The following is a 53,667-nucleotide window of genomic DNA, read 5'->3' as shown; positions in this document are numbered from 1 at the left end:
TCCATTTTTGATGGTTGGCCAATATCTTTTGCTATAGCCATTTCCTTGTAGGAGGCCTTGTAAGCTTCTTTTGCTTCTTCCATTGTTGGATAAGCTTTGTGTCTGACATTTTTGCCATTAATGTGGAGGCTTGCAATTGCCCAGTTGTTGTAGATGCCTTTCATTGGACCATCAAAGATGACATACACCTTCTTTGCTGGTTGTAGGTCGACAACATCGCTTGGCTGGTCTGAACCATTTTTTGACTCCTCATCTTCTTGTTCGACTTTGTCAGCCCATGACTTTTTTGTATCTTCTTCTGGCATAGAGCCTGCTGAAGATGTTGATGAAAAACTTTGTTGTTCATTCAAAGTCTTTTTTGTTGGTTCTTCTGTTATTGTTGTTGTTGCTGTTGGAGCTTCAACATTTATGATCTTGGTTAGACTTTCGATCATTTTAACCATCTCCCCCCTCTCTGAAGAGAGTTGTTTTAGCTTTTGGCTATGAATTTCAATCTGTTCATCTTTTTGCTTTAAGCTATTGTAGAGAACCTTTAGAGCTTGCTCCATTCTCTTGTCAGAGTATCTGCAAAACAATTGTTTTCTGATTTTATTAGTTGAATGTAAGGATAGAATTGTTGGATACGCATTTGCCATCTAACAAGTCTTCCTTGTTTATGATCAACTTTTAAATTGTAGCGCCAAAATCCGCTAGCATAAGTTGAATCTGTTCGTAATAAAAATCTTGATGGAATTAAATCCATTCTCCATTTTTCTAAAACATTTAAACAAGAAAGAGTTTCTTTCTCATTGATATGATATCTTGTTTCAGCATCTTTAAAAGAACCTGAAACATACTTGCATAAGACAAGATCTTTATCCTTAATTCGGATGTTATTGCTTGAATAATCAAGTTTTGAATCAGTTGAAACTGATGTTTTATCTGATCGCCCATTAGGGATATCTGATTTTAACTGTGGGGTTGCGCCCACAATGGTATAGGATTGTTGTGGGGTTTCATCCTCAACATATCCATTGAGATTTAATCCCAATTTTTGTTTACCATTAGGTAGAGCTCTCATGACTCCGGCCCATGTAAACTGATTTGCATCAACATTTACAACCAAAAAATCATTTTCTGTTGGGTTGTATAGTTGTGGTAAAACTTTTAATTTTTCTTTTAAAGATTTTACAGCCTCAGTATCTTTTTGTGTCCATGACCATGGCACTTTTTCAGATATCTTCTTCTGTAAAACTTTTCTATCATTTGCTAAATCTTGGAGAAATCCTTCATTAGCAATATAATTTAAACATCCCAAAAATCTTTGGATTTGTTTTCTATCCACTAATTGATCGGGAAAAAGTAAAATTTTTTCTTGAACATGCGGTGATAAATCGAGTTTTCCTCCTTCTCTTATGATAAGACCAAGGAATTCGATTTCTTGTTTCAAAAGTATTGACTTTTTTCTAGATAGAACAATTCCTCTATCTTTTATTCTGTTTAAAACAGTAGTAACATCTTTGATATGTTGTTCTTTACTTCCTTTAGTAAAGATTAATATGTCATCGATATATACAAAACAAATATGATCAAGACCTTTAAGAGTATTGTCCATAAATCTTTGATATATTGATGGTGCTTGTTTTAAACCAAATGGTAAAACATTCCATTCAAAATGTCCTTCTGGGCAACTGAAAGCTGTTAAAGGTTTAGTTTCTTCTGATAACCTTAACTGCCAATATCCAGATTTTGCATCTAAAGATGAAAACCAATTACATCCTCTTATTTTTTCAAAAACGTAATCTTTTCTTGGTAACTTATATGAGTCACTTATAGTTGCCTCATTAAGTTTTTTATAATTAATCACCATTCGAGCTTTTCCTCTTTTTATCTCATTATGTTTTCTGACATAAAAAGCTGGCGCTGAATGTGGACTAATTGAAGGACTTATTAATCCTTTCTCTAATAGTTCTGTTATTTCTTTTTTAAATTCTTCCTTATCTTCTCCTGAATAAGGGATTTTGTATAGTGCTTTAACTTCCTTTTTAGGATCCTTAAGTTTTATAACAATTAAATCTTGTATTTTATTTATTATAGTATCTAATGGATTTTCAGAACAAACTTGATCTAGATGATGTTCTAGATTTTGTTCAGTTGTTAAGTAAAACTTTCTTTTATCCCACATACATCTAAGTATGTTAAGATTTTCTGAGATTGCCTTTAAAATTTCATTTTTTGTTATAATGTTTGTTGTAACAAATTCACTTTCTTTTGGATTATTGACATCAAACCAATTTAATGTTATAGTGTCAGTTTTTTGAATAAAAGGATTATATAACTTTAAAAAGTTATTTCCTATTATCAAATCTATTCCAGAGTCATGTTCATAAATTGATTTTACATAGAAGTATCTATGTTCAATTTTAATAAAAACATGTTTTAGAACAAACCATATTTGGTGTTTTTTCTTATCAGCAAAGATAATTTCTTTTGGTTTTTGTAGTCTAATCCATCCTTCCTTAATTATGGATTTTCTACCAAAACATAAAGTAGCACCCGTATCAATGTAACCCATAATTTTCTTTTTATTCAGTGTTACCTGGATAAATGTTGCATTAGGATTTCCATTTTTTAAAATTTTTCTACTCATTCTTCAATTTCTTCTTCGGTAGTATATTCAAAAATACTACTTTCGTCAGAATCTATATCTGATTCTATTGGTTCAAAACCTACTTCCCAAATTAATTTCAAGGTTTCTTTTTTAGAATCTTTCTTTTTAGGACATTCATTTGCATAATGTCCTTCTTCATTACACAACCAACATGTGCATGTTTTCTTTCCTTTAGGACATGAATTCTTTTTAGGATATTTTTTATTTCTCCTAAAATATTTTTGTTTATTGAATTTTTTTGGAAATTTCTTTTTCCTTCTATATTCAGAACGATCAATTTTTCTAAAAACTTTTTTCTTTTTCTTTCTTCTAGGTTTACTACAACCATAGTTTCCTACTTTGTTTTGAATTCTATCACAGCAAACATTTATTTTTGCTTCTCTTTTAGCAGTTTTTTCCATGCATTTTTCGGATATCCATTTTCTTAAAGCAGTTATTCTTGTTCCTAGAGTATCGTCTAGTCCTACGATTACTTCTAAGTGTTCTTGGATTATTTTTTCCATTATTGTTCCAACAGATGATGGAAGTTTATTGTAGAATAATCCTAAAAGATTATATTGTAATCTCTTTTGTGGAGATATTGCATAATAGTATTTGCTAAATTCACATATAAATGGTTCAACATAACACATATCACAAATTCTTAGATTAAAGATCCTATGGATGTTTGTATTCATTAGGTCTGCTTCTGCTTCTGGTGCATCAAAGCCTACGAATTCTTTTTTCAGAATTGAATAAACATGATTTATTACTTCTTCGGTTGTTGATGGAAGTTCTGAGTCTGATTGTTCAGACATAAAACTCCAAGCATTACCTATGGTTTTAGTTTTTAAGTAGTTGAAAATACTCTTTGGACTTAGTTTCCCAAGTGTAGGGTCTAATTGGATTGTTACCATGTGATCATGGTACCAACTTCTTAGTTCCTTTTTAGTATCTTCACTACAATCAATGTTTAAAACATTATCTTCTTTGTGACGATTTATTGTAGGTATATATTTAGATGGTATTTGTTTGAATTTTCTTTCATCCATTTTATTTTGAATGATTTGTTGATCAATAAATCTTTCACTATCCTCTTGACGTCCTCTTTTACGTCCCATTTCTGATGACTCTGGTTGCTCATTGGTTTTCACAAGCCCTACTTGTGGTTCTTCTTCCATACTGAAAGAACTTTCTGATCCAAAGTCGTAAACAAACTTGTTTTCATCATCAGATTCTTCGGTTATTTGGTTTTTTCTATTAATGTCTAGGGAAGCCATTAATGTTTGTAATTCATTTAGCTGGTTAGCTATCTCTTCTTCTGTTTCGTCCATATTAGGGTAACGGTGCGAAAAAGTTAATTTCTTTTCCTGATTTTTCAATATTTTCTGAAATTTCTACCATATCTCCCCCTTCTTTTTTGACAAAAGTTTGTAATTCTTCTAGGGTTAGACATTTATCTCTTATGGGTAAGAGTTTTAATAGATCGATCAAATCATCTATTTTAACACAAAGTTTCTCATCTAACAATTTTTGGTTTTCTTCTAAGTTAGATAATTTTTCATTGAGTTTTTCTTCAAACTCTTTTTCTAGTAGAACTTCTACTATTTTATCTAACTGTTTCTGAAGTACTGTTAGATTTTCAAAAATATCTTGTATATTTTCACTTACACCTTTATTAGCCATGTATAAACTTTTGTATTTTAAGGCTTAAAAGATTTGCAAAATTTTCATACTCCCAGTATGTAGTGTAATTATCTTCAAATATTAGGAACCAATATGCCGTTTCTCTTAACCAATTAATTTGGTTTCTCATTCTAATTATATTATTATAATTAGGTTCTAATATAAATGGTTGAGGTATTATTTTTCCAAATGGATTAATAAGACCATCCATGATTTATTTGGCTAGTTTTTGAAGATTTTTTCTTAACGAATCAGCTAATTCTATATTTTCTTTAAAGAGAAAATAATCAAAATCTTCTTTTAGATAATATCGAGCTGTTTCTTCGCACCATTTAATTTGTGCTTTCACCTGAATAATATCTTGATAATTTGGATCTAAAATAAATGGTAGTAAAATCATTTTTCCTTTTGGATTTATTTTATATATTCTTAACCTTCTAAGTCGTTTTTTGTAAAAGCTGGTTTTAAAAGATTTTGTCATGTGTCAAAATTTTATTGGTCAAAGTTACAAAGTTACCAAGTGCCAAAGTCACTGAATCCGCTTCCCAAATCCATGCGTTTTAGTCAGAAATTTTCAGTGAGATATCATGCGGATATTTTCTTTGAAAATATTATTTTTTTTGGTTACTTCTTTAAAAATACAGTACTATGGCCCCGTTTGGATTGGCTTATTTTGAGCTTATGTGGGCTTATCTACTCTCGTAAGCCTTTTTAAAGGTGTTTGGGTAAATAAATAAAAATAGTTTATCGTAGTTTCATAAGCTGCTTATGCCATATTTTAATAAGCCTAAATTTTCAGCTTAGGCCCCGTTTGGATAAACAACTTATATTGATGCTTATGGCATTAGAGCTTATGGCACTAGAGCTTACATCATAAGCTCTTATACTCAATAAGCTATTTACGTTTGGATATGTATACTAAAAAGTACTTACATAAATTGAAGTGTTTGGATGTGACATTACATAAACAATTATTGAAATTTTAAATAATTTTAATTTAACAAAAAAAATCAAAGAATCGAACCACAATTATAAAAAAAAAATTTGATAAAATTAATCAAGTTGTAAAAAACAATATTATAATATATTAATTTTTTTTGAGGGAATAATATAATTAATATAATATATTAATTAATTATATATATATATATATGTATATGTATATATATATATATATATATATATATATATATATAGTATAATCAATATTCGTCCTTAAAAAAATATATAGATATTAAAATACAGTTTGTTACCAAAAAAGATAAGTTAAGTTTGTTTTTTTTTTATTCAGTTTCATTTTATTACGTAACAAAAAAATAATAAAAATCTTCCTTAAAAAAAAAAAACTTAGTTTCGTGTGTTACTTTTTTTTTTTTGACCAAAAGTTACGTGTGTTACTTTAGTAAGATAAGTATATAGCAATTTTGTTACTCATGCACCGCCAAAGATAATAACATTATAATTAAAATATATGTTTTGAAAAAGTGGTTCCAGAGAGAATCGAAGGAGGTTACATAAATTCATAAGCTCCTTGTTAAGCCGGAGGGTAAGCTGAAAATTTAGGCTTATTAAAATATGGCATAAGCAGCTTATGAAACTACGATAAACTATTTTTATTTATTTACCCAAACACCTTTAAAAAGGCTTACGAGAGTAGATAAGCCCACATAAGCTCAAAATAAGCCAATCCAAACGGGGCCTTACCCTCCGGCTTAACAAGGAGCTTATGAATTTATGTAACCTCCTTCGATTCTCTCTGGAACCACTTTTTCAAAACATATATTTTAATTATAATGTTATTATCTTTGACGGTGCATGAGTAACAAAATTGCTATATACTTATCTTACTAAAGTAACACACGTAACTTTTGGTCAAAAAAAAAAAAAAAGTAACACACGAAACTAAGTTTTTTTTTTTTTAAGGAAGATTTTTATTATTTTTTTGTTACGTAATAAAATGAAACTGAATAAAAAAAAAACAACTTAACTTATCTTTTTTGGTAACAAACTGTATTTTAATATCTATATATTTTTTAAGGACGAATATTGATTATACTATATATATATATATATATATATATATATATACATATATATATATATATATAATTAATTAATATATTATATTAATTATATTATTCCCTCAAAAAAAATTAATATATTATAATATTGTTTTTTACAACTTGATTAATTTTATCAAATTTTTTTTTTTATAATTGTGGTTCGATTCTTTGATTTTTTTTGTTAAATTAAAAATATTTAAAATTTCAATAATTGTTTATGTAATGTCACATCCAAACACTTCAATTTATGTAAGTACTTTTTAGTATACATATCCAAACGTAAATAGCTTATTGAGTATAAGAGCTTATGATGTAAGCTCTAGTGCCATAAGCTCTAATGCCATAAGCATCAATATAAGTTGTTTATCCAAACGGGGCATATGTTTGTTTTTCTTTTCATTCTTTTTTCGGATTCTTTTTATTTTATTTTTTTTTGGTTTTCATGATTTTGTATCTTTTTCTAACTTCATAAGTACACACTACATCTAACACACCCTTTTTTTGTGGTGGCCGGGTTTGAACCTCGAACCTTGCATATATTATGCATTGTCCATACCAACAAAGCTATGATCATGAAGACACCTAACACACCCTTTGTAACACCTACAAACGTCCTCAATATTTGTATTTTATGTATTTTTGACATTCAATCTTGCTATTTGATAATAATTGTGGAATAGAAAATCATTATACTATTAATAATTGTGGTTTTGTTGATATTATTATTTTTTTCATTGCCTTTTTATTGGGAATCCATTATTACCCAGGTTCGCCCAGCAGTGTTATGATTTAACTATGTTGGAACAAAATGTGTTTAACAATAAACCTTAAAGAGTTTTGATGATAACAAGGTATTAAAAATTGTAAATTGGATTAGCTAATATTTGTTCAAGTGTACAGGACCATAATTATAAAGTTACATCATCATTGGTTCTGAATGAGCAAATAAAGAGCTATGGAAACAACAAAAATTTGAAGCTTGGACGCTTCTGAAGGCAACTTGCTCCTGAAGAAAAAGCGCTCCTGAAGTCAAGCTGCTCCTGAAGAAATAGCGCTCCTGAAGTAAGCTGCTCCTGAAGAATAGTGCTCCTGAAGACAAGAGGTCCAGAAGTCACATCATCAGAAGCTGCAGAAGTCATCTCATCAGAAGCTGAAGTCATCTCATCAGAAGCTGCCTCATCAGAAGCCATTTCACCAGAAGCTGAATATCAACTGGATTTGCAAAGAATCAAGAATTGAAGAATCATCAATGCAAAAGCTGTCTATTGGATTCGAAAACACAAACAAAGGATTAGTGGAGCTTGCAACGGTCATTTCAAAGGTGTTTGAAGGTGTGTGTTTGCAATTTGGACGAAAGCGTTGACATTGTACTTTGTACGAATTGTACAACCACGTTCTCCACTACTCTGTTTTGTGTCTGCACTTCAAGACAAGAAAACAGCTCCAGAATACGGTCTCGCCTGCATAGATGTTCCTTTGGATAAGGAATGGATTTCAAATTTGTTCTTCATAGGACAACAACCAAATCAGGCAAAAGATCATTGGTGAAAGATCAAGCTTCAACAACGACTCTTTGGTGTGCTGGCAATTTCACAACGTCTCTTTCACACCTCTATATAAAGGAGTGAAGACCTAGAGAATTGGTAATGCAAGAACGCTGAACGAAAGACTCACAAGATTTTCACAAGTACCAAACCTCTGCTGAAATTGTTCTGCATTCACTTAGAATTTCTGTGTCTCAAAGTCATATCTTAGAAATTCTTAAGTCCATTGAGTCTGTATCTGATTTGTATTGTGAGCACCTCTGATTGTATATCAAGTGTTCAACCTTAAACAATTTTCTGTGTAATTTTGTTTAGTTAGGAAGTCTCTTGCAGTTGTGCTTGAGCAGGAAGTCTCTTGATTGTGTTCTTGAGCAAAGGAAGTCTCTTGCTTGTGTGCTTGAGCATTGGAAGTCTCTTGCTTGTGTGCTTGAGCATTTGTAATCAGATATTACTCATAGTGAAATCTCCTTGGAAGTGCAAGGGGGACTGGACTACTTCCGGATTGTGGAAGGAACCAGTATAATTGCTTTGTGTCGTTCTTCTTCTCTCTCTCTGTTTTATTCCGCTGCATTTAGATTCTGATCATCACTTCAGAAGCTGTCTCACTTAGCTTCTGATCAGTGTATTCAGTTATTTAGAGAAACGAAGAATTTTTCAAAACACAATTCAACCCCCCTTCTTGTGTTTTTCTCACCTTCAATTGGTATCTAGAGCCTTGGTCTGTTGTGTATCACTTAACCGTGCAACAGTCAAAGATCTGAGAAAAACATGACTACTCCTCCTCCTGATGGTGATACTAGCTATAAAAATGTCTCACATGATTATAGTGATAGTAAGAAAACCAGTGTTGGAAAAGTTCCAAAGTTCAATGGAGATGCTGAAGAGTTCTCTTGGTGGAAGACCAATTTTTACAGTTACATCATGAGCCTACACTACTAAAAAAAAGTCATTTTCAAACGGAATTTCAGACGGATTTGGGACGGAATTTACGGAAACTTCCCACGGATTTCGGACGAAAATCCGTTTTCGGACGGAATTCGGACGGATAGGGCGCTGTCCGAAACAACCGCGTCGCAAATTGTATTTTCGTCCCAAATTCCGTCCGAAATATATTTCAGACGGATTTCTGACGGTTTTCACACAAACACGTTGGACTAAACTTCAAACGGATTTGGGACGGAATTTAATTAAATTTCCTACAGATTTCGGACGGATTTAATTTAAATTTTAAAACGAATTTCGGATGGATTTAATTTGCTTTACAAAATTTCCATGCTTTTCGGACGTGGTTATAATTTTTTTTATATTACAGAATTGCCACAATTTATATTCAATAATACATACTAAATCAAATAAAAATAAATAGTAACTCAAGAGTAAACAAATGGCCATTGCCTGAAACAAAATTATATAAATTAGATTCATACAAGTGCTCAATGTTCTAACACAATAACATGACTAAATTGTTCATTAGTCAGTGCTCAACAATAAAAGCAACACAATCAATTGCAGTAGCAGGGATAGGGGAAGTGATTTTGGTCTCAAACTATTACACATAATTGTTTTTCCCACCTCTAGCGTTTCAGTAATAAGTGTGTCAACACCAAGACAGGTTATATCAGATCCATCCTGCAACACCAGCAGCATGTTTCAGTTACCAAATTCATCGAAACATTAAAAACATTCATCAAATTTTTCTGAGATGTCAAAGCACTTTATGCCATCAATATTAGGATTGTTGATAACTGCCTTCAATAGAGCGTGCTCAATCTCTTTTCATGCCATATCAGCAGCGTGAACGATTCTGTTATGTGAATGACCTCCCTCCCTCGCTAGATGCAAGTTACCATCTTCCCCATGATCAAATGATGCGCCCATAGCAATCAATTCTCTGACTCGGTCTGGTCCTTCAGTACAAACAACCTGAAAAAGTTACAAAAGTTAATGCAATGGTCAAAGCTGTAGTAATAGAAACTAGCCGTGTTGCCAATTGCGGATCACAGAAAATAAAGGTTCGTTCAAATTCTATCACACTGCAGCATCGTAGTGCCACTATAGCCACATTTTGTATTAAATCACTATAACCAAAATGGATGTCATACACTCTAGTGCAGAAAGGTAAAATTACATATGAGATCACCTCTACTCTCATCATTCCTTGATCAAAATCTTGTAAACATATACTGAGAATACTATGAAAGATCTTTTTGTAAGTATCTTTTGATAGACACATCAGAAATGCGTGCAGTTTTTCTACAACTTTGTCCCTTGTAGTCTGTCACTTTGTAATGCAATGTGCCCCTTCCAGCAGGACATACAAATATACCCAATTAGGGGACTAATTGTAACCATCACAGTGAGTATAGACAGAAAAGGAGCGTAAAATATAATACACCACAATACCAAGAAAATAAAATAAAAAGAAGTAATTTTCTTTATTTTAAACAATTACAAGTTAGATCATTACAAGTTAGACCATCTACTAAAGCATTCAAGAAAAAAGAAACAAACTAACTGTTGTTCACATACCACATAAGTCATTCACTTTCTTCGCCATATCTTTTATCTCCTTCTCCACTTTTTTTATGCTTGTGGAATAAGGTCCCAAACCCTACATAAAGTAAAACGAAATCACAGATCCGAAAAAAGTTATCAAGCTAACAACTAAGAAACCTAGCAGTGAAAGTCATGGATCAACAAATGAGCAAATCATCTCCAAAAATATCACTTGCTTTCTATATTACAGAGCAAATAGACTCCAAAATCACATCATCAACCCTAAATGCATAGTTACACAAACTAGTAGCACCTCACCTCAGTAATTCTTGGTTAAAGATATTGATTGGGTACACTCAACTTTTGTCAAACCATATAAAAAGTTTAAACTTTACCTAACATCATGACGTACACAATCTATGCATCTACATCATACTAACATTGATATATTAACAATTATCCACATATAGTTCACAGCTACTACAAGCACCAATTTATACAAACCCAATCAAAATCTGAAAAGAGGGTCAATTAAAAGGAAACTAATTTCTTTCTTTTGAGTATACCTTCAACGTTATAGAATTTTAAAACCCACAAAAAAAGCAGATTTTTAACTAACCCTAGATCCATAATCATCAAATTTTTCAATGAACACTAAAGGGGTTAAAGCATAGTTGGAATTCAATGTTATAAAGCATACAATAGAGTAAACGCTAGTGAAACATTAAGCGATTGTTACAAAAAACGAGATCGGTGAAGCTAAAACAGAGAAAATGGAAATTAGGGTTTTAGAGAGAGACAGAGAGAGAGGATTACGTAGGTTTTGAGGAGAGCGATATCATCCTCTTCAAGGGGGTGAGTTCTTCTCTTCCTTGAGCTCATCTTCATTGTGAATCATCCATTCACAATGACTCGATTCTATGTCCAAACATCACACGATGGGGTCTGTGGGGGGAGCTGTTTGAGAATAAGTAGATCTCTGTGAATTTGGTGAAGAGAAGTAGAGAAATTGATCGAAAAGCTTTGGAAGTAGCTGCTGATTGAAGAGATCTGAAACTGGTTTTTGAAAAGAACTTTTTGTGAAATTGATTTTAGGGTTAAGGTTAAGAAAGAAATTGGAGAGAAAGGGGGAAAATTTTATAACACAGGCGGCATATGAAAACAATTTCCCAATTAAAAATAAAATAAAAACCATCAAATATTGGCCGTCCGAAATCTGTCTCAATGTTTCCCACGGTTTTGGGACAAATTTGTTTTTTTAACGAAATTCGTGCGAAATCTGTGGGAAAGTATCTTGTTTGAACAGGTCTAAAAAGATTCACACGATTTTGGGACGGATTTGGGACGAAAATTCCGCTCCTTAAAAACTGTCCCAAATCTGTCCGAAAAGTTAAGACAAAATCTTATCCGTCCGAAAATTCCGTCCGAAAACATTGTTTTTTTAGTAGTGCTAGATGAAGAATTGTGGGATATTCTGGAAGACGGCGTTGGTGGTTTAGTCCTTGATGAAGAAGGAGCTGCTGTGGATAGAAAGAAACATACTCCAGAACTGAGGAAACTTTACAAGAAGCATCATATTATCAGAGGAGCTCTTGTCACTGCCATACCCAAAGCAGAATACATGAAGATGAGTGACAAATCCACTGCTAAAGCTATGTTTGCTTCTCTCTGTTCAAATTATGAAGGGAGCAAGAAGGTCAAAGAAGCAAAGGCTCTCCTGCTTGTACATCAGTATGAGTTATTCAAAATGAAGGATGATGAAACTATTGAGGAGATGTACTCAAGGTTTCAAACCTTAGTTTCTGGTCTACAGATTCTAAAGAAGAGCTATGTTGCTTCTGATCATGTAAGCAAGATTCTCAGAAGCTTACCTGCCAGATGGAGACCGAAGGTGACTGCCATTGAGGAAGCTAAAGATTTAAACACTTTAAGTGTCGAAGATCTTGTTAGTTCTCTCAAAGTTCATGAGTTAAGTCTTAATGAACATGAGTCTACTAAGAAGAGTAAATCAATAGCTCTTCCATCCAAAGGCAAGTCATCAAAAGCTCTCAAAGTGGTTGAATCTGAAGAGGAAGAACAGTCAAGTTCAGATTCTGAACCAGATGCTGCAGAAATGGCCATGCTCTCAAACAGACTTCAATATCTGGCCAAGAAGAACAGAAAGTTTCTCTTCAGAAGGGGTAACTCCAGAAGCTCAAGGAAAGAAGATCAGAAGGGATGCTTCAACTGTAAGAAGCCAGGTCACTTCATTGCTGAATGCCCTGATCTTCAAAGAGAAAAGTCAAAGGACAAGTCAAAGAGGTCTACATTCAAACCAAGCAAATTCAAGAAGCAGATTAAGCAGAGTTTAATGGCAACCTGGGATGATTTGGGTAGTGAATCTGGATCTGATAAAGAGGAAGCTGATGAAGATGCAAAGGTAGCTGTTGGGTTGGTAGCAACAGCAACTTCAGAAGCTGGATCAGATTCAGACTCAGAAGATGAAAATGAGGTATATTCCAAAATTCCCAGAGATGAACTTGTTGAGTCACTTAAAGAACTTCTTACACATTTTGAAGTAAGAACCAATGAGTTGAAGGATTTAAAAGAAAAATATGCTGATTTGGTACAACAGCAAAAATCAACTTTATTGGATCTGAAAGCTTCTGAACAAGGACTTAGGGGCTTTGACTTCATGTGTAAAACATATGAAGATCAGCTCAGGTTCTTATGTCAGAAGCTACAAGAAAAGTGTAATGAAAAACCTTTAAGTAACCATGAAATTGCTCTTGAAGATTTTATTATATCTGGCATTGACAGAAGCAGAGTGGCTTCTATGATTTATAGCATTTACAAGAACAATGGCAGAGGAATTGGTTTTCCAGAAGTGAAACTGGAGAAAACCAATCTAAAGTCTTGTTGTGAATGCATCAAGGAAGGTCTGAAAACATTCTTTGTACCAGAAGGGGCTGAGTTGGAAACTGTTGTTCAATCAGAACCTGAAGCTTCTAGTTTTAAGGCTAAGATTACTTCAAAGCCAAAGAACTCTAAGTCAAAGGCTATGATCAAATCTGATTCCAAAACTTCAAAGGTTAGGATCCTGAAAAGATCAGAACCTATTCCTCAGAGTCTGGTGAAACCAAAATCTGGGGTTCTGAAGTCTAAGTTTCAGAAGAAGACAGTTACTGCTTCTGAAGTACCAAAACCTAAGGTGATGGTTAATCAGAAGCAACCCAACTCACAGCACAAGGTACAAGAAGTGAAGAGTAAAGCCTTAAGTACTAACCTTCCAGGACCCATAGAACAATGGGTACCTAAATCTAAAAATGTCAATGATGCAGGTATGTCTAAGAGCAGTGCCAAAGCAAAGATCATGGTACCTAGACAGCGGTTGCTCAAGACACATGACAGGAGACAAGTCCATGTTCCTCAGCCTAACAATGAAAGAGGGAGGAAATGTGAAATTTGGAGGCAACCAGTCAGGCAGGATCATAGGTACAGGAACTATTGGTAATTCCTCTACCTCAATTAATAATGTATGGTTGGTAGATGGTCTTGAACATAACCTTTTGAGCATAAGTCAATTTTGTGATAATGGTTATGATGTGCTTTTTGAAAAACCCAACTGTACAGTAATCAACAAGAAAGACAAATCCATTGTGTTCAAGGGAAAGAGAGTTGACAATGTCTATAAAATCAATTTTTCTGAACTAGCTGATCAGAAGGTGATTTGCCTACTATCAGTGAATGATAAGAAATGGATGTGGCACAGAAGGTTGGGACATGCTAACTGGAGGTTAATCTCTAAGCTTAGTAAGTTACAACTTGTGAAAGGGCTACCAGACATTGACTATCATTCAGATGCACTTTGTGGTGCATGTCAGAGAGGGAAAATTGTGAAATCATCTTTTCAAACCAAAGACATTGTCTCAACCTCAAGACCTTTAGAATTACTCCATATTGATTTATTTGGACCAGTGAGTACTGCATCCTTATATGGAAGTAGATATGGATTAGTCATTGTTGATGATTACAGCAGATGGACTTGGGTGAAATTCATAAAGAGTAAAGATGTTGCGTGTGATGTATTCAGTAGCTTCTGCACTCAAATTCAATCTGAAAAAGAATCAAAAATTTTGAAAGTCAGAAGTGATCATGGTGGAGAATTTGAAAATGAGCCATTTGAAGCTTTTTGTGAAAAACATGGAATTTTCCATGAATTCTCTTCTCCTAGAACACCACAACAAAATGGAGTTGTAGAGAGAAAGAATAGAACTTTACAAGAAATGGCCAGAACCATGATTCATGAAAACAATTTACCAAAACATTTTTGGGCAGAAGCAGTGAATACAGCATGCTATGTTCAAAACAGGATCTATATTAGACCTATTTTGGAGAAAACAGCATATGAACTCTTTAAAGGAAGAAAACCCAATATCTCTTACTTTCATCAATTTGGATGTACTTGTTACATTCTGAACAACAAGCTCTACCTAAAGAAATTTGATGCCAAGGCCCAAAGAGGAATCTTTTTAGGTTACTCTGAAAGGTCAAAGGCATACAGAGTGTATAATTCAGAAACACTCTGTGTTGAAGAATCTATGCACGTTAAATTTGATGACAAGGAGCTTGAAGATAAAACTTCAAAGCAGGGTGAAAGTTTTGCAGAGATACAGGTTCCTGAAGCTACTCCAGAACCTGATCAGATAGCTGAGTCTGAAGATAGTCCAGAAGCTGAACCCACATCAGAAGCGCAAGATGAAACTGCTTCTGATGAAGCACAAGATGGCTCACATCAAGAAGATCCTCCCAGAAACACATTCAAACACAAGTCTTCACATCCTGAGGAGCTAATCATTGGAAACAAAGATAGTCCAAGAAGAACAAGATCACATTTCAGACAAGAAGAGTCAATGATTGGACTAATCTCAATGATTGAACCTACAACAGTTGATGAAGCACTTTCAGATGATGGATGGATCCTAGCTATGCAAGAAGAGTTGAATCAATTTCAAAGAAATGATGTGTGGGATCTGGTACCCAAACCTCAGCACAAGAACATTATTGGAACAAAATGGGTATTCAGAAACAAGCTGAATGAGCAAGGTGAAGTAACAAGAAACAAAGCCAGACTTGTTGCACAAGGGTATAGTCAACAAGAAGGCATTGATTACACTGAAACGTTTGCTCCAGTTGCAAGATTGGAAGCAATCAGGTTACTTCTTTCCTATGCAGTTAATCATGGCATAATATTATATCAGATGGATGTCAAGAGTGCATTTCTCAATGGTGTCATAGAAGAAGAAGTGTATGTTAAGCAACCTCCTGGATTTGAGGATATTAAATATCCTGACCATGTTTTTAAATTGAAGAAATCACTATATGGCTTGAAACAAGCTCCCAGAGCTTGGTATGATAGACTAAGTAATTTCTTAATCAAAAATGATTTTAAGAGAGGACAGGTTGACACTACACTCTTCAGAAGGACCCTTGGGAAAGATATTCTTGTTGTGCAAATATATGTTGATGATATAATATTTGGTTCTTCTAATGCATCTCTTTGCAAGGAATTTTCTGAGTTAATGCAGGATGAATTTGAAATGAGCATGATGGGAGAGCTGAAGTTCTTCCTTGGCATTCAAATCAATCAATGCAAAGATGGAGTCTATGTTCATCAATCAAAGTACACAAAGGAGCTTCTGAAGAAGTTCAAACTTGAAGATTGTAAAGTGATGAACACTCCAATGCATCCTACGTGCAACCTGAGCAAAGAAGATGAAGGAGCTAAAGTAGATCAGAAGCTGTATAGAGGTATGATTGGTTCTTTGTTATACCTCACTGCATCTAGGCCAGATATTTTATTCAGTGTATGCTTGTGTGCAAGATTCCAATCAGATCCTAGAGAATCTCATATGACTGCTGTCAAGAGAATCTTCAGGTATTTGAAGGGAACAACTAATCTTGGACTCCTTTATAGGAAATCCTTAGATTATAAGCTAATTGGACTCTGTGATGCTGATTATGCTGGTGATAGGATTGAAAGAAAATCAACCAGTGGCAATTGTCAATTTCTGGGTGATAATCTTATATCCTGGGCTAGCAAAAGACAAACAACTATTGCTATGTCTACAGCAGAAGCAGAATACATTTCAGCTGCAAGTTGTTGTACACAACTACTTTGGATGAAACATCAGTTGGAAGATTATCAGATAACTGCTAACAGTATTCCCATTTATTGTGATAATACTGCTGCTATTTGTTTGTCTAAAAATCCAATCTTGCATTCAAGAGCTAAGCACATTGAAATCAAACACCACTTTATCAGAGATTATGTTCAAAAAGGAATTTTAGATATACAATTCATTGATACTGAAAATCAATGGGCTGATATATTTACTAAGCCTTTAACTGTTGAAAGATTTGATTTTATAAAGAAAAATTTGAACATGCACTTCGTGTCTGATTAAATGTTTGCTTGCTCCTGAATAGGATTTTAGGTTCTGAAGTTAGTTCAGAAGCGGTAGTCCATCAGAAGCTCTTTATTGAGGTTCTGAGGAAAACTCGCTTCTGATGATGACATCAGCATCTGAAGTCCAGAAGCTGGATTTGTTGCTTCTGAATAGTTGAATTAGTGGAAACGTTGGGAGTTACTTGTTAAAGTAACTTCTGGCCCACTAACTTGGTAGTTACTCTGTGAACTTCTTACGTGGCCTGTATGTGTTGGTGTATAACTAAAAGGGCAATGATGATTTAAAAGCTTTGAAAGTACTTTTCACGCGCCCCCAATTTTGTCATTAATGTTATGTTTGTTTGTCTCTTTTGAATTGCAATCGTTTTACTTTTAACACTTTGTCAATTCACACACTACTCACTCACAACAAACACATTTGCTCTCAAACCGTTTGCGAAGTAAGCGCATTCTCTCAACCTTAGAACCCTAAAAATCTTCATCTTCTTCAAATCTTCGTCAATCATCAAATGGCATCATCAAGCTCAAAAGTTTCAGAATCTACTTCAAACAAGCAAAGCGTATCAGAATCTGGGTCCATCTACAAAGAAAAGACTATGGATATTCCATGGGAATCCTTGATAGTCCAAATAGAGTCACCAGTGGATTTTACTTCACTCAAGAAGTACGAAGTAAACATGGAAGGATTAATAGAAACACAGGAGTTGTCTGAGTATTTCAAGATGCTAAATGGGCCAACATATGTGAACTTGGTCAAGGACTTTTGGTTAAAAGCTGAAGTGTACAATGAAAAGCCTGCAAAAGTCGTAAGCAAACAAGCGGGGTCAAAGAAAGGGAAAATGGTCATGGATATGAATCCTACATCATTTGATAGCTTAGAAATAAGGTCTGAAGTGATGGGCATTCCTATAACCATCACTGAGGACGTTATAGCTAAAGCTTGTAGGATGGATGCAGAGGGAAGATTCCAAGAAATAGTCAGGAAGGAAGATGTCCTGCTACAAGGTTACTACAACACTCTTTTGGGTGGGAAGAAAGATGCAAAGCCTTCTGAAATGGAGATTCACAACAGGATGTTGGTGAAATTCAGTAATGATTGCTTCTTTCAAAGAGCAGGAGGATCTGACCAACCCAACAATCAACAGAAGCTAGCAATTTACTTCATGGCTATTTTGGAAAAGATAAACTTCCCAAGATATGTAATGGATCATCTCTGCTGGGCCATAAATGAAAGCACTATCAGAGGAAGAAAACAAGTACCCTATGGAAGATTGCTGTCTGAAATCTTTTATCAAGGAAGGGTGCTGGAGTTCTTAAAAAGGACAAGGAGTGCTTCTGATAGATGTTTCGAAGTCTCTACTGCTGAAAGGACTATCAGTAGCAGGAGCTTATGCTCTATGAAGTTCATCAAAGAAGCCCCTAAAGATGAAAAGTGGTTAGAGATGACAACTGCTGAAACTGAGATAATCAGGGACTTTCCTCCCATCTTTAAGGAAAGTGACTCTGATTTCCTAGTTCAATCAGTAGCTGAGTATGTCCTGGAAGAAGATGCAAGCACTCAGGAGGAAGCTGTTCCTGCTAAAGTAAAGAAGGTAAAGAGTGCCACTGCATCAGAAGCAATTACTGATAAGGGCAAGCAAAAGAAGGATGTCAAAAGAAAGAGGGGGAAAGCTGAAACAGTTTATCACAAGGAAAAACTGGATGAAGCTTTGGATGAAATAGAAAAGGAGGAAGTTGAGCCCAAGCTGAAGAAGAAAAAGGCACCTGTTGATATAAAAAGCTCTATGGTTGAGCTGACTCCTGCCAAGGCCAGAATGGCTAAGGAATTTGCTGCTTTTAAGTTATCAGAGTTACAGGAGAAGAAGAGAATAAGGGCTGCTTCTATTCCTGAGAAAAGAGTGACTTCTGAAGAAGTCAAGGAAGTGGCTGTTAAAGCTTCAGAAGCGGTTCTGAAAGCACCTAGTGCTACCACTTCTGTAGCTGGCTCTTCAGTCAAGGTATGTCAGATTCCAGTCACCTCTACCCCCATTTCACCCCTTTCACCACAAGCAACTGAGCAAGAAGAAGACACTTCTGTCTTAGACAGTCTTGCTCTCCACTACTCAGGTGAGTTACCTTTAGACAAATCTACTTCAGAAAAGGCCTCTGAAACAACTCCAGAAGCAACTGCTTCTGAAAATGTTGTTTCAGAAAACCCTCATCAACAAACACCTGAACCACAAAAACCCACAACACCCCCACAATCACCAATAGCCATCACTGACCCCCGACTCAACACTCAAACAACAACCTCACCACAACAACCACCATCTGAAACTGAATTTCAACCTTTACCTGAACACTCTCCTGAACCAACTCCCATGGATGTTGACATATCTCTAGTCAATGTTCAAGCCTCAACCTCCACCACACACATTGATTCTGACCAGCCCTCATCTTCTAACACACAAACACACCTTACCATTCCAGTTCCTAACCCTATTCAAGACTTAGAAATCAGTGATTCTGATCTTGAAATCCTTGAACATCCACCCACAAACATCCTGGAATCTGGATATATCAATTCTGAGCTTCTGACAATCTTGAGTCAGATGCACAATCTGGTGGATCAAAGAAGGACGATTGATCTCACAGGTGCATATGAAGACTCCTGGGTATCTCTTCAGAACCAGGCAGCTGGGGTTATTGAAGAAATCAAGGCTAAATGCATCAGAGTCAAGCAAGCTTCAGTCAGAAGGCTAATGGAAAATCTGAATCAGAGTCTTAGAGTAAGAAGTTCTACACTGCTCTTGGCAAACCAGCCTTTCTTCTTTGAAACGGATTACTTGACCAGAGAAGCAAGGCTGTGTAAGCTTCTGAAGAAACAGATGGCACAGCAGCAGCAAGAAGCTAGAGAAAGGGAACAAGCTCTTCTTCAGAGGCAACAACAACTTGAAGAATTGTTGAAGAAGAAGATTGAAGAAATGGAAGAGATGAAGAAACAACAACAAACCAACCCTTAGTTGCACACCCTTGTGTTTTTCTTTGTTTGTTGTTTGTTTTATTTTCTTAGTCCTTGCTTCTGAAATCATCTTGTCTTATTTCTCTTGCTTCTGAATGCTTACTGATTCTGACTGTTTAGCTGCCTCTGACAATTGAATATACATGATTTTTGCTCTGATTTATTTAGTTCATTGCTTAGTATACTCTCTCACGTTTGAGTTTTTCTCATATCTTTTTGTCTTTTGTGCTTAGATTTATTTTAATTTTTTTTGATAATGACAAAAGGGGGAGTATATGTGACAAGTATTTAAAGGCTCTGAGCCCCATTAATGGCATTTGAAATTTTTGAAAAACTTCTATCTTTTTACCTTATTGGTATAAGCTTAATGAACGAAGGAGTATCAAAATTCAAGTAAAGTTAATTGAACCATTCTTCTTATCTATAAGTAAATTCTTTCAATGATTCAATTTTGCTTTTAAGCTCTGATAATAATTATTGCGCAAAATGAATTTAATTAACCTGGATAGAACTTAGGGGGAGCTTACAAACCTCACCTTAAAGACTGTCAGACTCAGGGGGAGTTTGAGCTTACAAACCTCAGATTCTGAGCTTACAAACCTCATCAAAAATTTTAAATACTGTTGTTTGTCATCATCAAAAAGGGGGAGATTGTTGGAACAAAATGTGTTTAACAATAAACCTTAAAGAGTTTTGATGATAACAAGGTATTAAAAATTGTAAATTGGATTAGCTAATATTTGTTCAAGTGTACAGGACCATAATTATAAAGTTACATCATCATTGGTTCTGAATGAGCAAATAAAGAGCTATGGAAACAACAAAAATTTGAAGCTTGGACGCTCCTGAAGGCAACTTGCTCCTGAAGAAAAAGCGCTCCTGAAGTCAAGCTGCTCCTGAAGAAATAGCGCTCCTGAAGTAAGCTGCTCCTGAAGAATAGTGCTCCTGAAGACAAGAGGTCCAGAAGTCACATCATCAGAAGCTGCAGAAGTCATCTCATCAGAAGCTGAAGTCATCTCATCAGAAGCTGCCTCATCAGAAGCCATTTCACCAGAAGCTGAATATCAACTGGATTTGCAAAGAATCAAGAATTGAAGAATCATCAATGCAAAAGCTGTCTATTGGATTCGAAAACACAAACAAAGGATTAGTGGAGCTTGCAACGGTCATTTCAAAGGTGTTTGAAGGTGTGTGTTTGCAATTTGGACGAAAGCGTTGACATTGTACTTTGTACGAATTGTACAACCACGTTCTCCACTACTCTGTTTTGTGTCTGCACTTCAAGACAAGAAAACAGCTCCAGAATACGGTCTCGCCTGCATAGATGTTCCTTTGGATAAGGAATGGATTTCAAATTTGTTCTTCATAGGACAACAACCAAATCAGGCAAAAGATCATTGGTGAAAGATCAAGCTTCAACAACGACTCTTTGGTGTGCTGGCAATTTCACAACGTCTCTTTCACACCTCTATATAAAGGAGTGAAGACCTAGAGAATTGGTAATGCAAGAACGCTGAACGAAAGACTCACAAGATTTTCACAAGTACCAAACCTCTGCTGAAATTGTTCTGCATTCACTTAGAATTTCTGTGTCTCAAAGTCATATCTTAGAAATTCTTAAGTCCATTGAGTCTGTATCTGATTTGTATTGTGAGCACCTCTGATTGTATATCAAGTGTTCAACCTTAAACAATTTTCTGTGTAATTTTGTTTAGTTAGGAAGTCTCTTGCAGTTGTGCTTGAGCAGGAAGTCTCTTGATTGTGTTCTTGAGCAAAGGAAGTCTCTTGCTTGTGTGCTTGAGCATTGGAAGTCTCTTGCTTGTGTGCTTGAGCATTTGTAATCAGATATTACTCATAGTGAAATCTCCTTGGAAGTGCAAGGGGGACTGGACTACTTCCGGATTGTGGAAGGAACCAGTATAATTGCTTTGTGTCGTTCTTCTTCTCTCTCTCTGTTTTATTCCGCTGCATTTAGATTCTGATCATCACTTCAGAAGCTGTCTCACTTAGCTTCTGATCAGTGTATTCAGTTATTTAGAGAAACGAAGAATTTTTCAAAACACAATTCAACCCCCCTTCTTGTGTTTTTCTCACCTTCAAACTAAACACTCAAGATTACTTAAACAATAAAAACAATAAGATAATAAGATAACAAACCTGTGAAACGATGGAAACCAGTAGAAAGACAAATCATGAGTATTCAGTTAAAATTAATGACACTGTAGGGAAAATTTGGGCAAAGATGGAAATCCAGTGGAAAGGCAAATTATATTCTATGTTATTGTGTCTTTGTGCTCACTATGTTTGGGTAATGTTTTTCAGGTTTAGCTCAACATTGGAAAGTTGAAAACATCGACAGTTAAATGTAGAGCTCCTTAACACGAGTCTTCCTCGAACCACATCGTATTGGGAGAGGTCTGATACCACTTGTAACATCTCAGACTGCTTTTAGGATTGTCGACTGACCCACAAATCAACACGAGTCTTTCGACATGTTTTGTCCTCACTCGCACGTTTTCTGGGAAACTTCCCAGAAGGTCACCCATCCTAAAATTGCTTCAAGTCAAACACGCTTAACTATGAAGTTCATATAGAATGAGCTACCGAAAAGAAGATGCATCTTATTGATATAGGTAGTACCAAACAATTCTTATAAGCCTTCTTTCAACCTTGTAACTAGAAAATATCATGCCAAGATTTTCTGGTTTTATTAATTTGTATCTTAACTTACTTTTATATATGCTCCACTTACTTTTACATTGGTGTTGAAAAACTATTTTTGGATAACAATCAACGGTTTATCACTTTCTTGTGGTTATTTTCCCTTGTTTCTAACTTCTTGATTAGTTGTGTCTCCTTTAAAAGGTTCAATTAGAATTACTCTTTTCCCCTTATAAGACTATGGCATTATGCTTATACTGAACTGTAAGCCAGAAATTAAGGCCTATACTACTATTATGTTTTCGGATAAATGAAGAACCGTGGAGCCATCCATCCATGGTACACAACTTTTCCATTTGTAACTTCTATAAATCCACATCAAATAAGCATCAGATCGGACATTAGAAAGAGTGACATGGTGTAAATCAAAATTATAGGATCATATGCACGTTTAGTCCATTGTGTTAGAACAGCTTTCGGTGCACGTTTAGAAATCATAATTATAGGATCATGCGTCAGTCGATAGAGGCATCATTCCGAATATGCATTTAGGTGTCACTTATACTGAGAACTCATGCAACGCAATGAGAGATAATCGTTGAAAAAATTTGATCACCCTTGTTAACAGAAGAGAGAGGGGAAAGAGACAAAAATAGAAAGAAAAATAGTTAAGCACCCTTGCCAATTAGGTTATACAATACTTGCTAGTTTCTAGTATTACCCTAGTTACTATTACTACTCTTGCAATCATAATACCCCTAACATATGGAGAATCATCCCAAATGATTTTCCATTACTATTCTTAGTCCAACCAATTAATTCAAATAAAACAGCAAACCTATCTAAAAAAATTGAACAGCTAGTTGAACAACACTATTTTTAAGGGAAAATTCTGAAACATTTGCATCTCTTAGATAGTAAAAAACACCAATACAATGTGCACCTTAAAATTACATGTGTTCTTTGTTATTAAGTTTGAACTGCATGTGTTCTCTCAAATTTTTAAGGGTTACTTAGAGGAATATCCTCCCTCCGATCTCAAAATATAAACAACAAAAAGTATGAAAATACATGTCGTCACCACAATCTCTTATTAACTTAATAATTAAGAAAATAGAATTGTGAAAACAAGGTCGAAAAGGATGGATCCTATTGACATATTGCTGAGATTCGTTTCATTTCATTCCAATAAGTAGAATTAAGGAAATATATACTAAGAAAGACCAAAAAGAAAAGTCTTATATACCCCTATTAAGATACCTACGAGCAGATGAAGAAAATGGAACATTTCATTTAATATATAGTTCGAACTCAAGTTATTAGTTTTCAAAGATACGCGCAGAGAATATTTTGATGTATTAAAGTCTGTTAAGCTATACCAACATTCTCGTTCACCACGTAACAATCTCGCTCACTTTCATTTGTTCAGGAAAATGGAAGATAGTTCCATGCTGTAGTTCTTTTGCAAGAGAAAAAGTTCTCTTTTGAGAGAATCATCTAGTGAATTTGTAATTATTACAATTAAAGACAAATCTATTCAATTCAGATTGTCGAACTGTTAACAGTGGATAATCATTCAACAATACAATAACCAGTAAATTGTAAGAAAAAAAGAATGAGACATAATATTAAACAAAACACATTAATTAACTACAATTCACACAAGATAATCCTTACATTCCATTTGTCAAAACCAAACTTTCAACATAATGATTAAAATAGAACCAATATTTTCCTGCAGTAATTACAGTTTGAACCACCGTATTAGTTTTCCAATTGTAGAGAATTATATATCCTTCTTTAGGGACCCCCAATATCAATGTATCACCGCTCTCAGAAAGACACAATGGCAACAACCGACAATTATAACAATTTATTTGAAGAGTCCGATAACTAATTTTAAGGAATTGACTCCAAGACTCTTCAACACCAAATTTCATCATCTTCCACATAACAAACTGATCTCTCTTGTAACCATCAGCATGAGAAAAACATGTACAAAGACAATCCATGAACACACAAATAGTTGGGACAACCAACAACTTTTCACCAGAACCTCGAGGGGGCAACAATTGTGTGTATGTCTCAGTCCCCAAATCAAGCGAGATGATCACAAAATTCTCATTGGTAGAATTCTTCCAGTCATATGTAATATCCTTTCGAATGACCAACCAGTTAAGAGTTCCGCACAAATACACACAACTGTAGCATGAAAACTCAGAGAGATTACGAACATCTGGAAAACTTGGAATACTTCTCCAAATATTATCACCCAAACTAAAAATCCTTGCATCTCTGCTCGTTTCACAGAGCTTCACTACCTTATAGGCAGGGCCGTTCCTACGAATATGGAGGCTCGGTGCTGGAAGTAAAATGAGGCCCGTAGTAAAATAAAGATGTATATTTTTTTAAAAGAACAATGTTCTATTTAAATTTTTTGAAAGATATATTTGGGAGGGTGTAAATAGAAAGCTTGGTTTTATATGGGGTATATATAACAAATTGCATCAAAAGGGCCAAAACAATAACAGACTTCAGCCCAGTCTTTAATGCCAATGTTTTGGGCCTGTCTGTAGGTATATTTTACTATATAAACCCCCAAAAATCCAGTTCTTGCTATATACACCCGCACGGTTTATTGGGGGGTACTAGGCTATAATTATTTTTTTGAGGCCCATACCCTGGGGAGGCTCGGTGCTATAGCGCTGCTTGCACCCCCCAGGGTCCAGCCCTGCTTATAGGTGTCCGTTAAAATATCATAACCAAATCCAAACATAGGTCCATATTCATCGGTAAGAGTCCCTAATTTTTTAGACATTCTCCTTGTGGCCGGGTTATAGAAATATAACCATCTTTCTAAATCAGAATAACCAACCAAGCATACTAAACCATTGCAGGAACCAACGGCGTAAAATCCATCTTCTTCATTCAATATGTGATCGTTCGTGAGGGTGATCAACGAGTTCCCCACTAAACGACTTGTGGGCAAATAATTGACTATGATACGTTTGCACACGAAAAAGGAAGAGTAGTCTTTCTCTATCAGCACTAAGTTTTTGTTTCGTTCAGATTTCTTTTGGTGAATTTTCATAAATTTAGGGTTAGAGACTAAAGCATTCCAAGACTTGCAAACGCACCTGAATCGCATAAGAAGTTTCACGGTAAGGAAGGATAAGACTTCAATGATGAGATCGTCGGGAAGAAATACCTGTGGCGATGGCGGCTGCATATTTCGATGACGCTGTGTAGCCAACCAATATTCGTTATCATGTGATACTTTGTTAGGTGTTGGGAAAATTTAAACCCAAACAGACGCCAAAGTTAATTTTTATAGCAAAAATAAAAATAAAAAATTAAACCCTAACAGACACCAAAGTTAAGTTTTACAGCAATTTTCCTTCAAAAAAAAGTTTTGCAAGCAATTTGATGTAATTTTTTGATTTTTTTTTTATGGTTATTAGATGGATTTACTTTAAAAAATAATAATTAATTATTAAATTAAATATATGATGCTAAGATATTTTTTGGTCCCAAAAAGAATTTTTAATTGAAAATTTTCGGTTAAACATCATGCCGCGATTTTGTTTGAAATACAGTACTATATTTAATTTTCATTTCATTCTTTTTCACATATTTTTATAATTTGGATTGGACTTAACTCAACAATACACACTCAACTTGTAATAATTGTCTTTACTTATAAACATATATTTATGCCATCTCTCATTTAATGTAAGACTTTTAACCCATCACTCATGTCCTGCTATTGCATTTAGTGCGTTGATATAAATGGTGGATGGGTCAATGGCAAACACTTGATAGTAGATGGTCCAACATTGCGACTTAAAACAAATGGCAAACAACTTTTATACCATCTTAGAATTTAGATTGTGCTTATTTCAACCTTACAAAATCTCCTTGTAAGGTGATACCGCTCCCACTTATAAGCATTTTTTCGGACCATGTCTCATCCTATATGGGAACATTTTTTTTAAAATTAGTCTTGTTCACCTTTTCTATCTCTTGAAAGAATATCAATTAAATTAAATTTCAAATCTATGAGTTATAGAACATCGTCACTTTTTCATTAAAAGTTCTCCCATTTCATATTCTAATTCTTCCCAGACAAGATCATGAGTTATATAGCATCCACCATATAAATCTAATACTTAATGATATTAACTCAATAAGAAATTTTTCCAAAAAAGAAATCCAAACAAATTCGTGTATGATAAAAAAATAATTAAAATTCTTGATTTTAATTTCCAAAAAAGTTTATTACATTATAAATTGTTGAGCCACTCAAAAATGATTTAAAGTTCGACCTTCACTATTTTTAATAAAAAGTGGAAAACAAAATATATGATACAAACTTTTCAACTATATTCTCTCTCAATTAACAGTCACCACTCACTCTTCAATATTATTTACATTGTTTTATTTTATTTTAATTAATTAAAATATCTGTACTTTTTGGTCAAATTCAACCTTCAATGGCCAATGATAATGCCTAAAAAAAATTAATAGAACAAATGCGACAATAGGATTCGGAGAACAACACAATATTTTATTAGAACCTTCAGCTAGGATTTCTGTGTATTTGCTTCTCTCACGTCAGATGATTCGGAGAATAGTGCAACTTGTCCACCTCAAAATTACATGTGAGTACCAAAATCCCTAGCTGGCCAGTACCAAAAATTGAAATCGACAATCGTCTAATTTATTGCATATTTGGCTCTGTTGCTTCAACTTAAAGCCAATAACTGTTGTTGGCTCTGTTAACAGCAAAGGTTTGTTCGATATATTATATGTGACCAAAATTATGAGAGATGAAATCCATTAATATAAGTCTGAGCAAATAAAATGATTATTGCTTCTCTTTCTTTCATCAATCTATAGATCTATAAACAAAATGAATCTGTATAGATTTACTTATATGTTTCACATGTTTATTAGCTTGTTTCTCAATTCCACCTTTCACTATGTTATGTTTTCTTGCATACATACAGACAATTACATACAGAGTCATGAATCATTCAAGGATACATTAGTTTAAAACAAATCTATTCAATTCAGAGATTGTCAAACTGTTAACACTAGATAATCATTCAACAATACAATAACCAAGAGAAACACATTACTTGACACAAACTCAAACAAGATAATCCTTAACTAATAGTAACTTACTTTCCATTCGTCGAAACCAAACTTTCAATATAATTATTGAAATAGGCATACGTTATTCCTCCAGTTATAGTTCGCTCCACCTTATTAGTCCTCAAATTATAGTGAATCAGTTGCCCTAATATATGGTTTGCCAATATCAATGTATCACCGTTCTCAGAATGACACAATGGCAACAACCAACAATATGAAATTCCTAATATTGGAAGATTTTGATGACTAATTTTAAGAAATTGACTCCAAGACTTTTCAACTCCAAAGTTCTTCATCTTCCATATATAAAAATTGGGGGTTCCCTTGTAAGAGTAATGATAACAAAAACAAAGGCAATCCATAAGCACACAAAGACTTGGCTCATTCAACAACACTTCATCGGAACCTTGAGGGGGCAACAATTGTGTGTATGTCTCTGTCCCCAAATTAAGTGAGATGATCATATAATTCTTAAAATTAAGATAATTTGAATCATTGTAGTATGTAATATCATTTCGAATCACCAACCAGTTAAGAGTGCTGCTGATATACACACCAACACCATCACTGTAGTACTGAAGATGAGAGGGAGTCAAACAAAATTCAGGAAAACTTTGAATACTTCTCCAAATATTATCACCCAAACTAAAAACCTTCACAACTCTACTCATTTGATTGAATTTCACTACCTTATAAGTGTCCGTTGAATTATCAAATCCAAACGCAATATTTGATCCATGCGTCCATGTAAAAGACCCTAATTTGTCAGATACTTTTCTTGTGGCCGGGTTATAGAAATAAAGCCAATATTCTAATTTATAATAACGAAGCAAGCAAACCAAACCATTGCAGCAACGAACAACAATGATGCCATCTTCTTTCTTCAATCCGCAGTAAGGTTCGTCCACAAGGGTGATCAACGGGTTCTCCACTAAACCACGAACGGGCAAAGAATTGACTATGAGACATTTGGACACGATGCTGGAGAAGTCTCTCTCTATTCCTATTATTTGTTTGTTTCGTTCAGATTTCTTTTCGTGAATTTTGATAAAAATAGGGTTAGAGATTAGAGAATTCCACGATTTGCAAACGCATCTGAATTGCATAAGAAGATTCACGGTAAGGAATGATAACACTTCAATGATTAGATCGTCAGGGAGAATTACCCGTGGAGATGATGGTTGCGCAGGGGACTTGGGCCGTGGCTTAGCTGGAGGGATGTTCATCAGAACTGTTTTGTTTTTCTTCTGTGATTGAAACATGAACCCCAACAGATGCCGAAAGTTGAGTTATACACAAACTTGAACCCTAAACTATTATTTTTGGATGGAATTTTCTATAAGGTTATTTGTTGGATTTTATTTGAAAGAAATTAATTAACTATTAAATTAAATTTATGTTTTTTTTATCCATAAATTAAATTTTATGTTGATAAGATATTGTTTTCGTCCCAAATCCATGCCTTTTTGTATTGCGCAAAAAAAAAAAAATATACATGTCTCTTTAGTCGGAAATTTTGGGTGGAATATCATGGAATTTTTCTTGCTACACCCCAAGTATGGTTACACACATCATGAATTGACAAAAATATCCCTACTTTGTTTTTAAATTTTGGGTTAATAAGTGTTTGTCCCCTTGTCATTTAGGCGAATTTTGATTTATTCCATGTAAAAAAACTTTGAGATTCCCCTTTGTAACATTTAGATTCTTTGGTTTTGAACCTTCGAAACATATAATATATACAACAATACACGTTCGTCCATCTAATAATTCAACACTATCAATCTGATACATAGTCATAAACACTTGAATCCATATAATTATCATGCCACCGGTATGAACAAGCACTTGCTGATTATCCATCCAGCCACGTGTCTGCTACGTCCTGCTAACCAACCTGCTAATCTGAAACAAATATGATTGGGTTGAGACATATTGTCTCAGTGAGTTCTACCTAATCCTAGGCTTTATGCAACCTTGGGGAAACCTAGGGTCACCACGTGTCTACAACACAACCAATCGGTTGATTATACGTGTGTGGAAACCTACTTATCTAGATGATCGTGCAAGACTAAGATCGGCATAAGTCTCTACATGACATGACCTACAAGTCTTGTTAAATGCCCTGCATACCATGGAACTAAGATCGAGGGAACTAAGACCACTATGACGGAACCGTCACCATCATGGCTCAACATATCATGTACATAGCATATTCAGACTGGACGATCGGGGAATACTAACATCGTCGACAATGAGTTATCATAACTTGATGCAGAAGCATTATATCATAGCATAATCATAAATGTATCATAACATGGTTCATAGTTATTCATTATCTTAAAGAGTTAGCGTGTAACAAACAACATTATCTTGGTTCGTTTTATGGATTAATCCCGATTGGAGTAACCCCGGAATTTAATCCCATGACATATCCGGTGAAATTCCTATCTAAGGCTAACACCGGAACTCCTCTTGATGTCGTGCGGGCCTACCTTGTTGAGCGTGTCCCGTCCCCCTAACGTGAACCTCTTATATCCCCCTGACGTGGATAACAAGAGACATGACACTTTCATATGACTTAGCTTATTAGTCTTGTACATGCATAAGGATTTATCCTATTACTTGCTTGCTTGTTTACCACGGGTCCGTAACCTACCTGATTATGCTAATTGCTTACATAGTTGTTCTTGTTCACACGTAACTTAGACCTAATGAGTTTAGGTTACATACTAACATGATTATTCTCGACTATCTAAGTCGAGGTTCTATGAGTTCCCAATACTTAGAGATCATATGCTACCCAACATAATACATGTTATCTTACTCTCGTGTACCATGAGTTACCGATCAATGGTTAATGTTTGCTCACTTATTTCCCTTTTAGAAACATGAATAAGAATGTGCATTAGGCACTTGACATTGAGGGGTTCATAGTTTAGGAAAAGACTACAAGAAACGGGCCTCGGACGACCCTTGCTGGACCACAGGACAATTTTCAAAAAACATGTTGTGTTGATGCTGCTCCCTTAAGCGAGCAGCTCGCTCTCAAGCAAACTAGTCGTCTCGATGTTTTGTACGCTCAAGCGAGCTGGGCTCGCTTCAAGCGAAGTTCATCGATCCAAAAGTGCAGAAATCATATTTTGGCATAAAAATCTCAATTTCAAGCTTCCTAGTACACATTTTACTTCCAGAATGCTAGTACAACTTCAAGCCTCAACATCTAACTTTCCTTCAACATCAAACCCTAGCTTCTTGATTCTTTCTTTGATGATATAGAGTTGGAAATCAAGCTAAAACCAAGCTCCTGCTTGCTCTTAGTTCATGTGGGTACCATATCATAAGCTCAATTCATGAGGGGATGAAGTTTTGGAAGTTTGTTGAAGAGAGGGAGAGTGAGCCACGTTTTCTTAGAGAGAGGGGAGTACAGAATTCAGACTTCTAATTCTAGAGAGAGAAAGAGCATGCAAAATGAAGGGAAAATGGCCCTTGTGGTCTTAAATAGCCCCTGTGGCTATTTACCAATTTGTCCCTAGTCTTAAACGTGCACAAAATGTAACACCCCGTTTTCCCAACATAAAAATTTCATTTAAAATCAGAGTATTTTGATCACAACGGAATGTCACATACTTCATTTAAATCATAAAACGGATAATAATAATTATCCTTCAAATTCAACATCATGAAAATCTTAAAATTGTTGCAGCGGAAAATAGTTCAACATCTAAAAGTCTTGGCACGCAGGCCTTATTGGAAAATCTCATAAATTAGTTCATAAAAGAGACACGTAAGGAATAGAAGTAAAAGCAAGCCCCCATCCCGTTACGTATCAGAGCACCTAGACACCAACTGAGAGTCCACTCATGAACGCCCCTAATCTTTATTACCTGCACATTACCCACGGTCGAGGCAACATATACGCAGAAGGGGTGAGATTTCATAATCAATACATTAAGCATATAATCCAATAAAATGCATTTAACAACTTAAACATTAATAACATATCAACAATTAACAATTAGCATATTTTTCATTACATAACAAATACAATCATCAAATACCATTACTAATTTTCATCACAAATCATCCTTGACCATGCAACTCTATCAACTCAACAACAACTTAACAACACGACTCATCTTTGACCATGCAACTCTATCAACTCGACAACAACCTGACAACTTAAACATCATGAACTTCTTGATATGCAAATGCATGTGGTACCAATCAGCAACAAAATGAGCATAATAGGCTCTTCAACGTGTGAGCACAAAGGCTGCCGGGCCTAAAGCCCCCAACTTTAATGAGTATGCAATGAACTCAACTTCCAACAACTTAGACAACGACGTGTACAACTCATACGACTCATAATCATGGACAACTTCTTAAATTCCAACAACATAGACCGACTCATGCAACCTCAAGACACTAACAGTCGACAACAGAAAACAGCAGCAACATACAACAATTAACAATGCTTGAATGTGTTAACATTCACATAAAGGATCAATTACATCAATATAAATATTATAAAACATCATTATAGCATTCATGTAGCAACACTTCTAATTTCAGTCACCATAACAGACTTCTGGAGCTTATGAAAGCATCCTAAACAGCTCTCTAACTTACTTCTAAGGTCATCTCAAGACTACACGTGCGAAAGGATCGCATCGGGACAATTTTGGGTAACTAACAGCCTAACTCGCAGTGGCGAGTAACTTCACTCGCAATGGCGAGCAAGGTGTGCATTCTGGGTTCCTACGTATTTACTCGCAGTGGCGAGTTATTCTGCTCGCAGTTGCGAGCTCACATGTCACTCGCAGTTGCGAGTTGTGTTGCTCGCAGTTGCGAGTTCTGGGTTCTAGCTCGCAGATGCGAGTGTTCTTGCTCGCAGGTGCGAGCGATGAATGTCAGTACGGCCAGAAACCTAAAAATTCCAACTTTTCACTTAATCTCCTAATTCTATCCTCAATTCAACATCTAATTATCATCTTATGGTGTATCTAAGTTCTGTACACTAATTTAACATCAACCTAACATCTTTTCATGAATCAATCATCAAATTCGGTCTTAAACCTAATTCCCAATTCTCACCAAAACCTAATCTAATCATGCTAAATTCATCCTATAGAATCATACTCTTAATAATATTGAGAATTAGTCTCACCCTTACCTTGTAATTGCAGAATCGATAGCCTCTCCCTCTGGTTCTCCTCTTCTGACTTTTCTCTTCTCCAAAAGCGTTTCACGTAAAAACGTTTCCCACTTATGTCTGTATTATTTATTTACCCTTATTACTCATCTCACCTATAAACTTACTCTTTCCACCTCACAGCCCAACTTCTAATATTTTTATTTTATTTCTAATATCTTATTTTATTTAATAATAAAATAAGTCACACCAACATAACAACTTCACAACATCATATACTCCACATAATTTATTCATAAATCGTATAACTTACTCAAATCATAAATCATATAAATTACTCAAATCATAAATCATATAAATTACTCAAATCATAAATCATATAAGCATATATTTATAAATATATTCTAAACTTCATCAAATTAATTAAATAGTTAAGACGGGCGTTACACAAAACGATGCTGATAACTGAACCTGCTTGACTGACATTGATACTCTCCGTCACAAGTGGCTTTCACAAATATTTATCTTCTGATACATCCATCTACTAGGATTTCGATAACTGATGAGTGGGATGTTACATGTATGTTCTTCATCTGCGATAGTTCTTCAATATAAAATTCATCACATTTAGATTCATAACCTAGTAAATCAATTTTTTAAACCTACAAATTAAAAAATACTCATCACCAAAATTATTCATTCAAACCCATAAATCACACTTCAAGATAAACAATTGGATCCCAAAATAAACAGCAATAACAAACCCCTCACTTTGATCCAACCTCATATATTCGCGGTTGTAGTTACCATCTAAATTAATGATGATGTTTTTTTTTTCTGGGTTGGTTGAATTTAGTGATGAATATGAAGGGGAAGATGTTGAAGATGATGTTGAGTGAACGATTTTTTTAATTTAATTTCATATTTTTAATTATGTTATGTGGCTTAGCTGGAGGGATATTCATTAGAACTGTTTTGTTTTTCTTCTGTGATTGAAACTTGAACCCTAACACATGCCGAAAGTTGATTTTTTTTTTTTAAGGAAAGTTGAGTTTTATAGCAACTTGAACCCTAACTAATATTATTTTTGGATGGAATTTTCTGAACCCTAACAAATATTATTTTTGGATGGAATTTTCTAAAAGTAAAAGGTTATTGGTTGGATTTTATTTGAAAAAAATTAATTAACTATTAAATTAAATTTATGTTTTCTTATCCATAAATGAAATTTTTTGTTGATAAAACATCTTTCGGTCCCAAATCCCAAATCCAAGCCTTTTTTTTATTACGCCAAAAAAAACGTCTTTTTAGTAGGAAATTTACGGTGGAATATCATGGAATTTTTCTAGCTACAAAGTATCTTTGGTTACACCATGAATTGACAAAAATATCCCTACTTCCTTTTTAAATTTTTGGTTAAAAAGTGTTTACCCCCTTGCCATTTAGGTGAATTTTTAATTGCCCCATGTAAAAAAAAAAGTTGAGATTCCCCTTTGTAACATTTAGATTCTTTGTTTTGAACCTTCGAGAGTCGAGACATATGACTAAGCAAACAAGCTGATGTGACGCGTTGAGTGAGCATTTTAATTTCTTTTCTAATTTTTTATTGGACGTGTGAATTGCACTTAGAAGTCATTTAAAACAAATAAAATTAGAAATCAACACATAATCCATGAAATGTATGTTCTTCATCTGTAATAGTTCTTCAATATAAAATTCAAAACATTTAGATTCATAACCTAGTAAATCAATTTTTTAAACCTACAAAATAAAAATTCTCACCACCAAAATTATTCATTCAAACCCATAACTCACACTTCAAGAACTAAACAATTGGATCCCAAAATAAACAACAATAACAAACCCCTCACTTTGATCCAACCTCACATCTTCGCGGTTGTAGTTACCATCCAAATTAATGATGATGTTTTCTCTCTTCTGGGTTGGTTGAATTTAGTGGTGAATATGAAGGGGAAGATGTTGAAGACGATGTTGAATGGATGAAGATGATGTTGAATAAATGATTTTTTTAATTTAATTTCATTTTTGTAATTATGTTATGTAGTTGTTCACTAATTAATATATGTGTTAAGAAGAAGAAAAATGAAAAATATAACTATTTACACAGTCAATGCACCACATAATAAAAAAATGCACTCAGCGCACCACATCAACTTATTTGCTTAGTCATATGCATCTCCAAGTTTCTTTTTTACCGAGGGGTAAACGAAAATTCATCCAAATAGCAGGGGGTGAACACCTATTAACTCTTAAATTTTCATATCATTAGATTCCATTTTGAAATGAGTTCATCCGAAACTAATCGTGAACTTGGTTAATGTGTAGAAACAAAAAAAAAGAAAAAACATCCAATTCATATATGTGTTGTATGTGAATTAAAAAAAAAATTGCAATTCAAGTGCAGATCATGTTCAATTGGCATACACATAAGAAAATGAATTGCAAGCCATTTATTTTGTAGTGCAAGCTTTGTCAATTCAATGGATGTTTGTAAACAATAGAGATAAAACAGGTTTGTAAAATTTATCAATAAGGGAAGGAAGTTTTGCCATTATCCTTATTTATTAATTTTGTTACGTCTCCAGCATCTTAACCTAATTTTTTCCCGCTCATTTGCTTTATTAGGTTTGCAATTATTTAACCTAACAAATTTCATCTAAAAAAATGCATTGCACACAAATTTAATTCATATCCGCTTGCCTTTTTTTTTTTTTTGAAGAAAATATTTTCTAACATATCAATGATCACGTATGATCATTCTATTTTATACTTTTTTTTTGTCAAGAATTTTACATTTTTTTTATTTTTTTTTAATTTCATACCTTTTTTTTACATCCTTATTTATTAATTTTGTTACGTGTGCAACAACTTAACCTAATTTTTTTCCGCACATTTACTTTATTAGGTTTGCAATTATTTAACCTAATAAATTTCATCTAAAAAAATGCATTGCGCACCAATTTCATTCTTATCCTCTTGCCTTTTTTTTTTTAAGAAAATATTTTCTACCATATCAATGATCACGTACGATCCTTCTATTTTATACTATTTTTTTGTCAAGAATTTTACACTTTTTTTTATTTTTTTTTTTAATTTCATGCCTTTTTTTTTACATCCTTATTTATCCTAATTTTTTCCTGCTCATTTGCTTTATTAGGTTTGCAATTATTTAACCTAACAAATTCAATCTAAAAAAATGCATTGCACACCAATTTCATTCCTATCCTCTTGCCTTTTTTTTTTTGAAGAAAATATTTTCTACCATATCAATGATCACGTATGATCCTTCCATTTTATACTTTTTTTTTTGGTCAAGAATTTTACACTTTTTTTTGGATTTTTTTTAAATTTCATGCCCTTTTTTTTACATCCTTATTTATTAATTTTGTTACGTCTGCAGTAACTTAACCTAATTTTTTCCCGCTCATTTGCTTTATTAGGTTTGCAATTATTTAACCTAACGAATTCCATCTAAAAAAAATGCATTTCACACCAATTTCATTCCTATCCTCTTGCCTTTTTTTTTTGAAGAAAATATTTTCTACCATATCAATAATCTTACGGGTTAAAGATTATTTATTGGTGTCTATTATAGTCGAGAAAACCCGTGCGACGCACGGGTCAAAAGTCTAGTTAAAATATATTGGGTGCAATCGGATAATTTAAGGGTGTAAACGATTTGTATGATTTGCTTATTTACTTTATCTTTTATAGCTTATTTCCCGTGCGACGCACGGGTCAAAAGTCTAGTTAAAATATATTGGGTGCAATCGGATAATTTAAGGGTGTAAACGATTTGTATGATTTGCTTATTTACTTTATCTTTTATAGCTTATTTTGGAGGCCACCCAAGATTATTTTTTGGCACCGTCAATGCTTCTAGATCTCCTGTTGCTTTAACAAGTTGTTGTAAGGGTGTGTGTGTCCCTTTGAAGATTAAGATGAAACTAAAATATTGTAAAAACAAAAATTAGGAAAAATAAAGTTTAAACTAAATCATGGTGTGCAAAAATGGTTTAAGATTGTTTTATGGTCTAATTTTGAATTAAAAAGTAAAATGTTTGGTTGATAGCCCTAAAAAATAAAATAATTAGTAAAAATAATATTATTTATATATTAAAAAAATTAATTTATTTATTTTATTATTTATTATAAATAATACTGGTCGTGTGAGGCAGCCACCGGAGCTCCACTGCTGCCATCATGCGGTCGAGGGTCACCTATTAAATGGTGTAGACCTATAAGTACTCAATTTTTTTTATCTGACGTATGGAATTCAAGGCATTGGTGTTGAAACTGGTGTAATAATTTAAAAATTGTGCCATGCTGATATAAGATGAGGATGAGAAAATTATAAGAATTTGAACGAGTAAGAGTCCAACACTCAACAGTGGAGAAATAATCTAACCATGCTGACCATTCCTAACTATATTTTCCTGCATGGGGGAATAAAACTATAAACCATTTTGTATATCATGTTTGGGTTAGAATGTTGCACTTAATTTTAGAATGTCTTATTTGTAACTGAGAAACCTAATAACTTACTTTTACATTGGTGTTGAAAAACTATTTCTGGATAACAATTAACGGATTGTCACTTTCTTGTGGTTATTTTCTCTTGAAGAACCACGGTGCCATCCATCCATGGTACACAAACTTTTCAATTTGTAACTTCTATAAATCCACATCGAATAAGCATCAGATCGGACATTAGAAAGAGTGACATGGTGTGCATCAAAACACACTATGTAAAGTAGTTAGTCCATTGTGTTACAACAACTTTCGGTACACGTTTAGAAATCATAATTATAAGAGTGACACCGTGCGATCAAATGAAACTCCATCTTCATGCCATAGTTTCGTGTGTCAGTCGATAAAAGCAGCATTCCGAATATGCATTTAGGTTTCACTTATACTAGTATTGAGAACTCATGCAACGCAATGAGAGATAATCGTTGAAAATATTTGATCACCCACATAGTTGTGTTAGACTACTTAAAAGTTATACATGTTAACAGAAAAGGTATGTTAAAGAATGGAGAGGAGAGAGGGGAAAGAGACAAAAATAGAAAGGAAAAAAAACGGAAATATTTATAGGTAAGTACCCTTTCCAATTTGTAGTTAAATAATTTATAGTTAATGAAATAAAACTCACTACCAACAAGGTCAGAAAAGATGGATCCTATTGACATATTGCTGAGTTTCGTTTCATTTTATTCCAATAAGTCGAATTAAGGAAATATATACTAAGAAAGACCAAAAAGAAAAGTCTTATATACCTACGAGCAGATGAAGAAAATGGAACATGTCATTTAATATTGAGTTCGAATTCAAGTCTTATGAATGCAACAACGCTAAAACTCTTGAAAGATAGTTTTATCACTTTCCTCGTTGACTCAAATTATTAGTCTTCATAGATGCGCGCAGAGAATATTTTGATGTAGCAAAGTCTATTAAGCTATAACAACATTCTGTTAGGTTTGCAAGTCCCTTATCATCACTTTTTTCATCGTAAATTCTCTTATTATTACTGTTCACCACATAACATTCTCACTTTCATTTGATTAATAAAATGGAAGACGGTTCCGTGCCTTAGTTCTTTTGCGAGAGAAACCCAGTCATTAATATTCAAGAGAGAAAAAGTTTCATTTTAAGAGAATCTTCTAGTGAATTCGTTATTACAACTAAAAACAAATTTATTCAACTCAGAGAATGTCAAGCTGCTACCAATGGATAATCATTCAACAATACAATAACCAAAATTGTAAAATACTGAGACAAAAATATTAAACAAAACACATTAATTAACAAGAATTCACACTAGATAATCCTTAACAAAAAATAACTTACTTTCCATTTGTCGAAACCAAACTTTCAAAATAATGATTGAAATAAAACCAACTTTTTCCTACAGTTATTGCAGTTTTCACCACCATATTAGTTCTCCAATTGTAGTGAATTTTCTGTCCTGTTGCAGGAACCCCCAATATCAATGTATCACCGCTCTCAGAAAGACACAATGGCAACAACAACCAATTAAAACAATTTCGTTGAAGAGTCAGATAACTAAGTTTAAGGAATTGACTCCAAGACTCTTCAACACCAACCTTCATCATCTTCCATATAACAAACTGATCTCCCTTGTAACCATCAGCATGAGAAAAACATATACAAAGACAATCCATGAACACACAAATAGTTGGCTTAACCAACAACTTTTCACCAGAACCTCGAGGGGGCAACAATTGTGTGTATGTCTCAGTCCCCAAATCTAGCGAGATGATCAAAAAATTCTCAACTATTATATTCTTCCAATCATATGTAATATCCTTTCGAATGACCAACCAGATAATAGTTCCGTTCAAATACACATAATTGTAGCATAAAAACTCAGAGAGAATACGAACATCTGGAAAACTTGGAATACTTCTCCAAATATTATCACCCAAAATAAAAATCCTTGCATCTCTGCTCGTTGCACAGAACTTCACTACCTTATAGGTGTCCGTTAAAGTATCATAACCAAATCCAAACATATTTCTATATTTTTCAGTAAACGTCCCTAACTTTTTAGACAATGTCCTTGTGGCCGGGTTATAGAAATATAACCATCGTGCTAAAGGAGAATAACCAAGCAAGCATACTAAACTATTGCAGGAACCAACAATAAAGAAACCATATTCTTCATTCAAGATGTGATCGTTTGTAAGGGTGATCAACGAGTTCCCCACTAAACGACTTACCGGCAAATAATTCACCGTGAGACGTTTGCACACGAGAGATGAGTAGTCAGTGGCGTAGCCAGGACCATGGGGTAGGGGGTGCGGGAATTTTTTCTCATAAAAAAATAATTAGGATAAGAGGATGATGCTCTAGTATAAGGTAGAGAAGATCTTCAAGCTCAAAAAATATTTACAGAAAGATTTACATTCATCTCCTTTACAGGTGAAAGCTTTTTAACTTTACTTAATAATAATCACTAAACATAAATATTAAACATATATATTCTTATTTTGTCAAAAAAAAAAAAAACCATATATATTCTTATGATTATCCATTTTGATTAGTTATAGTGAACAATTAAGAATTATCATATGTTTTATATTTTAGTTATGCGATTACATTTCAGTATTTGCAGTTTAGGATAATGGCTAGGCCTATTTAATTCAAACCCATAATAAGGGTTCTACATAGATTTGCCTTTTGTAAACAAAACTATATATAGAAACTAAAAGATAAAAATCAATACTCCCTCCGTTTCAAAATACATGTCCATTTTTTGCAATGTACACTATTCACTTGACTTACTTTGACCATAATTTTTAACTAATCTATAAATACAAATATTAGCATTTAAGATGTTGTTTGATTTGTCTCGACAAATATTTTCAAAATATTAAATTTTTATAATTTTTTACTTTAGATAATTAAAGATATTAACAGTCAAAATTGTGCATTGGCATGTGTGAAGTGGTTGACTTGGACATGTATTTTGAAACGGAGGGAGTATAAAACTAAAACGTAAAATTGAATTGAACTATTATTATTCTATGCTTGCAAAAAGAGAACGAAGAAAGTCAAAAGGTACAATAATCATTCATTATAGAGGAAACTTGATTTGACAGCCATTTGGTTAATCTCTTGTATTGGAACTCCAAAGACCGAAAGAAGCAAGCAGTGCAAGAGAATATTGAGTTGAGGAGGTGCAAAGTTAAAATCTCAGCAGGTTCAGAGTGCAAAAATATCATATATATACGTGTAAACTTTAGAAAGTCAGGGGGTTCAGGTGCATCCCCTCAAGCCTGAGTGGCTCCGCCACTGTGAGTAGTCTTTCTCTACCAGCACTAAGTTTTTGTTTCGTTCAGATTTCTTCTGTTGAATTTTTATAAATTTAGGGTTAGAGACTAAAGCATTCCAAGACTTGCAAACGCACCTGAATCGCATAAGGTGTTTGACGGTAAGGAACGATAACACTTCAATGATAAGATCGTCCGGAAGAAATACCGGTGGCGATGGCGGCTTCACGTTGGGATGACGCTGCGTGGCCGAAGGAATATTTGTTAGCATGTTTAACTTTGTTCAGTATTGAAAAAAAGTAAACCCTAACAGATGCCAAAGTTAAGCTTTATAGCAATTTGATTTGATGTAATTTTTGGATGGACTTTTTCGAAGGTTCCGACGCTAGGGATTTAGAGAATGGAGAAGGTGACTTTTCGAAAGTTACTGGATGGATTTTATTTAAAACAAATTAATTAACTATTAAATTAAAAATATGATGCTAAGATATTTTTTGGTCCAAATCCAAGCCTTTACAATCGGAAATTTTCAGTGGAATACCATGCTACGATTTGATTGAAATACAGTAATATGTTTTTTTTTTTGACATAAGAAATACAGTAATATGTTTATTTTTTATTTTTGAATAAAGTAATATGTTTATTTTTCTTTTCATTCTTTTTCGCATATTTTTATAATTTGGACTGGACTTAACTCAACCATGCACACTCACCTTGTAATGATTGTCTTTACTTATATTTATATCATTTTTCATTTAATGTAAGACTTTTAACACATCACTCATGTCCTACTATTGCATTTAGTGCGTTGATATAAATGGTGGATGGGTTGATGGCAAAAACTTGATAGTAGATGTTCAACATTGCGACTTAAAACAAACCGTAAACAACTTTTATACCATCTTAGGATTTAGATTGTGCTTAATACAATCTTACAAAATCTCCTTGTAAGTTGATAACGCCCCTAAAGTTGATAATGCCCCCACTTATAAGCATATTTTCGGATCATGTATCATCCTACGTGGGAACACCTTTTTAAAATTAGTCTTGTTCACCTTTTCCATCTCTTCAAAGGAATATCAATTAAATTTCAAATTCATGAGTTACAGAACATCCTCACTTTTTCTTTAAAAGTCTCCCCTTTCATATTCTAATTGTTTCAAGACAAGATCATGAGTTATATAACATCCACCATATAAATTTAATACCTAATGATACTAACTCAATAAGAAATTTGTCCAAAAAAGAAATCCAAAACAAATTCGTGTGTGATAAAAAAAATTATTAAAATTCTTCATTTTAATTTCCAAAAAAGTTTATTGCATTATAAATTGTTTTATACTTTAGGACTTATTTTGTTTATGATTATTTCGAATTTTAAAAAAATTTGGTTTTGGATTATCGTTACTTTCTCCAAACTACTATTGGATGATACTCTTCAATTATATGTGGTAGTTTTTGTTTTCTTCCTTACTCTTTACATGTTGCACTTCATTTTAAAATGACTTATTTGTGAATGATAAAACATATTAACATAAAGGTGTGTTCATCAAGTGTTTTGGCTCACTTCCATGTAGTAATCTTTCCTTGTTGCTAACATCTTAATTTCAAAGTTGTGTCTCTTTTTGAAATGTTCAATTAGAATTTCCCTTTTAGTCATGTAAGACTACGACATTATGCAATATAATTGAAAAATCTTGCTCAAATTCAACCTTCAATGGCCCACGAAAATGCCTAAACTTTCATCAGAACAAATGTGACAATAGCACAGAGCTCAATGGATTTTCTTACTCCTAATTTTCTCCACCAAGTTTCGGCAACGGTGTAATGCACTTCTTCCTTTCTCTGCAAACTAAGTAAATGATAAATTTTAGAACAAATGCAAAAATTCTATTATCCATATATATAATTGAATTAGATTAATTTATGCATGTTAACAGAAAAAAGAAAAAAGAATGTCAAAAAATGGACAGAAGAGATATAATTTCAGTTTTCCAATAATGTAGGATATGTTCAATTCCATGTGTTTGAATAACCTACTTTTTCAAAAATTATCCCACTTTCAACGAAGGCCCATTGTAACTTGAAAAGACCTTAAAGTGTGTTCTCTACATTGACTTTGATTGACTGTTTACAAATTCTTCAAACATTTATGTTGACTGTGGAAAATCGTTGTCAAACAATTGTAAGAAGTTGTGGAAAGGGTTGTTGGGATAAGTGTTACATTACTGTCGAATTTCATTAATAATTTTGTTCCTTGAGGACAAGGAACGAAGCAAGTTTGAGGTTCTGATGACATGCTATCATATGATGTTTTTCAGTTAGTTTTAATGCATTTCAGAGTTTCTAGCATATTTAGACAGCCTGGAGCAGAAAATTACAAGAAAAATCAAGTTTTTAAGTCTTGTAATCGTGCAAAGATTTATGGAAATCGCTACACGATTTTGGTGATAAATTGATGATTTCAGTTCTGGAAAAATCGTGGCACTATTTAAAGTCAACGTGTCACGATTCTACATTTAATGATAAATCATGCCACGATTTCTCAGCAACGTCGCACGATTTTTCTGCTACAAAACTATATATATCTATAAAAGCAAAACTTGTTTTAAGAGGAAGGGTTCTGATTTTTGGGAGTGTAAAGGCATATTTTACATCTAAGGTGGATACACAAACAATAAAACACATAAAAAAACATAAAAACATAAACAAACCGCCTCTACATCAACACCAATACCGACATGAACGAGCTTCACAACGGCACATAGAAACAAGACAACAGCGGCAATGGCTAACAAAAAGACAAACAAATCGAGACCTTTCAGAGATAACACGGTGCTGGAGGATTTAATACAATGGAAAAAAAGGGTGGTGATGGTCGTGGTTGTGAAGGTGGTTTTGAAAGAAATTGTTTATTCTTCACTTGTTACTAACCCAAAAGTTTGCGAAGAGAATGAAGAAGCAACGGTGAAAAAAATGTCTAGAAAAAGCAAAATTAGGGAGGGAAATTAGTGATGGAAAAATAAAATCCCTCACAAATTTCTTGGTCGCAAAATTTTGTGACGGAATTAGAGAGGGATTTGACGTTTTCCCTCTCTAAATTTCCCTCATTTGGTTTTTTAGTAGAGGATGAGAAAACGCGGTGATGCTGTAGAATGGTTGGCAAACTCTCCCATTTGCAGCTTCAATAAATCAACATCAAAGAAACATCAAACATGAGATAGTGACACAATGTGAATCGAAAAACACTATGATTAGTAGTTAGTCGATTGCGCTAGAACTACTTTTAGCTTCCAACGTAATCACATCTTCCATATTTGTTCAAGAAAAGATAAGCATTTGAAGACATAATCCATATGTAAAAATATATATGGTAGATTAGTCTCTGATTTGCATATTTAAGGACTCATGTTGATTTATAGTTAAACAGTTTAGCTTATACAATACTAGCTTGTAATCTATATTTATTTCTATAACACTATCAAGTAGCAAAATTTGGAACAATTGCTATTGTTTTGTGATACGCTATTTAGTGCAAAGTGTAATTAGATAGTGGCTACTGCAGCATTATAGTCTTATAGCAGTGGAATTTTAACAAACGGCTATTTTATGTGGTCCGCGACATGGCAACATTAAGATCCAAAATATACGAGGCAGCAAACGGGTCTATGTCATGGTATATTGGCCCCCAAAAGGGACTTCTTTCACCTTGGCCAATATAAATTAAAGATCGTCAAAGAAAATTCCCTTATTATCTCTGTTCAACATATCAAGCTTGGCTCAATTATAGTGCAAGCTATCAAAGGTAGAATATTAACAACTATATAAAATTTTAAAAATATTCTTATCATTATATATATTTTCTGGGCAAATAATATAATGTAATTATTTTTAAGGGAATATTGTAGCTGGATGTGTCAAATACGATGGTAGTTGAAAATCATAAAAGTAGCAATTTGCACTGCCTTAGTTCAGTTGATTTTTTATTATTAGGTGCTGTTATTTAATTTGGTAGGATCATAAATGCCAAAAACATAAGTGTTTAAGCATTTCGCAAGTAAATTATATATTGTATCCATATGGCTGGTTATAGATGTAGTTTTAATAATTTAACAATGGGTTTGATGGTGTTTTCAGTGCTCTCAGAAAAGCAAAAATAAATACCGGAATGTGGAAAGAAAAAAACATGGATTAAAGTAAAAGGTCCTATATTATGGATTAAAGCCATAAGCATAAAATCGAACTCATATTATTCTCTACATTGCGACGGTCCTATATTTATTTCCACGGCCCTAAACTAAAAATAAGAAAACTAATGACAGTTTATAAAGGAGCACATTTTTCTCTTGTTGCTTCAAGTTAAAGCCTGTAACTGTTGTTTGCATTATTATGAACGAACAGAACACAATATCTTATACATTGATAACTTTAAGCTAAAACATTATAAAAACCACCGAAGTTATGAATATTCAAGAGATACAAAGTTTCCTTTTGAGAGAATCATATAGCAAATTAGTAAATAACTTGAAAACAAATCTATTCATTTGAGAGATTGTCAAACTTTTAACGATATAATCATTCAACAATACAATTACCAAGAGAATTGTAAATAAAAAGAGACAATATTAAGCAAAACACATTCCTTGTCATGAGTAACTTACTTTCCACTCGTCGAAACCAAACTTTCTACATAATTATCGAGAAAAACCCACTTTTCTGTTTTGGTAGTTATAATTCGCTCCACCTTATTAGTCCTCCAATTGTAAAGAATTAGTTGTCCTACTCTACAGTTTGCCAACATCAATGTATCACTGTTCTCAGAATGACACAATGGGAACACCCAACGATATGATGCTGAACAAAATTCACTAAACTTACGAAATTGATTCCACCTTATTTGAAGATTATCATTACTAATGTTAAGAAATTGACTCCAAGATTTTTCAACTCCAAAGTTCCTCATCTTCCATATATAAAAATTGGTGGTTCCCTTGTAAGAGTAATGATAACAAAAACAAAGGCAATCCATAAGCGCACAAATAGTTGGCTCATTCAACATCATTTCACGGGAATCTTTCGGGATCAACAATTGTGTGTATGTCTCTATCCCCAAATCAAGTGAGATAATCGTATAATGCTCCAACTTCCTATTCTTCGAATTATCATGTATAATATCATTTCGAAAGACCAACCAGTTAATAGTGCCGCTCAAATACACACCACCACGACTACGGTTGAGGTCAGCTTTAAATCGAATAAAAACATCGGGAAAACTTTGAATATTTCTCCAAGTATTATCACCCAAACTAAAAATTCTCACAGCTCTGCTCATTTGACAGAACTCCACTACCTTATACGTGTCAGTTGAATTATCAAAACCAAACACAATCGTTGATCTATGTGTCCTTGTAAAAGACCCTGATTTTTCCGATACTTTCCTTGTGGCCGGGTTATAGAAATAAAACCAATTTTCTAATTGATCAAAACCAAGCAAGCAAACCAAACCATTGCAGGAACCAACAACGTAGAGCTTATCTTCCATCAATCTGCAGTAATGTTCGTTCACAGAGGTGATCAATGGGTTTTCCACTAAACCACGAACAGGCCAAGAATTGACTATGAGACATTTGGACACGATGGAAGTTAAGTCATGCTCTATTCGTATTATTTGTTTGTATCGTTCAGATTTCTTTTGGTGAATTTTGATAAAACTAGGATTAGAGATTAGAGAATTCCAAGACTTGCAAACACACCTGAATCGCGTAAGAAGATTCACAGTAAGAAATGATAACACTTCAAAGACAAGATCGTCGGGGAGAATTACTGGTGGAGATGACAGTTGCACAAGGGACTGGCGCCGTAACTTTGCTGGAGGGATATTCATCACAGCTGTTGTGTTTCTCTTCTGTGATTGAAGCTTGAACCCTAACAGACGCCGAAAGTTGAGTTGTATAGCATCTTGAACCCTAAAAATAATATTATTTACGGATGGAATTCTTTAAAAGGTTATTGGATGGATTTGCTGTGAAACAGATTAATAAGTTATCTCAAAATTCCTTCAAAAAAAGTTATCTCAAAATAAAATAATAAATTAAATTTATTTTGCTAATATATTTTACGGGTCCTTCTTGATCAAAAAAATACTTTACGGGTCCCAAATCCATGCGTTTTAGTCAGAAATTTTCGGTGAAATGTCATGCGGATATTTTCTTTGAAAATATTTTTTTTTTTGGTTACTTCTTCAAAAATACAGTACTATGTTTGTTTTTCTTTTCATTCTTTTTTCTTTTTTCGGATTCTTTTTATTTTACAGACAAAAAAAAAAAGATTCTTTTTATTTTATTTTTTTTGGTTTTCATGATTTTGTATCTTTTTCTAACTTCATAAGTACACACTACACCTAACACACCTTTTGTTTTTTTTGTGATCGGGTTTGAACCTCGAACCTTGCATATATTATGCATTGTTCATACCAACTGAGCTAAGCTCACGAGGACATCTAACACACCCTTTGTAATACCTACAAACGTCCTCAATATTTGTATTTTATGTATCTTTGACATTCAATCTTGCTATTTGATAATAATTGTGGAATAGAAAATTATTATACTATTAATAATTGTGGTTTTGTTGATATTATTATTTTTTTTCATTGCCTTTTTATTGGGGATACATTATTACCCAGGCAGTGTTATAATTTAACTGAACACTCAAGATTACTTAAACATTAAAAACAATAAGATAATAAGATAATAAACCTATGAAACGATGGAAATCCAGTAGAAAGACAAATTATGAGTATTCAGTTAAAATTATTGACACTGCAGGTAAAATTTGGGCAACGATGGAAATCCAGTGGAAAGGCAAATTATATTCTATGTTATTGTGTCTTTGTGCTCACTATGTTTGGGTGATGTTTTCATGTTTAGCTCGACATTAGAAAGTTGAAAAGTATTTTCGGACTACTCGTCGATAGGGATGGGAATAGGTCAGGCCGGCCTACAGGGGCCTATGGCCTAGTCTACGACAGGCCAGGCTTTTTTTCTAAGTAGAGTAGGCTTAGGCTCTTTTAAAAGCCTATTTAGCTAAAAAGGTCATAGACCATATAAAAAGCCTCATAGGCCTATTAGGCCAGCCTATTTAAGTAAATAGGAATAATATTGTTTATTATTAATACTATTATATTATATTTTGCACTTTGAATTAAATTAAAAATTTGTTAACCTTTTTAGTAATCTAAGTTTATTAGCATACTTTGAATTTTTGCATATTTAAATGTATTATTATAAATTAGAGTTAATATTTGATATATAATATATAATCAAATTCTCTAAAAATTCTTGTTAAATATAAAAAATGAGTTTAATTTCATTGATCTATTAGTTCGTTAGTTGATTGAAACTTAGATCATATTACTTATTTAAAGATGTTTATATGAAATAGGCTTTTAAACATGCTAGCAGACCACATAGGCTTTCAACAGGCCAGGCTCAGGCCTAAAAAATAAGCTTATGACAGGCCGCAGGCCAGGCTTAGGCCTCATAAAATTTTTACAGAATATTTTGATGTATTAAAGTCTGTTAAGCTATAACAACATTCTAGTTCACCACGTAACAATCTCGCTCACTTTCATTTGTTCAGGAAAATGGAAGATAGTTCCATGCTGTAGTTCTTTTGCAAGAGAAAAAGTTCTCTTTTGAGAGAATCATCTAGTGAATTTGTAATTATTACAATTAAAGACAAATCTATTCAATTCAGAGATTGTCGAACTGTTTAACAGTGGATAATCATTCAACAAATCAATAACCAGTAAATTGTAAGAAAAAAAGAATGAGACATAATATTAAACAAAACACATTAATTAACTAGAATTCACACAAGATAATCCTTAACAAAGAATTACTTACATTCCATTTGTCAAAACCAAACTTTCAACATAATGATTAAAATAGAACCAATATTTTCCTGCAGTAATTACAGTTTGAACCACCATATTAGTTTTCCAATTGTAGAAAATTATATGTCCTTCTTTATGGACCCCTAGTATCAATGTATCACCGCTCTCAGAAAGACACAATGGCAACAACGGACAATTATAACAATTTATTTGAAGAGTCCGATAACTAATTTTAAGGAATTGACTCCAAGACTCTTCAACTCCAAACTTCATCATCTTCCATATAACAAACTGATCTCCCTTGTAACCTTCAGCATGAGAAAAACATGTACAAAGACAATCCATGAACACACAAATAGTTGGGACAACCAACAACTTTTCACCAGAACCTCGAGGGGGCAACAATTGTGTGTATGTCTCAGTCCCCAAATCAAGCGAGATGATCACAAAATTCTCATTGGTAGAATTCTTCCAGTCATATGTAATATCCTTTCGAATGACCAACCAGTTAAGAGTTCCGCTCAAATACACACAACTGTAGCATGAAAACTCAGAGAGATTACGAACATCTGGAAAACTTGGAATACTTCTCCAAATATTATCACCCAAACTAAAAATCCTTGCATCTCTGCTCGTTTCACAGAGCTTCACTACCTTATAGGTGTCCGTTAAAGTATCATAACCAAATCCAAACATATTTCTATATCTATCGGTAAAAGTCCCTAATTTTTTAGACACTGTCCTTGTGGCCGGGTTATAGAAATATAACCATCTTTCTAAATCAGAATAACCAACCAAGCATACTATACCATTGCAGGAACCAACGGCGTAAAATCCATCTTCTTCATTCAATATGTGATCGTTCGTGAGGGTGATCAACGAGTTCCCCACTAAACGACTTGTGGGCAAATAGTTGACTATGATACGTTTGCACACGAAAAAAGAAGAGTAGTCTTTCTCTATCAGCACTAAGTTTTTGTTTCGTTCAGATTTCTTTTAGTGAATTTTTATAAATTTAGGGTTAGAGACTAAAGCATTCCAAGACTTGCAAACACACCTGAATCGCATAAGAAGTTTCACGGTGAGGAACGATAAGACTTCAATGATAAGATCTTCCGGGAGAAATACCTGTGGCGATGGCGGCTTCACATTGGGATGACGCCGTGTAGACAAACCAATATCCGTTATCATGTGTTACTTTGTTAGGTGTTGAAAAAATTAAACCCTAACAGACGCCAAAGTTAAGTTTTATAGCAATTTTCCTTCAAAAAATGTTTTATAAGCAATTTGATGTAATTTTTGGTGTACTTTTTCTATGGTTATAGGATGGATTTAATTTAAAAAATAATAATTAATTATTAAATTAAATATATGATGTAAAATATTTTTTGGTCCCAAAAAGCATTTTTAATCAGAAATTTTCGGTTGAATATCATGCCGCGATTTTGTTTGAAATACAATACTATGTTTATTTTTCTTTTCATTCCTTTTCGCATATTTTTATAATTTGGATTTGACTTAACTCAACCCTATACACTCAACTTGTAATGATTGTCTTTACTTATAAACTTATATTTTTGCCATCTCTCATTTAATGTAAGACTTATAACACATCACTCATGTCCTGCTATTGCATTTAGTGTGTTGATATAAATGGTGGATGGGTCGATGGCATAAACCTGATAGTAGATGCTCCAACATTGCGACTTAAAACAAACGGCAAACAACTTTCATGCCATCTTAGAATTTAGATTGTGCTTAATTCAACCTTACAAAATCTCCTTGTAAGGTGATAAGGCCCCACTTATAAGCATATTTTTGGACCATGTCTCATCCTATGTGGGTACACTTTTTTAAAATTAGTCTTGTTCACCTTTTCTATCTCTTTAAAGAATATCAATTAAATTAAATTTCAAATTCCTGAGTTATAGAACATCCTCACTATTTCTTTAAATGTTCTCCCCTTTCATATTATAATTCTTTCAAGACAATAAGATCATGAGTATATAATAATATCCACCACGTAAATTTAATACCTAATGATACTAACTAAATAAGAAATTTTTCCAAAAAAGAAATCCAAAACAAATTCGTGTATGATAAAAAAATTAATAAATTCTTCATTTTAATTTCCAAAAAAGTTTATTGCATTATAATTTGTTGAGTCGCTCAAAAATGATTTAAAGTTGACCTTCACTATTTTTAATTTTTTTTTTGAAAGGACCTTCACTATTTTTAATAAAAAGTGGAATTGTTCAAAAAAATATATATGATACAAACCTTTCAACTATATTCTCTCTCAATTAATAGTCACCACTCACTCTTCAAGAATATTTACATTGCTTTATTTTATTTTAATTAATTAGTTAGTGTTAGTAAGATTAGTGGGTGAAATCAAGAGTCATAAGAAAAACAATCGTTAGCATGAATATAGTGTAGTTGGGGATATAATTGTTGTAAAAAAAGACAATGAAGAGTCATTTTAATTGTCATTTCCTTCATCTAATCATATGATTATGCCATTAAAAATCATACTTGCTCTACCATATGAACACTAGAATGTCTTAATTTTAAACCATAGAACCAATTATAGGATACTTTGTTTTGTGAGAATGAAGTTTTAGTTTCCTAGGGCCATAGAAATTTATATGATGCTTCTATTCATAGAAAACGTGATTTTAATATCTGATCAATTAGAACAAATTATATGCTTCAGTTCAGTCTTTTCTGGTATTTGGGCCTACTGTAGTTTCGGTGTGTAGAGAAGTCTCACGGTACATCTTTGTCTTTTGTGAAGTTTTCATCTTGGTTGCTTTGTGCATTTGTGTGGCCTTTAGGTGGGTGGGGTTTCACTTGTCATAGGGTAGTGCATCTTGCTTTGGTAGTGGTTTTTCTCCACTGCTTTGTTGTATGCAAGTTTGTTGTTTATTTTACATCTTGCTCAAGTTTTCTGTACTCTTTTTTCATCGGCTCAAGAAAAGAAATGTGGAACTATTTGAAGTGCATTTACAACCGGGACAATCCAGCCAATTGTTTTCAATTGGAGCTAGAGATAACCAATTCCAAACAATATAATTCATCTGTTCATGAATATTACTCCGGTTTTTGAATTTGTGGACAAAACACTCTGCTATTATACATGATGGTGTTCCGAATACTTCTCTTGTGGCTGTCCAAGAGGTTTACAACACTAGTAGATGGGATCAATTTCTCATGAAGCTTCCTCCATAATTTATGGTTGTCAGAGGTGCTTTGTTGAATAGGAATTCCGTTACTTCCTTAGATACATTTGTCGGTGAACTTCTCAGGGAGGAACAACGTCTCCTTATTCAAGGAGCCATGTCTAGTGATTCCTTTGGCCCTTTGAGATGATTTTCGGACACTTTGAAGGCAGTAGCGGTTTGTTTAGTTACTGAGGCTGTTTGGAAGGTTTCTCATCAGTTGGTCACAACATCTTATATTGCTACAGCCATCTCGGCTACCCCATTATCAGCCGATGTAGAAATTTCAGGTTCTATATTTTTTTCTATCTTCCTCTATGCCTCCTAAATTACTTCCCAAGTTTAGAAAGTTCGATTCTGGTTGTGAGAAGCATAAGTAAAGAAAAATAGTTGAAGAGTTAATTCAATCCCAAACCGGAGCTCTTGATAAATTTGTTATAAAATAACCACAAACTCCTATTGATGATAATGTTGATGTTGGAAATGTAATTCTTGAAAATGTGGTTACTACGGAATAAATAGAGGATAATGTTGATGCGATTAATTGAAAATGTTGATGCTGTTGATGATAATAATGAAGATGATAATGAAAATGTTGATAATGTTAATGACATTTACATTGGTGTAGTTATAATTGATCCAATAAATTGGGATTTTCTTGAGTTTAAAATGATTGAATTAGTAGCTACAAAAGGCCTTGAAAGAGATTTAACTATTGTGAATGGTCCTAAAGATAAATCTTCTAGACTCTTTACGACTAATTTGTCTAGTAGAAGAGATTTAACTATTGTGAAGTGTCCTAAATATAAAAGAGATTTACCTTTGACATCATTGAAAAAATTGCATTTTTATTTTATCAAGCGATCCACTTTTACTACGAGAGTCAGACCTTCAATATCACATGTTCTATTAATACAGAGTTTTCTTTTTTCACTTGAATTTCTCTGTAATTGGTTGCCAGCACAATATTTGAGTATGCCAGCATATGGCAATGATGATTCAGAAAAGGTAAAACAATTTTTAAGAGTTATAAAGGTTATGCATTCAAAAACCATGAAATGAACTTGATATCAAGAGATATGTTCCATCTTACTCAAATGCTCTTAAGTAATAATATTGTGATTTTTTTTTTTTTTGGGTTCGAAAGTCCCTTATTATCTCTGTTCAACATATAATGATCTCCCTCACTTGCATTTGTGTTGGGAAATATATGTATTGAAGCCGAAAAAATTGAAATCGACAATCGTATTACTCTCTACATTGCAACAGTCTAATTTATTGCATATTTGGCTATGTTGCTTCAACTTAAAGCCAATAACTGTTGTTGGCTCTTGTGTTTGACTATTTATACATGTTAACAGCAAAGGTTTGTTCAATATATTATATGTGACCAAATTATGAGAGATGAAATCCATTAATATAAGTCTGAGCAAATAAAATGATTATTGCTTCTCTTTCTTTCATCAATCTATAGATCTATAAACAAAATGAATCTGTATAGATTTGCTTATATGTTTCACATGTTTATTAGCTTGTTTCTCAATTCCACCTTTCACTATGTTATGTTTTCTAGCATTTCAAATTTGAACAATACATCATCTTAGCAAATGGAAGACAATTACATACAGAGTCATGAATATTCAGGAGAGAAAAAGTTCCCTTTTGAGAGAATCATCTAGCAAATTAGTAATTAACTTAAAAACAAATCTATTCAATTAAGAGACTGTCAAACTGTTAACAGTAGATAATCATGCAGCAATACTTAGACACAAACTCAAACAAGATAATGCTAAACTAAGAGTAACTTACTTTCCATTCGTCGAAACCAAACTTTCAACGTAATTATTGTGAAAAACCCACCTTTTTCTTTTGGTAGTTATACTTATAACTCG

At 33.6% G+C, this 53,667-nt stretch overlaps 4 protein-coding genes and 1 long non-coding RNA gene across 5 annotated transcripts in view; all 5 read right to left on the bottom strand.

Annotated features, from left to right (window-relative positions):
- Positions 1-9,299: 9,299 nt before the first annotated feature.
- On the bottom strand, positions 9,300-10,260 carry LOC146907894 (uncharacterized). The gene is made up of 2 exons (XR_015019091.1): positions 10,063-10,260; positions 9,300-9,845 (listed from the first exon to the last, which is right to left on the bottom strand). It is a non-coding gene; the product is annotated as an uncharacterized LOC146907894 (long non-coding RNA).
- Positions 10,261-24,201: 13,941 nt separating this feature from the next.
- LOC146907893 (F-box/kelch-repeat protein At3g23880-like) lies at positions 24,202-25,757 on the bottom strand. The gene is made up of 2 exons (XM_085729182.1): positions 25,259-25,757; positions 24,202-24,845 (listed from the first exon to the last, which is right to left on the bottom strand). Exons 1-2 carry the CDS (start codon positions 25,755-25,757, stop codon positions 24,202-24,204), a joined length of 1,143 nt encoding a protein of 380 aa, XP_085585308.1.
- Positions 25,758-27,676: 1,919 nt separating this feature from the next.
- Positions 27,677-28,911, bottom strand: LOC146907892 (F-box/kelch-repeat protein At3g23880-like). Its single transcript, XM_085729181.1, has one exon. It carries the CDS (start codon positions 28,909-28,911, stop codon positions 27,712-27,714), a length of 1,200 nt encoding a protein of 399 aa, XP_085585307.1. The 3' UTR covers positions 27,677-27,711.
- A 9,796-nt stretch (positions 28,912-38,707) lies between these two features.
- Positions 38,708-39,397, bottom strand: LOC146907891 (F-box/kelch-repeat protein At3g06240-like). Its single transcript, XM_085729180.1, has one exon. The coding sequence runs from the start codon at positions 39,395-39,397 to the stop codon at positions 38,708-38,710; it is 690 nt and encodes a 229-aa protein (XP_085585306.1).
- Positions 39,398-53,580: 14,183 nt separating this feature from the next.
- Positions 53,581-53,667, bottom strand: part of LOC146907890 (F-box/kelch-repeat protein At3g23880-like) — a 1,212-nt gene continuing 1,125 nt past the window's right edge. Inside the window, exon 1 of the mRNA XM_085729179.1 lies at positions 53,581-53,667. This exon is cut by the window's right edge and continues 1,125 nt beyond it. Within this exon, the coding sequence (XP_085585305.1) occupies positions 53,581-53,667 (87 nt within the window).

The sequence above is a fragment of the Medicago sativa genome, chromosome 7 (genome assembly GCF_051527215.1).
Source record: "Medicago sativa cultivar Bolivia chromosome 7, Bolivia_mono, whole genome shotgun sequence".
Lineage (NCBI taxonomy): Eukaryota > Viridiplantae > Streptophyta > Magnoliopsida > Fabales > Fabaceae > Medicago > Medicago sativa.
This window is presented reverse-complemented; position numbering and strand designations above follow the sequence as displayed.

Excerpts from the sequence above, each read along its gene's own strand:
- LOC146907891 (XM_085729180.1), bottom strand. The coding sequence starts at position 39,397 with ATGTTTGGATTTGGTTATGATACTTTAACGGACACCTATAAGGTAGTG.
- LOC146907892 (XM_085729181.1), bottom strand. The coding sequence starts at position 28,911 with ATGAACATCCCTCCAGCTAAGCCACGGCCCAAGTCCCCTGCGCAACCA.
- LOC146907893 (XM_085729182.1), bottom strand. The coding sequence starts at position 25,757 with ATGCAGCCGCCATCGCCACAGGTATTTCTTCCCGACGATCTCATCATT. Across the intron at positions 24,846-25,258 it reads AACGGACACCTATAAGCAGG|TGAAGCTCTGTGAAACGAGC; the intron begins GCTGGACCCTGG and ends CCTATAAGGTAG.